We start from the raw sequence: 72,089 nt of genomic DNA on the forward strand, positions 1-72,089 counted from the left end.
ATAATAATCAACTAAACCTTTTAATTAATTAATATTTTCTGAAATCAAGGACATGTAGGGAATTTCTGAATTTATAAGGGTATTTTTGTAATTTGGACAAAAGACAGAAACTGGAATTTCTTAAATTCCAAGGGGTAAAACTATCTTTTTCCCAGAAAACCCTAATGCCCTACTATCCTTTGCTGTTGCCGCCGCCGCCGCCACCCTGTTGGCGGCCACTGTGCGACGGGGCGAGGGCACTGCCCTCGCCTGCAAGCGGCACGCCCGCTGGCGGCGCTGCCGCTGCAGGTGGGCTCCCCCGCGGGGGCGCCGCTGCCTCCGCAGGCGGTGCTGTCCCGCCGGGCGGCCGCCCCTATGGGGGGGGAGGGGGTTTCGCCCGCGGGAGCAGCGGCGGCAGGCGTCGTTGCCCTGCGGCGGCGGCAGGCGTCGTTGCCCTGCGGCGGCGCCGCTTCCTTGCAGCGGCAGACGCCGCTTCCTTGCAGCGGCAGACGCCGCTGCCCTGTGGCGCCTTTGCCCGTGGGTTGCCAGCCCCGCCGGTAGCAAGCCTGCTGCAAGCAGGCCGCTAGCCGGCTGCTGCAGACGCAGCCCCTGCGCTGCACGCACGCAGATCGAGGGCAGCAACTGTTGCTGCCCTTTCTCGCTTTTGCGTCAACGATTTTGACGTCAATATTCTTCCTAAACACAACACACGAAGTTCAAAACCAATCATTCGCACGAACAACCTGGCTCTGATACCACTGTTGGGAAATCATGGGGGCGACATCACATGCGCAGCGGAAGAACAAGAAAACAAAATCCCCGATTTCCAAAGAGATGTTCGTCGTCGTGCAAAGATTGGTACGCAAAAATCCGCGAAACATGAAACTGCGTATAGATTGTGTTTCCTAGGGAGATCGTATATCCCTGTTTCCTTGCAGATCCTTAGGAGAGGGTGAAGGAGGTCAAGCGTCCTCCTCTCTAGCGGTGATCCACACAGCAGGGTTGCGACGACGCTCCTCAAAACTCCAGGCCTGCTTTGAGGTGGAGAGGAAGAGGAGAATAGGAAAGGCAAGCAAAGACTCTAGCCTATGAGGCTCTGAATCCCTCCTATTTATAGAGATCCCCTATCAAACCCTAATGGGTCCTCCCCTAGTGGGTATTGGATATGCATCCAATAAGACAAGGGCTCCGTCGGATATCTCATATCTGAACCTCTACTCATCGCAATGCCTATCATATGTGTGTGACCCTCTAGGCCCAATATCGAGCTGGCCGTGAGTCATACCTGTTAGAACTCCTTCTAACTCAGTGAATTATTATCTCTGTAATAATTCACTCGACTCATCGACTACGGACGTACTAGGCCACTACGCCGTAGTCCCCAGACGATACAGGGGAATCCAATCCATCGAACCTGTCTGTCCTCAGTTACCGTGTACCTATAATCCCTCATCCATCTAATATCCCAGAGACCGTATATTGAGCATTGTGTTGTCAGACCCATACGGTTTCTACTCGAGTCTCGCTCTAATCGGATTCTCCCAGAGAACTCTTTCTCTCTCAACCCGAATGACCTTGGCCAGGGATTTGTCTAAGCAAGAACACATGGGATATTCCTCTCATGACGCCGAGAGTGGATGATCCTCTATCGACACTCAATAGCCCTCGTAAGGTCGACTACCACTCCCAATGACCAGCTGTACTAGATCTGGGACAGCCAAACCTATAAGTCTGGTATCAAAGAGTGGAGCACTCATACATGACATCCTTGGTGTCTCAAGTCTAAGGACCAGATACACCACTAGGACTACAGAATCGGTGTTTAACAATAAGGCATCATCAACCATCCAGCATTCCGTAAGCGGATCAATCAGTGAACTCATTCTCCAATGAGCACCTGTACTGTATCCCTAGTGTCCCTACACGAGCAGCTATGAGACCAGCTGCATCCATCATATGGACGGGTATACAGCACACCAGTCTATCCGGTTATCACGATGTCCCTCTCGAGTAACCTATGACCGGGATTATTTAGGATATGTGTTTAAAGGTGAATCGATCTCATTATCGTGATCTCATCACGATCTGATTCCCATTGCACAAATCCAAGGATATCACAATATATGTATGCATTTATGCAATAGTTATAAAGTGATATACGCCAAAATATAATAAGCAAAAAGATTCTGTATCAAGTCACATGTGCCATCACTCACGTGATTGGCTTGCTAGGCACCTATGACTAACATGAATCTCATTAAGCTCCTCAATATGTTGTGGGAGGCAGAGAGAACTATCAAGAAAGATAAGCTAGTTCTTTATACTAGTGAGACCAGAGAGAAAAAGAAGGCAGAAAAGTTCCTTAAAAAGGACAAGGGCACGGGCAGATTGAGTAAAGCAAAGGTTGCTAAAAAGGTCCCAACAAAGGACAAAGGCTAGTGCTTCCACTACGGCAAAGATGAGCATTGGAAGGGGAACTACAAAGAGTATCTTGTAGAGAGGGTGAAACAAAAGCTTGAAGAAGCTTCAAGTACATTCATAATCAGTCTCCATTTGTTGTATTCTTATAATAACACGTAGGTATTAGATACCAGTAGTGCTTATCATATTTGCAATTCATTGCAGGTTATGGCAAGACTTAGGAGATTGGTGAGAGGTGAGATGGACCTCAAGATAGGCAATGGAGCAAAAGTTACTATAGTAGCTATTGGCGAGGTCACCCTACATATGCCTGATGGAGCTATTATTGCATTAGATTCATGCTATTTTGTTCCTTCTATTATCAAAAATATTATTTCTATTTTATTTTTGATAATTAGTGGATATAAATTAGTTTTTGAGAATAATAGTTGTTCAATATTATTAGATGGTGAGATCATCACGAGAGAAACATTGCATAATGGTTTGTTTATGATAGACACTACTCCACATATCATGAATATAAGTGTGTTCAAGAGGAAACTAGATGAGGTGAACAGTGCATACCTATGGCATTATAGGCTAAGTCATATCCATGAGAGAATGATTCAAAAGTTGCTAAAGGATAGATATTCAAACCCATTCGACTATGAGTCATATATAACTTGAGAGCCTTGCCTTCGTGGAAAACTGACCAATACTCCTTTTAGTGGAACTAGAGAGAGAGCCACTGAGCTATTGGAACTCATACATAGTGATGTATATAGACCCATGTCAACTCATCTCATACGTGGTTACTCCTACTTTATTACTTTAATTTATGATTTCTTAAGCTATGGACATATGTACTTAATGAAGTACAATTCCGAGGCTTTGAGAAATTCAGAGAGTATAAGAATGAAGTGGAGAACTAGACTAGGAAGAGTATCAAGACTCTTCGATCAGACTGAGGAGACGGATACTTGATTACAGAGTTCACCCAATTCCTCAAGGACTATGGGATTCTATCAAAATGGACACCTTCTAATACACCTCAGCTCAATGGTGTATCTAAAATGAGGAATTGTACATTGTTAGACATGGTGCAGTCCATAAGTATATAAACACCATTGTCAAAAGGTTTGGCATAAAAAATTTTAAGAGATGTCTCATACCGATGAGACATGAGATATCGCTTTATAAGAGTATTTCCCCAAAGACTCTTGTAAAAAGGGCGAACATAGATAGGATACCTTGTGCCTTTACGATAGGGTCTATCATATATGCCAAGCTATATACTAGGCCTGATATAACGTATGCTTTGAGTGTCACGAGCATGTATCAAGCGGATCCAAGCTTGGAGCACTAGAAAGCAATAATGTATATCCTTAAGTACTTGAGAAGGACTAAGGATCTTTTACTAGTATATGAAGGTAGTAGCCTAAGGGTTAAAGGCTACATGGACTCGAGTTTTCAATTCGATGTCGATGATAGCAAGTCTAATTCAAGGGATGTGTTCAACTTGAATGGAGGAGTAGTATGCTGGAAAAGTTCCAAGCAAGATACTACTACTGACTCGACCACAAAAGCAGAGTACATTGCTGCAGCAAAGGTAGTAAAGGAGGGAGTTTAGATGAAGAAGTTCATCATTGATTTGGGAGTTGTGCCAAGTAGCGAGGAGCTGATTCCCTTATATTGTGACAACAATCGAGCGATTGCTCAAATGAGGGAACTTGGGTCTCATCAAAAGTGTTCTAAGGAGGTTCCAACTAATTAGAGAGAATGTAATCGGAGGAGATGTTATAGTGGAAAGAGTTCCATCCGAAGATAACATCATAGATCCACTAAGAAAGTCATTGTCTTAGATTATCTTTGAGCATCATAGGGGTCTGATGGGAATCAGACACATATGTGATTAACTTTAGGTCATGTGGGAGATTGCCAATCATAGGTGCCCTACAAGCCAATCATGTGAGTGATGGCATTTTTGACTTGACATACAATCTTTTTGCTTATTATTATTATTATTATTTGATATTTTATCACTTTATATTGCCTATTGCATGAATATATTATGATGTCGATAGATTTGTGCAATGGGAGTCAGATCGTGATTAGATCACAATAATGAGACCGATTTACCTTTAAATATAAATCTTAAATAATCTCGGTCATAGGTTACTCGAGAGGGACATCGAGATAACTAAATAGACTGGTTTACTGTATACCCATATATATGATGGAGGCAACTGGTCTCATATCTGCTCATGTGGGGACACTAGGGATACAATGTAGATGCTCATTGGAGAATTAGTTCATTAATTGATCCGCTCATGAAATATTAGATGGTTAATGATACCTCATTATCAGAGAGTGGTTTCATTGTCCTAGTTATGTACCCGGTCCTTAGACTTGAGACACTAAGGATGTCCTGTATTAGTACTATATGTTTGGAAGTTCCAAATCTAACATAACTAGGCATCGGGAGAGTCAGTCAACCTTACGAGGACTATTAAGTATTGATAGAGGTTCATCCACTCTCGGTGTAATGAGAGGAATATCTCATGTGTTCTTACTTAGACAAATCCCTAGTTAGGGTCATTTGGATTGATTGAAAAATAGTTATCTAGGAGAATCCGATTAGAGCGAAACTCGAGTAGAAACTATATGGGTCTGACAACACCACACCCGATATATGATCTCTAGGATATTAGATAGATGAGAGACTATAGGTACATAGTAACTGAGAATAAATAGGTCCAATAGATTGGATTCTCCTGTATCATCTAGGGACTACGGTGTAGTGGCCTAGTACATCTGTAGTTGATGAGTCGGGTGAATTATTATGGAGATAATAATTCACTAAGCTAGAAGGAGTTCTGACAGGTATGATTAATGGCCAGCTCGATATTTGGCCTAAAGGGTTATACACATATGGTAGGTATTGTGACAAGTAAAGATTCGGATATGAGATATCCGTCAGAGCTCCTATCTCATTAGATATCCAATAAGCCCCTGTATTATTGAATCCTATGGATGAGATCCAATAAGAGCCAGTGAGAGATTATTGGATAGAGATTCACTAATATAAGTGGCTTGGGTAGTTGGATGGAGATCTAGTACTCTATAGGACATGATCCATTAAGGTTAAGTGTGCAAGAGACCTCTATAACTAGAAGGGAACCAAACACTCGCTAGAACTTCTCTTGGTTGTTAGCTTCTATTCTCCTCTCCCCTTCTCCTCAAATAATAGGCTTGGAGATTTGAGGAGCGTTGTCGCAGTCTTGTTGTGTGGACCAACGCTAGAGAGTTCTAGTCATAGATGCCCTGTGAGCTAATCACCTGAGTGATGGCACGTGTGACTTGACACGATAATGATATCTATGGATATATTGTTATTATTTGATATTTTATCACTTTATATTGCCTATTGCATGAATATATTGTGATATCCATGGATCTATGCCATGAAAATCGGATCGTGATGAGATCACGATAATGAGACCGATTCACCTTTAAACATAAATCATAAATAATCTTAGTCATTGGTTACTTGAGAGGGAGATCGAGATAACCAGACAGAATAGTGTGTTATATACCTATCCATATGATGGATGTAGTTGGTCTCACAGCAGCTCGTGTAAGGACACTAGGGATATAATACTAGTGCTCATTAGAGAATGAGTTCACTGATTGATCCGCTCATGAAATGTTAGATGATTGATGATGCCTTATTGTCAAATAGCAATTCTGTCATCCCAGTGGTGTATCTGATCCTTAGACTTGAGACACTAAGGATGTCCTGCATGAGTACTCCACTCTTTGTTATCGGACTTATAGGTCTAGATGTTTCAGATTTTGCACAACTGGTCATTGGGAGTGGCAGCCATTATTACGAGGGTTATAGAGTGTCGATAGAGGATCATCTGCTCTCGATGTCATGAGAGGAATATTTCATGTGTTCTTGCTTAGACAAATCCCTAGCCAGGGTCATTCGGATTGACAAAGAAAGAGTTCTACAGGAGAATCCGATTATAACGAGACTTGAGTAGAAACAATGTGGGCCTAACAATAGCATGCTTGGCATACGATTTCTGGGGTATTAGATTGATGAGGGACTATAGATATACAGTAACTAAGAATAGATAAGTCCAAAGGATTGGATTCCCTTGTATCGTCTGAGGATTGCGGCGTAGTGGCTTAGTACGTCTGCAGTCGTCGAGTCCAATGAATTATTATGGATATAATAATTCACTGAGTCAAAAGGAGTTCTGACTGGTATGACTTATGGCCAGCTCGATATTGGACATAAAGGGTCACACACATATGGTAAGCGTTGCGATGAGTAGAGGTTCAAATATAAGATATCCATTGGAGCCCCTATCTTATTGGATATCTAAAAAGCCCATGAATTATTGGATCGTATGGATGAAATCCAATAAAAGCTAATAAGAGATTATTTGATGGAGACCCACTAATCTAAGAGGCATGGGTAGTTGGATGGAGATTCAGTACCCAATATGATAGGATCCATTATGGTTAAGTTAATAGGGAGCCTCTATAAATAGGATGGAACTAAAGACTCATAGGCTAAAGACTCTTTTTGGCTACCTCCTATTCTCCTCTCTCCCTTTCCTCCTCATACTGCAGCCCCTATTTAGGGCGTATGAATAGAAAGAAGGGGCAACCCCTTCTTAATTGCGTGGTGCACGCGAGGAAGAGTTTTAGGAAGCGATTTGAGAAGCATCTTCGCAACCCCTATCGTGTGGATCATTGCTAAAGAGGAGGATAGTTGACCTCCTTCATCCAGTCCATAGGCCTCAAGTTTTCAGGGATATACAATCTTCCTAGGTAATTCTCTTACACGTAGTTTTTCGGTTTCGTAGGTTTTTGCACACCAACTTTTGCACAATGATGAAACCTTCTTTTCTGTAGGAATTCTGGGATTTTATTTTTCAGTTCTTCTACTACGCATGAGATGTCGCCCTAGATTTCCCAATAGAGAGGAGAACGCTTGATCTCTTTCATCTCTCCTACAGATCTATAGGGATTTAGGGATATACAATCTCTCTAGGTAAAACACAAACTATCTAACCCGTGGTTTTTGGTTTTATAGATTTTGCGCACCAATCTTCACACGACCACAAACACAATTTATAGAAAATATGAGAATTTTGTTTCCTAGCGTATGTGATGTCATCCCCTAGATTTCCTTATATATATTAGTACCCCACCCAGTGAGTGGGTCAAGAAATAACCATGTGCAAGCCCATGTAAGTGCATATATGAACGATGACCGATAAGCATTTGTATTTATAAAACTTTTAGATATGTTTGTAATTTTTTTAGTTAAATATTATAATTACGTATATGTGTCAAAAATATTACGTATAGGACAAACCCTATCATTTTGTTTAGTAAGTTAGCATATTTTAATTTTAAAATTACCTACTTTCCATTATAATTTTATCAATAATAGAAATAAAAATTAAATTATGATATCCTTCTTTAATTATACATAGAGCAAAGGCGACAATAAGAATAAGATGTTATAATAAAAATATATTTTTTAATTTTACAAGAAAAAGGAGAAGAAAAGGGTTAGGAGACAGAACAGGGGAGACAACTTTTTAATTTTACAAGAAAAAGGAGAAGAAAAGGGTTAGGAGACAGAACAGGGGAGACAACGAAGAAAGGGAAGAGGAATGCAAACTAATGAGTGCTTTCGATTAAAAACTGGTTGAAGGGCTTTATCGTAAAGTACCTTTATTTTATTTATATTTTATAATATTTTATTTATAATTTTATGAATAATTTTATATTTTTTATTATAAATAAATATATTATTTAATTTAAAAAAATTCTTAATTTAGATCGGTTCAATTGAATGGGTTAATTTGATTAAACAAGTTTAAAAATGGAGAGAAATAAAAAAACAAAAAATTCATTTTCAAATATAAGAACTTCCGAAAAAATAAATCAGCTTCCCGCACGGTAAAAAGGGACTAATCGCCCACCCTATAATGTAGCCTTCTTTTACTGCTAGAAAATCATAATGGTGCATTTGTTTAAGTAACAACTTTTTCTAGAAAAAATTTCAGGCTAGTGCTGAAGATTCGAGAAATCAAGAGACATTTTTCATTATTCACTTATCAGCATCAACATCATTGGATGCAAGTGGAAGTACTGTAACTTTCATAGTCATGGTAAATGATTTATGATCAGCTATTGGTGGCACTCACTTTGTCATTTGTTGTTTCTTAGTATGGTGGATAGAACAGAGTCGAAGACAATAAAAACGGTGAGAACACCCTTGTTCACTTCTAAGTACAAATATTACCAACTTAAACATCACTAGTTCATAAACATGGGCATGTTTTTTTCTTTTTTTTCCCAAGCAGTCTGTTTTCTGCACTGTACAATTTCACGTTACCATCGAGACAAGCAATCTTCTCAGGAAATGCATACATCCTCGTAAGCCAAATCTACAGCATTAACAGTTTATCTCTTCCGTCGCTTGGGTTCAGCCTGCAATAGCAAACAAAGAATCCGACCAATAAAAGACCACTAGAGAGATGGATATCTAATTATGAACAGTGACCTCTTTTAGAAGCAATGTTCCCCGAGACATCTAGAAATTTAACACCTAAAAAATGTAATTCTAAAGTGCTTTACATCAAGCAGCTTGATACATATTTTTCCAGTGTCCTACTGTGTAAAAAAGAAAAAGTATTCTACCATTGCACTGAGTTTTTATAGCAATTGTTGATAAAAAAGGCTCCTCTTTCACATGAATTCAGGCATGCTACAATGTATGAATGGACAAAATACAAGGAATACTAGGAACCAAAACTAAAATCGAGAATGATTATTAAATATGTTGAAAAGAAGCTTCTGACATTATTGCATAATACCATTATGTTACAGCCTGCTCATGCAAGCCTGCAACATGCAGATACTTAGTCATGCGTCATTTCAGGCCATTCCTGCCTTACGTAGTCATCACACAGAGGCAAGATTGCTAAAGAACATAGCCTCCATCCCACATTGTGCATGGAATTTCCTGTGCAAAAATGACATCAGAAACATCAGCCATCTAATCACCTTGAAACCTCTTTAGGTGGCACAAGCCTGGATGAGGCTCCAGGGTAGTGTCCAGGATTATGTAGTCACATGCCTTGCAGCTATATGGCAGACTAGCCATGGACCATTTATTGCACGAACATTCTAAGTGAGCAGCAATGTCCATTTCTTTATTGCCAATAAAGTACTTTGTTAATATATTTTTAGAGTGACCTCGAGTTGCACTTTGACTAAGCGATGATGGCTGTTTGTCCTGCATGTTCCCTTTTCACAAACATGTTTTCTTTCTGTATAGATCCTTATTGGACGTGCAAGGTTCCGAGATGATTGATCCTTTGAGAACTAGTGTGCCAAGGGTGAGGGAGTCCGCACACATGACTGTTTGGGCAAAACGAATGTAGAGACATGAGGAAGTGGATTTAGTTGCCTAGAGAAGTGGCATCCAAATTGGCATTCAAGGTCATAGCTAATCCCTCATGCGAGAAGTACCACTAGGACAAGCAACTTTAGAAGAATGTGTATGTGCAAAGGGCTGGGATGGTTGAGTTCAATCTTGACATTATCAGCCTAGCTTGACAGGGATCTATGCAAGTGGAAGTGCTTAGTAAAAATGGATGGGCGCAAGTCAAGGAGTGGCTGATTGATGATTGAAAGTGTCGTCGTCCAAGGACTAGCAAAGGCAAGGGGAATAAATATATCTTCTATTGTTTAATGGTATACATAACATCCAATAATTTGTTTAATGTCTAATTTACATGTATTGTTCATCATAACTATATCTAATGTATATTGTAACATAATCTTTTATGTTTACATATTATACATTCTATAACATATCATTAAACAACTAAACAGTAGCAAGTAAACAAAATTTACAACTATCACTAATTTGACAATGACACTAATGATGGTAGTGGTGACTGATCAGTAGCAACAACGATTGCTCCAATCATGATGGACAAAACACTCATCTTCCAATCCCAATCCAAATTGATCGATTTTAAAAATTGTGTAATGTGTTCATCTAGTGGATGCTATATAACACTTTCTTTCATCCAATATAGAAATATGAGACTCCAATTTTTATTCTATCCTAACCAACTCAAGTTTTAGGTTTTTAAAATTTTGGAGTTTTGGCCGAAATAAATTGATTGGAGTTGTAACTAAGTTATCAATCTCATCCTTCTCTTTGTATTCAGCCTCACCTGAAAGTTCAATTGGTATCTTCTTGTTTAAGTCTTCTTGGATCTTGATAATCTTGTTATACAAGTGATATGGCCATTATTTTCAGTCACTCAAGACTCGTCATGTAAAATCCAATCAGTAGCACTTATTGGGCATGCCACATCAACTACAACGTGCCACAATAACAGAGCATTTAAAGGTATCTTCTCAGGTATGTATTAATTCCGGACTTGCTAAATGAATACCTATGATCTTTTGATGCCTACCGACACATACTAACTTAACTATGGAGGAATTTTGCCGACCAAACCCCCGACATAGTCTTTTGAGATGGGTGGGATATGGAATATGGATGTTTTTCATTCACAAAAGTACCAAATACTCAAGAAACTCTACTCTTTCGAACGCCACTGTCATTGAAAAACTAGCCACATAGGATCAATTTCACCAAGCCAAATTGATATATAATACCATATTCATAAAATATTCAGCTCTTATTATTAGTCCTTTTAGGTTTGAAGGAAGAAGATGAACAGAAAAGATAGAGCAGAAAATACTCATTGAGTTGAGTGTTGGTTCAAGCTTCCTAGTAGTCTAGAGAGAAGACATGGCATGGGCTCTCTCCCTTGACCACCAAAGTGGAAGATGTATATAAGGTTGACGGTCTTCCCAATTGACAAGTTGCCGATCCACCCCATTGTCACGAACGGTCGTCGCGCACCCGCAACAACTCCGTTCAACGAACCGTTCGTCGCTCACACTTGCATGTACAGCTGCTTGACAGCATGTTTTCTCTTGGTTTTGGGTCATTTTGCTTGTAAATATGTAAGTTCGAACAAGCTGCAGCGTTACAAAGCGACCGCTCACCGAACCGAGCAAAACAGCCCCAAAACAGCCCAAAACAGCTCCGTTTTCGCGTGCCGCGGGAGGGTGGCGGAGAACTGCCTCCGCTCACCAAAACGTCAGCCATCTCAGACCCCAGGAACCACCCGGGTGGCACAGGGCTGGATGGGGCTTCGGTTATATACCGGGCGTTGAACACTCTTTCGCAAGTTCGCACGTGACCTTTACGGGAACTTGTCTTCGTGCCCGGGACCAGGTGAGCGGCTGTTTGTGGGCTTGCAACTGTTCGTTCATCCTTGAAAGCCTTGTTTCTCTCCCTCTCCCTCTTTTCTCTTGTGCACACAGGGTGTTCGTCGAATTGCTTGTAAAGCTTCCCCTTTTCGCGAGACTTCGGGACTCGTCCGTTGCTCGTTCTTTCGAACTAACCATCTTTCTCTTTTACAGGTCCTTCGGGACCTGCGAGAGGTTACAAAGTGGGCTGATCCTTGCGGAGCAATATCCCAAGGGCGACGTGCGACTTAGGCAACGCAAGCTAAGTGCGCGTCTTTGCCACAAGGGTGACTCGCGACTTAGGCAACGCAAGCTAAGTTCGCGTCTTTGGCCGGAAGGGTGCCTCACGCCTTAGGCAATTCCAGCTATGGTCGTGACATTGTGGTATCAGAGCGGGCAAGCTCTTCGATCGAACAGAGAACGAACTTCGCAACTTCGCCAAGGCAAAGCATCGTGGCGAATCAAGCAAGACGGGGCAAGCCGGACCCTTGCCCCAAGCAGCCGCAGGTGGGCTATATGTGCACACTCGCTCTCATGCTGTTGGAGCCGCTCAAGAGGAGCGCGGCAGCGAACAAGATGAGCGAGAAGTTGGCTACTCTCCGCGAGCGGAGGAAGCGCAATCTGGAGCGCTAACTGGGAAAAAGAGTCACAAGGAGAGACTCACGACGACGGAAACCCGCCTGGATGTTCTTGAAGCAAGCATGGAGGAACTCTACCATGGCCAACAAAGGCTTGTTGGGGTAGAGAGCTCGCAAGAGGAAGCGGAGTCCAGGATCGACAAGGTCGAGGCCCTAGTCGACTGACTGTCTGATGACACCAAAGACTCCGTGCAACACTTACAGGATGTTGTGGCGGAACTCACTGCAACGGTGGCTATGCTCACAAGAACACTAAATGCGGGAGGAGGCAACACCCGCGTTGCACCGCCACAAAACTTGAGGGCACCTGAGCCTCATGGATATGGAGGGGCCAGAGATGCCAAGAAGCTCGAGAACTTTCTGTTCGAAATGGAGCAATACTTCCGAGCTACGAGGCCCGATTCTGAAGATACCAAAGTTTCTATAGCAACAATGTATCTGAATGGAGATACGAAACTTTGGTGACGAACTCGTTGGGAGGAGATCCAACAGGGTCAGTGTCGAGTCGACACATGGGAGGACTTGAAGCGGGAGTTGAGAACTCAGTTCCTACCGGAGAACACAGAGTTCGTCGCAAGAAGGAAGTTGAGACAACTCTGCCAAAGTACCACCATCCGAGGCTATGTGAAATAATTTTCTGCACTAATGCTGGACATACAGGACATGTCCGAGAAGGACAAGTTGTTCAGCTTCCTCGATGGGTTGAAACCATGGGCTTAACAGGAGCTAAATCGAAGGAATGTTACCGATGTGGTCGGGGCAATTGCTGCTGCAGAAAGGCTCACCGACTTTGTTTCCTCTGAAGACCCAGCGAGAATGAAACAATCTTCAAGCAATCGCCCTCCAAAACATTCTCGAGGGAAGGAGCTCGGGGGCGAACAGAAGAAGAAGAGCTCCCACAAAGGGCCGAACCCGAAAGGCAAGGCCTCAAAACCTGGAGGATGCTTGTTGTGCGGAGGACCGCACATGGTAAGGGAGTGCCCACAAAAACAGGCACTCAACGCCGGCTTCCATCCACCCCCCCCCCCCCCCCCCCCCCCCCGATCGGACAAGGGCAAAGCTGTTGCTCTTAGTTCGAGCAGTTCCGAATCCAGCAGCGACGACGAGGAGTCGCAAGGACCCCGAATGGGAGCAATGCGTTTGTTGAACGCTATGCGGGGTCAAGTAGGCGAGAACATGAAGACAAAGGTACAAAAAGCAGGAAGTAGTGAACTGATGATTGTGGACATCAAGCTGAATGGCCAAACGACCCGTGCAATGGTGGACACGGGTGCTACCCACAACTTCATAGCCGATCGTGAAGCATAGCGACATGGGTTGACCTTGGAGAAGAGCCCAAGCCGAATGAAGGCGATGAACTCGGAGGCCAGGCGAATCTCCGAGTTGGCGAAGGGAGTTCCCATCAAAATCGGGACATGGAGCGGGAACACCAACATGATGGCCGTGCCATTGGACGACTTCCAAGTGATTCTTGGAAAGGAGTTTATGCACGCGGCGAAGTTGGTGCCAATGCCGTTCTTGAACTCCCTATGTATGATGGAAGGCGATGACCCCTGCGTGGTTCCCGTCTCTCGGAGAGGAACCAAGGAGCCCCAACACATTTCGGCATTACAATTGAAGAAAGAGGTGCGAAAAGGCGAACTGACATTCGTGGCTGCTATGAAGCTAGAGCCATTCAACGAGGAGGCCATTCAAGAACCTGCTGCGGTGGCGAACGTCCTGAAAGAGTTCAAAGACGTTATGCCACCTGAGTTGCCGAAGACTCTTCCACCACGCAGAGGCGTGGATCACAGTATCGAGTTGGAGCCAGGAGTGAAGCCTCCAGCGAGACCACCCTACCGCATGCCCCCTCCAGAGTTGGCAGAACTCAGGAAGCAGTTAGGTGAACTGCTAATCGGTGGTCTCATCCGCAGCTCTAAAGCACCTTTCGGAGCTCCAGTTCGTTTCCAGAAGAAACAAGATGGGAATCTCCGATTATGCTTCGACTACCGAGCCCTCAACAAAGTAACAGTGAAGAACAAGTATCCCATCCCGCTCATTACGGACTTGTTCGACCAATTGGGCAAAGCAAAGTATTTCTCAAAACTCGACCTTCGGTCAGGGTATTGGCAGTTGCGCATTGCTGATGGCGACGAAGGAAAGACTACCTGTGTGACCAGGTATGGAGCGTTTGAGTTCTTGGTGATGCCTTTCGGCTTAACCAACGCAACGGCCACATTCTGCACTCTCATGTACCAGCTATTCAAGGAGTATTTGGATAAGTTCGTGGTCGTCTACTTGGACGATATCGACGTCTACAATCAAACGCTCGAGGAGCACGTCAAGCACCTTCGGACGATTTTCAAGGTTCTCAGGGAGAATACTTTGTTCGTGAAAAGGGAGAAATGCTACTTTGCTCAAACTGAGATCTTATTCTTGGGGCATCGAATTGGTGATGGCTCCATTCGGATGGATAAGTCGAAGGTGCAAGCAGTTGCGGAATGGCGAACTCCAAAGAAGGTGCCAGAGTTGAGATCCTTCCTTGGTTTCGTCAATTACTATCGACGCTTCATAGCGGGATATTCGAAGCGAGCAACCCCACTGACGGAGTTGCTGAAGACGGAGCAGCCTTGGAAGTGGTCTGACAAATGTGAGATAGCATTCCAAGATCTGAAGGCTACTGTTCTGGAAAAACCGGTGCTCAAATTGCCGGACTATGGAGAGCCCTTTGAAGTCCATACAGACGCTTCGGACTTCGCTATTGGGGAGAGTACTCATGCAGGAGGGTCATCCGATGGCCTACGAGAGCCGCAAACTCAACGAGACCGAGCGACGGTACCCAGTGCATGAGAAGAAGATGACAGCAGTGATCCATTGTCTACGAGTTTGGCGACACTTCCTCCTCGGGTCGCGATTTGTGCTGAGGACAGACAACATCGCCTTGAGCTATTTCCAAACTCAGAAGAAACTCTCCCCAAAGCAGGCACGATGGCAGGACTTCCTGGCTGAATTTAATATGGCAATGGAGTACAAGCCCGGGAAGGCGAATGTCGTGGCCGATACGCTGAGTCGAAAAGTAGAACGCGTGAATGTCGTGCAACTGGAGGGCAGAGGCCAAGCAAGCCAGTTGCACTCCAACTTCCTTTCCCGAATCAGGGATGGACTGTATAGTGATCCCCAGGCAGTTACCCTGATGCAGCTCATCAAAGAAGGCAAGGCACGGCGATTTTGGATCCAAGAGGGACTTGTTTACACAAAAGGGAATAGGGTTTATGTTCCCCGAGTGGACAATTTAAAGCGTGAGCTCTTAAAAGAGTGTCACGATTCTCTTTGGGCTAGACACCTAGGCATTCACAGAACGTTGGCTCTTGTGGAGAGGGCCTTCTACTGGCCGAAGATGGGGATTGATGTGGAGGAATATGTTCGAACATGCCTAACTTGCCAACAAGACAAGGTGGAGCAGCGGAAGCCGGTGGGACTTTTGGAGCCGTTGCCCATACTAGAAAGGCCGTGGGAGAGCATTTCCTTGGACTTCATATCAAGCTTGCCACCTGTAGGGGGACTCGGATCGATACTCGTGGTGGTCGATCGATTTTCAAAGTATGCAACTTTCATCGCTGCTCCCCTACACTGTTCAGCAGAAGAGGCGGCCAGGCCGATGATGAAGGATGTAGTGAAGTATTGGGGAGTCCCGCACAATATCATTAGTGATCGAAACGCTCGATTACTGGGACGATTCTGGACCGAGCTATTCAAATTGTTGGGGTCAAAGTTATACTTCTCTACAAGCCTCGACCCCCAGACGGATAGCCAGACTGAAAGGATAAACTCGCTCTTGGAGCAATATCTCCGGCACTACGTGAGTGCCAATCAATGAGATTGGGTGAAGCTGTTGGACATTGCCCAATTCTCCTACAACTTGCAGCGTAGCTCTGCATCTAACAAGAGCCCCTTCGAGATTATCACAGGACAACAACCGTCGACTCCACACACCATGGCAATTGGGTATACTGGGAGTAGTCCATCAGCCTATCATTTCGCAAAGGAGTAGCATCGAAATGCAGATATTGCGCGGGCTTACTTGGAGAAGGCGACAAAAAGGATGAAGAAGTGGGCAGACTTGGGAAGTCGACCGCAAGAGTTCAAAGTTGGCGATTTGGTGTTGGTAAAGCTCCAACCGGCATCACTCTAATTCTTTAGGAACAGAGTCCACAAAGGATTGGTGCGCAAGTATGAAGGGCCCTTCCCAATTATCAGCAGGGTAGGCAACGTCTCTTACAAGTTGCAGCTGCCGGCCTGGTTCAAAATTCACAAAGTTCTTCACGCCAGCAACCTGAAAGCCTACCACTCAGATCCGCAAGATGCATCCCGAAGTGTTCCAACTCGGCTACCTCCCATCACAGCCTCCTACGAGAAGCGAGTGGAAACCATTTTTGGTGGACCGCAAGATAAAGCTACCCAACGGAGCTGAGCAGACATAATACTTGGTGAAGTGGCGAAAGCTTCCCCGAACTGAAGCCAGTTGGGAGCACGCCCTGCGACATGAAGAAGAAGTCATCAACAACTACCAACAAGCGTCGACGAGGGCGTCGACAGTTTAAGTGGGGGAGAATGTCACGAACGGTCGTCGCGCACCCGCAACAACTCCGTTCAACGAACCGTTCGTCGCTCACACCTACATGTACAACTGCGTGGCAGCATGTTTTCTCTTGGTTTTGGGTCATTTTGCTTGTAAAAATGAAAGTTCGAACAAGCTGCATCGTTACAAAGCGACCGCTCACCGAACCGAGCAAAACAGCCCCAAAACAACCCAAAACAGCTCCGTTTTCGCGTGCCGCGGGAGGGTTGCGGTGAACTGCCTCCGCTCACCAAAACGTCAGCCATCTCAGCCCCTTTGAACCCCGGGTGGCATAGGGCTGGATGGGGCTTCGGTTATATACCGGGCGTTGAACTCTCTTTCGCAAGTTCGCACGTGGCCTTTACTGGAACTTGTCTTCGCGCCCGGGACCAGGTGAGCGGTTGTTTGTGGGCTTGCAGCTGTTCGTTCATCCTTCTAAAGCCTTGTTTTCTCCCTCTCCCTCTTTTCTCTTATGCACACAAGGTGTTCGTCGAATTGCTTGTAAAGCTTCCCCTTTTCGCGAGACTTCGGGACTTGTCCGTTGCTCGTTTTTTCGAACTAACCAACTTTCTCTTTTACAGGTCCTTCGGGACCTGCGAGAGGTTACAAGTGGACTGATCCTTGCCGAGCAATATCGCAAGGGCGAAGCGCGACTTAGGCAACGCAAGCTAAGTTCGCATCTTTGCCACAAGGGTAACTCGCGACTTAGGCAACGCAAGCTAAGTTCGCGTCTTTGGCCGCAAGGGTGCCTCACGCCTTAGGCAATTCCAGCTAAGGTCGTGACAGAACGGTTCGTTGAACGGAGTTGTTGCGAGTGCGCGACGACCGTTCGTGACAATGTGGCGGTAGCAACCACGACATTGCAAGGCGGAGGTAGTGACATCAACATTAGGGAGGACAAAGAGGCAAAGGAAAGAGGGGAGAGGGATGCATGAAAGAGAGATCGCGTGTGGAGAGAGAAAGTAAAAAAGAAAATAAAAAAAAGAAAAGCTAGCTGTCAAGAGCTATCAAAATCAAGGTTTTTAATGTCAGGTTTCAAACCTATAACGGTCCTGGCCCGAAGTGATATTGGGTCATATTGTGTTGTCACAATGGGCATATGCCGATACATATCAAGTTTCAAAAAGAGTTTGAAAAGACTGAAAAACAAAAAGAATTACTGTCTGGTGTAGGTCCTGTGCTGGGTGGTATAGGCCCTGTACCAGGCGGAACAGGGGCTATGTTGGGTGTACCATCCAGTTTACCCTGATTCGCATAGTAGTAAGCTATTGGAAAGGTATATAGCATGTGTACTGAGTGGTATTGCAAACCTTGATTAGATAGTTGGGTGATATGTTTATTGCATGATACATCTTATTCCATCCCTAAAAATTGGATGGGACATCAGTGGGATGGTCATTCCAGTGATTAACCCTGGTATGAACCGGTGCCAGGTAAAAACCCCAAACCTCAGTACCATCAGTGGGATGGTCATTCCAGTGATTAACCCCGGTATGAACCGGTGCTAGGTAAAAACCCCAAACCTCAGTATAAAATTGGATCTATAAATGCTGATTTGTACCAACCCATATGCCCATCTATCAATACTTTCTGGCAAGGAATCTTCTAGCAAAAGGTAATTGGATATTGACACTAATTAAACAGGAGTTATTATGACAAGGTCCATTTGCATACTTTATTTTTGTTTGCTGCTGGTTTATCAAAAATATCAGAAATGTTTAATTCAGCTGCTGAACTATATCAAAAATGGTAAAATGAACCTAATAAGTTAAAACGATGATTTTTGTTTACTATAAGTGGCCACATTCATGGTTTTTCAAGATCAAAATTTCAAATTCTAGTTTGAGAACTATATGGGTCCTTTGTCAAGGTTTTTAATTTTGAATGATACCGCTCGTACCGGGCGGTATATACTAGTCCGCTAGTAGATCGGTACGTGGATTGCCTGCCACTGAGCGATACCATCGATTGGAGTTGTTTCCACCTCGTTACCACCCGAAATTGGTCGAAGGAAGAAGAGGAAGAAGAAAAAAAAGAACCTAGAGATCTGGTGCCACTCTCCCTCGACAATCCCGATCCATCATTGCCTTCCCTTGCAGGATGCCGTAGATGATATGTTGCCTCCTCGTTTGAGGCGACGATGCCTCGGCATCATCGGCGACTTCTCATCCGCGCGGGGAGAAGAAGCCTCGATGACATCGACGAGGCTTCACGGGGAGAAGAAATCGAGCAGAAGAAATCGTTTCTTCTCCCCACGTGGGCAGAAGAAATGAGGCAATGTCGTCGAGGCATCGTCGATGACTTCTCGCGAGGAGAAGAAACCGAGCAGAAGAAACCATTTTCTCCCCACGCGAGCAGAAGAAATGAGGCGACGTCGCCTCTCTTTTTATTTTTGATATATATATATATATATATATATATCGAGCGGTATGCTTGAATGTATCACTCTGTATACTCGTACCGTACCATACTAAGCTGAAGTCGTTACTTCGGTACGGTACGAAATTACGAACCTTGTCCCTTGTTAGATTGATCTGAGTCTCGGTGCACGGAGTGTTGCCGCATGCATATTGTCTGGTGCATACCAAATAGAAAGAGGGAGAGAAGAGATGAGGAGAGGAGGCTACACATCCTCGGATGAAGCAGCGATACAAGGCGTCGGCTTGGATGGGAGGTGGTTATGGTGGTGGTGAAGGCAAAGGATGTGCCTTTGCAACCAAGTAAAGGAAAGAGAGAAGAGAACCTTGCTTAAGCATTATGGGCCACATTAATCAATGTGCTTTGTACAAATTATAAGACAAGTAGGTTACCTGCTCATGATGAGTTATTAGCATGCAGTTGTCACTAATCAACTTTCAAGTAGTGGAATCAAATTACAGTGAGCAACCAATCTATCCCCTAGAGAGGGATGGACGGTAGAAATGAGGGAGAGTTTTAGACTATGTTCTTTGGAATGAAAGAATATTTGTGGCTCAGAAGTTAGGAGTTTTCAAAGTAAAATGTACGACAAGGTTGTCATTGTTATGACTTATGAGAATTACAAAATGTTTTGATGCAAAATTCTAGCAACCTGAACATCCTTCATGGGCCTTGACACCAGTTAAAAGAGAGCCAAAACATCCTGCACCAGCCCTACTAAGGTTGACCCAAGTTTTTTTTATGCTTGCCATGGTGTCACGACCTTAGCTGGAATTGCCTAAGGCGTGAGGCACCCTTGCGGCCAAAGACGCGAACTTAGCTTGCGTTGCCTAAGTCGCGAGCCACCCTTGTGGCAAAGACGCGCACTTAGCTTGCGTTGCCTAAGTCGCGCTTCGCCCATGCGATATTGCTCCGCAAGGATCAGCCCACTTTGTAACCTCTCGCAGGTCCCGAAGGACCTGTAAAAGAGAAAGATGGTTAGTTCGACAGAACGAGCAACGGACAAGTCTCGAAGTCTCGCGAAAAAGGGAAGCTTTACAAGCAATTCGACGAACACCCTGTGTGCACAAGAGAAAAGAGGGAGAGGGAGAAAAACAAGGCTTTCAAGGATGAACGAACAACTGCAAGCCCACAAACAGCCCATCACCTGGTCCCGGGCGCGAAGACAAGTTCCCGTAAAGAACGTTGTAAAGTATGAACCACGCCGGCAGCTGCAACTTGTAAGAGACGTTGCCTACCCTGCTGATAATTGGGAAGGGCCCTTCATACTTGCACACCAATCCTTTGTGGACTCTGTTCCTGAAGAATTGGAGTGATGCTGGTTGGAGCTTTACCAACACCAAATCGCCAACTTTGAACTCTTGCGGTCGCCTTCCCAAGTATGCCCACTTCTTCATCCGTTTTGCCGCCTTCTCCAAGTAAGCCCGCGCAATATCTGCATTTCGATGCCACTCCTTTGCGAAATGATAGGCTGATGGACTACTCCCAGTATACCCAATTGCCATGGTGTGCGGAGTTAACGGTTGTTGTCCTGTGATAATCTCAAAGGGGCTCTTGTTGGATGCAGAGCTCCGCTGCAAGTTGTAGGAGAATTGGGCAATGTCCAACAGCTTCACCCAATCTCGTTGATTGGCACTCACGTAGTGCCGGAGATATTGCTCCAAGAGCGAGTTTATTCTTGCAGTCTGACCATCCGTCTGGGGGTGGAGGCTTGTAGAGAAGTATAACTTTGACCCTAACAATTTGAATAGCTCGGTCCAGAATCGTCCCAGGAACTGAGCGTCTCGATCACTAATGATATTGTGCGGGACTCCCCAATACTTCACTACATCCTTCTTCATCAGTCTGGCCGCCTCTTCTGCTGAACAGTGTAGGGGAGCAGCAATGAAAGTTGCATACTTTGAAAACCGATCGACCACCACGAGTATCGATCCGAGTCCCCCTACAGGTGGCAAGCTTGATATTAAGTCTAAGGAAATACTCTCCCACGGCCTTTTTGGTACGGGCAACGGCTCCAAAAGTCCCACCGGCTTCCGCTGCTCCACCTTGTCTTGTTGGCAAGTATGGCATGTTCGAACATACTCCTCCACATCAGTCCCCATCTTCGGCCAGTAGAAGGCCCTCTCCACGAGAGCCAACGTTCTGTGAATGCTTGGGTGTCCAGCCCAAAGGGAATCGTGACACTCTTTTAAGAGTTCACGCCTTAAATTGTCCACTCGGGGAACATAAACCCTATTCCCTTTTGTGTAAACAAGTCCCTCCTGGACCCAAAATCGTCGTGCCTTGCCTTCTTTGATGAGCTGCATCAGGATAACTGCTTGGGGATCACTATACAGTCCATCCCAGATTCGGGAAAGGAAGTTGGAGTGCAACTGACTAGCTTGGCCTCTGCCCTCCAGTTGTGCAGCATTCACGCATTCCACTTTCCGACTCAGCGCATCGGCCACGACATTCGCCTTCCCGGGCTTGTACTCCATTGCCATATCAAATTCAGCCAGGAAGTCCTGCCACCGTGCCTGCTTTGGGGAGAGCTTCTTCTGAGTTTGAAAATAGCTCAGGGCAATGTTGTCTGTCCTCAGCACAAATCACGACCCGAGGAGGTAGTGTCGCCAAACTCGTAGACAGTGTATCACTGCTGTCATCTCCTTCTCATACACTGGATACCGCCACTCGGTCTCGTTGAGTTTGCGGCTCTCATAAGCCACCGGATGACCTTCCTGCATGAGTACTCCCCCAATAGCGAAGTCCGAAGCATCTGTATGGACTTCAAAGGGCTCTCCATAGTCCGGCAATTTGAGCACCGGTTTTTCCAGAACAGCAGCCTTCAGATCTTGGAATGCTATCTCACATTTGTCAGACCACTTCCAAGGCTGCTCCGTCTTTAGCAACTCCGTCAGTGGGGTTGCTCGCTTCGAATATCCCGCTATGAAGCGTCGATAGTAATTGACGAAACCAAGGAAGAATCTCAACTCTGGCACCTTCTTTGGAGTTCGCCATTCCGCAACTGCTTGCACCTTCGACGTATCCATCCGAATGGAGCCATCACCAATTCGTGCCCAGATCTCAGTTTGAGCAAAGTAGCATTTCTCCCTTTTCACGAACAACGTATTCTCCCTGAGAACCTTGAAAATCGTCTGAAGGTGCTTGACGTGCTCCTCGAGCGTTTGATTGTAGACGTCGATATCGTCCAAGTAGACGACCACGAACTTATCCAAATACTCCTTGAATAGCTGGTACATGAGAGTGCAGAATGTGGCCGTTGCGTTGGTTAAGCCGAAAGGCATCACCAAGAACTCAAACGCTCCATACCTGGTCACACAGGTAGTCTTTCCTTCGTCGCAATCAGCAATGCGCAACTGCCAATACCCTGACCGAAGGTCGAGTTTTGAGAAATACTTTGCTTTGCCCAATTGGTCGAACAAGTCCGTAATGAGCGGGATGGGATACTTGTTCTTCACTGTTACTTTGTTGAGGGCTCGGTAGTCGAAGCATAATCGGAGATTCCCATCTTGTTTCTTCTGGAAACGAACTGGAGCTCCGAAAGGTGCTTTAGAGCTGCGGATGAGACCACCGATTAGCAGTTCACCTAACTGCTTCCTGAGTTCTGCCAACTCTGGAGGGGGCATGCGGTAGGGTGGTCTCGCTGGAGGCTTCACTCCTGGCTCCAACTCGATACTGTGATCCACGCCTCTGCGTGGTGGAAGAGTCTTCGGCAACTCGGGTGGCATAACGTCTTTGAACTCTTTCAGGACGTTCGCCACCGCAGTAGGTTCTTGAATGGCCTCCTCGTTGAATGGCTCTAGCTTCATAGCAGCCACGAATGTCAGTTCGCCTTTTCGCACCTCTTTCTTCAATAGTAATGCCGAAATGTGTTGGGCTCCTTGGTTCCTCCCCGAGAGACGGGAACCACGCAGGGGTCATCGCCTCCCGTCATACATAGGGAGTTCAAGAACGGCATCGGCACCAACTTCGCCGCGTGCATAAACTCCATTCCAAGAATCACTTGGAAGTCGTCCAATGGCACGGCCATCATGTTGGTGTTCCCGCTCCATGTCCCGATTTTGATGGGAACTCCCTTCGCCAACCCGGAGATTCGCTTGGCCTCCGAGTTCACCGCCTTCATTCGCCTTGGGCTCTTCTCCAAGGTCAACCCAATTCGCTGTGCTTCACGATCGGCTATGAAGTTGTGGGTAGCACCCGTGTCCACCATTGCACGGGTCGTTTGGCCATTCAGCTTGATGTCCACATACATCAGTTCACTACTTCCTGCTTTTTGTACCTTTGTCTTCATGTTCTCCCCTACTTGACCCCGCATAGCGAACAAACGCATTGCTCCCATTCGGGGTCCTTGCGACTCCTCGTCGTCACTGCTGGATTCTGAACTGCTCGAACTAAGAGCAACAGCTTTACCCTTGTCCGATCGGGGGGGGTGGATGGAAGCCGTCAACGCGTTGAGTGCCTGTTTTTGTGGGCACTCCCTTACCATGTGCGGTCCTCCGCACAACAAGCATCCTCCAGGTTTTGAGGCCTTGCCTTTTGGGTTCGGCCCTTTGTGGGAGCTCTTCTTTTGTTCGCCCCCGAGCTCCTTCCCTCGAGAATGTTTTGGAGGGCGATTGCTTGAAGATTGTTTCCTTCTCGCTGGGTCTTCAGAGGAAACAAAGTCGGTGAGCCTTTCTGCAGCAGCAATTGCCCCGACCACATCGGTAACATTCCTTCGATTTAGCTCATGTTGAGCCCATGGTTTCAACCCATCGAGGAAGCTGAACAACTTGTCCTTCTCGGACATGTCCTGTATGTCCAGCATTAGTGCAGAAAATTATTTCACATAGCCTCGGATGGTGGTACTTTGGCGGAGTTGTCTCAACTTCCTTCTTGTGACGAACTCTGTGTTCTCCGGTAGGAACTGAGTTCTCAACTCCCGCTTCAAGTCCTCCCATGTGTCGACTCGACACTGACCCTGTTGGATCTCCTCCCAACGAGTTCGCCACCAAAGTTTCGCGTCTCCATTCAGATACATTGTTGCTATAGAAACTTTGGTATCTTCAGAATCGGGCCTCGTAGCTCGGAAGTATTGCTCCATTTCGAACAGAAAGTTCTCGAGCTCCTTGGCATCTCTGGCCCCTCCATATCAATGAGGCTCAGGTGCCCTCAAGTTTTGTGGCGGTGCAACGCGGGTGTTGCCTCCTCCCGCATTTAGTGTTCTTGTGAGCATAGCCACCTTTGCAGTGAGTTCCGCCACAACATCCTGTAAGTGTTGCACGGAGTCTTTGGTGTCATCAGACAGTCGGTCGACTAGGACCTTGACCTTGTCGATCCTGGACTCCGCTTCCTCTTGCGAGCTCTCTACCTCAACAAGCCTTTGTTGGCCATGGTAGAGTTCCTCCATGCTTGCTTCAAGAACATCCAGGCGGGTTTCCGTCGTCGTGAGTCTCTCCTTGTGACTCTTTTTCCCAGTTAACGCTCCAGATTGCGCTTCCTCCGCTCGCGGAGAGTACCCAACTTCTCGCTCATCTTGTTCGCTGCCGCGCTCCTCTTGAGCGGCTCCAACAGCATAAGAGCGAGTGTGCACATACAGCCCACCTGCGGCTGCTTGGGGCAAGAGTCCGGCTTGCCCCGTCTTGCTTGATCCGCTACGATGCTTTGCCATGGCGAAGTTGCGAAGTTCGTTCGCTGTTCGATCGAAGAGCTTGCCTGCTCTGATACCACAATGTCACGACCTTAGCTGGAATTGCCTAAGGCGTGAGGCACCCTTCCGGCCAAAGACGCGAACTTAGCTTGCGTTGCCTAAGTCGCGAGTCACCCATGTGGCAAAGACGCGCACTTAGCTTGCGTTGCCTAAGTCGCGCTTCGCCCTTGCGATATTGCTCCGCAAGGATCAGCCCACTTTGTAACCTCTCGCAGGTCCCGAAGGACCTGTAAAAGAGAAAGATGGTTAGTTCGAAAGAACGAGCAATGGACGAGTCCCGAAGTCTCGCGAAAAGGGGAAGCTTTACAAGCAATTCGACGAACACCCTGTGTGCACAAGAGAAAAGAGGGAGAAGGAGAAAAACAAGGCTTTCAAGGATGAACGAACAGCTGCAAGCCCACAAACAGCCGCTCACCTGGTCCCGGGCGCGAAGACAAGTTCCCGTAAAGGTCACGTGCGAACTTGCGAAAGAGAGTTCAACGCCCGGTATATAACCGAAGCCCCATCCAGCCCTGTGCCACCCGGGTGGTTCCTGGGGTCTGAGATGGCTGACGTTTTGGTGAGCGGAGGCAGTTCTCCGCCACCCTCCCGCGGCACGCGAAAACGGAGCTGTTTTGGGCTGTTTTGGGGCTGTTTTGCTCGGTTCGGTGAGCGGTCGCTTTGTAACGCTGCAGCTTGTTCGAACTTACATATTTACAAGCAAAATGACCCAAAACCAAGAGAAAACATGCTGTCAAGCAGCTGTACATGCAGGTGTGAGCGACGAACGGTTCGTTGAATGGAGTTGTTGCGGGTGCGCGACGACCGTTCGTGACAATGGGGTGGATCGGCAACTTGTCAATTGGGAAGACCGTCAACCTTGGATACATCTTCCACTTTGGTGGTCAAGGGAGAGAGCCCATGCCACGTCTTCTCTCTAGACTACTAGGAAGCTTGAACCAACACTCAACTCAATGAGTATTTTCTGCTCTATCTTTTCTGTTCATCTTCTTCCTTCAAAACTAAAAGGACTAATAATAAGAGCTGAATATTTTATGAATATGGTATTATATATCAATTTGGCTTGGTGAAATTGATCCTATGTGGCTAGTTTTTCAATGACAGTGGCGTTCGAAAGAGTAGAGTTTCTTGAGTATTTGGTACTTTTGTGAATAAAAAACATCCATATTCCATATCCCACCCATCTCAAAAGACTATGTCGGGGGTTTGGTCGGCAAAATTCCTCCATAGTTAAGTTAGTATGTGTCGGTAGGCATCAAAAGATCATAGGTATTCATTTAGCAAGTCCGGAATTAATACATACCTGAGAAGATACCTTTAAATGCTCTGTTATTGTGGCACGTTGTAGTTGATGTGGCATGCCCAATAAGTGCTACTGATTGGATTTTACATGACGAGTCTTGAGTGACTGAAAATAATGGCCATATCACTTGTATAACAAGATTATCAAGATCTAAGAAGACTTAAACAAGAAGATACCAATTGAACTTTCAGGTGAGGCTGAATACAAAGAGAAGGATGAGATTGATAACTTAGTTACAACTCCAATCAATTTATTTCGGCCAAAACTCCAAAATTTTAAAAAACTAAAACTTGAGTTGGTTAGGATAGAATAAAATTGATGGAGTCTCATATTTCTATATTAGATGAAAGAAAGTGTTATATAGCATCCACTAGATAAACACATTACACAATTTTTAAAATCGATCAATTTGGATTGGGATTGGAAGATGAGTGTTTGAGATCCTTCGAGTGCCAATTTCTAGACAATTCTAACCGATTTAGGTTGGAGCTTTCTGGGTGATAGGTGGGGGGGTCCTTGAGAATAGCACAGGGCGATGTTGTTTGTCCTCAGCACAAATCGCGGCCCGAGGAGGTAGTGTCGCCAAACTCGTAGACAATGGATCATTGCTGTCATCTCCTTCTCATGCACTGGATACCGTCGTATGCCACCGGATGACCCTCCTGCATGAGTACTCCCCCAATAGCGAAGTCCGAAACGTCTGTATGGACTTCAAAGGGCTCTCCATAGTCCGGCAATTTGAGCACCGGTTTTTCCAGAACAGCAGCCTTCAGATCTTGGAATGCTATCTCACATTTGTCAGACCACTTCCAAGGCTGCTCCGTCTTCAGCAACTCCGTCAGTGGGGTTGCTCGCTTCGAATATCCCGCTATGAAGCGTCGATAGTAATTGACGAAACCAAGGAAGGATCTCAACTCTGGCACCTTCTTTGGAGTTCGCCATTCCGCAACTGCTTGCACCTTCGACTTATCCATCCTAATGGAGCCATTACCAATTCGATGCCCCAAGAATAAGATCTCAGTTTGAGCAAAGTTCCATTTCTCCGTTTTCACGAACAAAGTATTCTCCCTGAGAACCTTGAAAATCGTCCGAAGGTGCTTGACGTGCTCCTCGAGCGTTTGACTGTAGACGACGATATCGTCCAAGTAGGCGACCACGAACTTATCCAAATACTCCTTGAATAGCTGGTACATGAGAGTGCAGAATGTGGGCGTTGCGTTGGTTAAGCCGAAAGGCATCACCAAGAACTCAAACGCTCCATACCTGGTCACACAGGTAGTCTTTCCTTCGTCGCCATCAGCAATGCGCAACTGCCAATACCCTGACCGAAGGTCGAGTTTTGAGAAATACTTTGCTTTGCCCAATTGGTCGAACAAGTCCGCAATGAGCGGGATGGGATACTTGTTCTTCACTGTTACTTTGTTGAGGGCTCGGTAGTCGACGCATAATCGGAGGCTCCCATCTTGTTTCTTCTGGAAAAGAACTGGAGCTCCGAAAGGTGCTTTAGAGCTGCGGATGAGACCACAGCTTAGCAGTTCACCTAACAGCTTCCTAAGTTCTGCCAACTCTAGTGGGGGCATGCGGTAGGGTGGTCTCGCTAGAGGCTTCACTCCTGGCTCCAGCTCGATGCTGTGATCCACGCCTCTGCGTGGTGGAAGAGTCTTCGGCAACTCGGGTGGCATAACGTCTTTGAACTCTTTTAAGATGTTCGCCACCACAGCAGGTTCTTGAATGTCCTCCTCGTTGAGTGGCTCTAGCTTCATAGCAGCCACGAATGTCAATTCGCCTTTTAGCACCCCTTTCTTCAGTTGTAATGCCGAAATGTGTTGGGGCTCCTTAGTTCCTCTCCGAGAGACGGGAACCACGCAGGGGTCATCGCCTCCCATCATACATAGGGAGTTCAAGAACGGTATCGGCACCAACTTCGCCGCGTGCATAAACTCCATTCCAAGAATCACTTGGAAGTCGTCCAGTGGCACGGCCATCATGTTGGTGTTTCCGCTCCAAGTCCCGATTTTGATGGGAACTCCCTTCGCCAACCCGGAGATTCGCTTGGCCTCCGAGTTCACCGCCTTCATTCGGCTTGGGCTCTTCTCCAAGGTCAACCCAAGTCGCTGTGCTTCACGATCGGCTATGAAGTTGTGGGTAGCGCCCGTGTCCACCATTGCACGGGTCGTTTGGCCATTTAGCTTGATGTCCACGTACATCAGCTCACTACTTCCTGCTTTTTGTACCTTTGTCTTCATGTTCTCCCCCACTTGACCCCGAATAGCGTTCAACAAACGCATTGCTCCCATTCGGGGTCCTTGCGACTCCTTGTCGTCGCTGCTGGATTCAGAACTGCTCGAACTAAGAGCAACAGCTTTGCCCTTGTCCGATCGGGGGGGGGGGGGGGGGTGGATGGAAGTCGTCAAAGCATTGAGTGCCTGTTTTTGTGGGCACTCCCTTACCATTTGCGGCCAAAGACGCGAACTTAGCTTGTGTTGCCTAAGTCGCGAGTTACCCTTGTGGCAAAGACGCGAACTTAGCTTGCGTTGCCTAAGTCGCGCTTCGCCCTTGCGATATTGCTCGGCAAGGATCAGCCCACTTGTAACCTCTCGCAGGTCCCGAAGGACCTGTAAAAGAGAAAGTTTGTTAGTTCGAAAAAACGAGAAACGGACAAGTCCCGAAGTCTCGCGAAAAGGGGAAGCTTTACAAGCAATTCGACGAACACCTTGTGTGCATAAGAGAAAAGAGGGAGAGGGAGAAAACAAGGCTTTAGAAGGATGAACGAACAGCTGCAAGCCCACAAACAGCTGCTCACCTGGTCCCGGGCGTGAAGACAAGTTCTCGTAAAGGCCACGTGCGAACTTGCGAAAGAGAGTTCAACGCCCGGTATATAACCGAAGCCCCATCCAGCCTTGTACCACCCGGGGGGTTCAAAGGGGCTGAGATGGCTGACGTTTTGGTGAGCGGAGGCAGTTCACCGCAACCCTCCCACGGCACGTGAAAACGGAGCTGTTTTGGGTTGTTTTGGGGCTGTTTTGCTCGGTTCGGTGAGCAGTCGCTTTGTAACGCTGCAGCTTGTTCGAACTTACATTTTTACAAACAAAATGACCCAAAACTAAGAGAAAACATGCTGCCACGCAGCTGTACATGCAGGTGTGAGCGACGAACGGTTCGTTGAACGGAGTTTTGCAGGTGCGCGACGACTGTTCGTGACAGTTCGTCGCTCACACCTACATGTACAGCTGCTTGACAGAATGTTTTCTCTTCGTTTTGGGCCATTTTGCTTGTAAATATGTAAGTTCGAACAAGCTGCAGCGTTACAAAGAGACCGCTCACCGAACCAAGCAAAACAGCACCAAAACAGCTCCGTTTTCGCGTGCCGCGGGCTGATTTCTGTAATCTGCCTCCGCTCACCAAAACGTCAGCCATCTCAGCCCATATGAAGCCCCCGGGTGGCACAGGGTTAGATGGGGCTTCGGTTATATACCGGGCGTTGAACTCTCTTTCGCAAGTTCGCACGTGGCCTTTACGGGAACTTGTTGTCGCGCCCGGGACCAGGTGAGCGGCTGTTTGTGGGCTTGCAGCTGTTCGTTCAACCTTCTAAAGCCCTTGTTTTCCCCCTCTCCCTCTTTTCTCTTGTGCACGCAAGGTGCTCGCTGAATTGCTTGTAAAGCTTCCCCTTTTCGTGAGACTTCGGGACTTGTCCGTTGCTTGTTCTTTCGAACTAATCAACTTTCTCTTTTACAGGTCCTTCGGGACCTGCGAGAGGTTACAAGTGGGCTGATCCTTGCAGAGTAATATCGCAAGGGCGAAGCGTGACTTTGGCAACGAAGCTAAGTTTACGTCTATGCCGCAAGGGTGACTCGCGACTTAGGCAACGCAAGCTAAGTTCGCGTCTTTGGCCGCAAGGGTGCCTCACGCCTTAGGCAATTCCGGCTAAGGCCGTGACATTGTGGTATCAGAGCGGGCAAGCACTTCGAGCGAGCAGCGAAGGAACTTCGCAACTTCGCCATGGCAAAGCATCGTGGCGAATCAAGCAAGACGGGGCAAGCCGGACCATTGCCCCAAGCAGCCGCAGGTGGGCTGCATGTGCACACTCGCTCTCATGCTGTTGGAGCCGCTCAAGAGGAGCGCGGCAGCGAACACGATGAGCGAGAAGTTGGCTACTCTCCGCGAGCGGAGGAAGCGCAATCTAGAGCGCTAACTGGGAAAAAGAGTCACAAAGAGAGACACACAACGGCGGAAACCCGCATGGATGTTCTTGAGGCGAGAATGGAGGAACTCTACCATGGCCAACAAAGGCTTGTTGGGGTAGAGAGCTTGCAAGAGGAAGTGGAGTCCAGGATCGACAAGGTCGAGGCCCTAGTCGACCGACTGTTTGATGACACCAAAGACTCCGTGCAACACTTACAGGATGTTGTGGCAGAACTCACTGCAAAGGTGGCCATGCTCACAAGAACACTAAATGCGGGATGAAGCAACACCCGCGTTGCACCGCCACAAAATTTGAGGGCACCTGAGCCTCATGGATATGGAGGGGCCAGAGATGCCAAAGAGCTCGAGAACTTTCTGTTCGACATGGAACAATACTTCCGAGCTACGAGGCCCGATTCTGAAGATACCAAAGTTTCTATAGCAACAATGTATCTGAACGGAGATACGAAACTTTGGTGGTGAACCCGTTGTGAGGAGATCCAACAAGGTCGGTGTCGAGTCGACACATGGGTGGACTTGAAGCGGGAGTTGAGAACTCAGTTCCTACCGGAGAACACCGAGTTCGTCGCAAGAAGGAAGTTGAGACAACTCCGCCAGAGTACCACCATCCGAGACTATGTGAAACAATTTTCTATACTAATGTTGGACATACAGGACATGTCCGAGAAGGACAAGTTGTTCAGCTTCCTCGATGGTTTGAAGCCATGGGCTCAACAGGAGCTAAATCGAAGGAATGTTACCGATGTGGTCGGGGCAATTGCTACTGCAAAAAGGCTCACTGACTTTGTTTCCTCTGAAGACCCAGCAAGAAGGAAACGATCTTCAAGTAATCGCCCTCCAAAACATTCTCGAGGGAAGGAGCTCGGGGGCGAGCAAAAGAAGAAGAGTTCTCACAAACAGCCGAACCAGAAAAGGCAAGGCCTCAAAACCCGGAAGATGTTTCTTGTGCGAAGGACCACACAAGGTGAGGGAGTGCCCACAAAAACAGGCACTCAATTCTTTGACGGCTTCCATCCCCCACCTCCCCCCCCCCCCCCCCCCCCCCGCGATCGGACAAGGGAAAAGCTGTTGCTCTTAGTTCGAGCAGTTCTGAATCGAGCAGCGACGACAAGGAGTCGCAAGGACCCCGAATGGGAGCAATGCGTTTGTTGAACGCTATGCGGGGTCAAGGGAGGGAGAGCATGAAGACAAAGTTACAAAAAGCAGGAAGTAGTGAGCTGATGTATGTGGACATCAAGCTAAATGGCCAAACGACCCGTGCAATGGTGGACACGGGCGCTACCCACAACTTCATAGCCGATCGAGAAGCACAGCGACTTTGGTTGATCTTGGAGAAGAGCCCAAGTCGAATGAAGGCGATGAACTCGAATGCCAGGCGAATCTCCGGGTTGGCGAAGGGAGTTCACATCAAAATCGGGACATGGAGCGGGAACACCAACATGATGGTCGTGCCACTGGACGACTTCCAAGTGATTCTTGGAATGGAGTTTATGCACGCGGCGAAGTTGGTGCCGATGCCATTCTTGAACTCCCTATGTATGACGGGAGGCGATAACCCCTGCGTGGTTCCCGTCTCTCGGAGAGGAACCAACGAGCCCCAACACATATCGGCATTACAACTGAAGAAAGGGGTGCGAAAAGGCGAATTGACATTCGTGGCTGCTATGAAGCTAGAGCCACTCAACGAGAAGGCCATTTAAGAACCTGCTGTGGTGGCGAACGTCCTGAAAGAGTTCAATGACGTTATGCCACCCGTGTTACCGAAGACTCTTCCACCACGCAGAGGCGTGGATCATAAAATTGAGCTAGTGCCAAGAGTGAAGCCTCCAGCGAGACCACACTACCGCATGCCCCCGCCAGAGTTGGCAGAACTCAGGAAGCAGTTAGGTGAACTGCTAAGCGGTGGTCTCATCCGCAGCTCTAAAGCACCTTTCGGAGCTCCAGTTCTCTTCCAGAAGAAACAAGATGGGAGCCTCCGATTATGCGTCGACTACCGAGCCCTCAACAAAGTGGCAGTGAAGGAAAAGTATCCCATCCCGCTCATTGTGGACTTGTTCGACCAATTGGGCAAAGCTAAGTATTTCATAAAACTCGACCTTCGTCGGGGTATTGGCAGGTGCGCATTGCTGAAGGCGACAAAGCGAAGACTACCTGTGTGACCAGGTATGGAGCGGTTGAGTTCTTGGTGATGCCTTTTGGCTTAACCAACGCTCCGGCCACATTCTGCACTCTCTTGAACCAGCTATTCAAGGAGTATTTGGAAAAGTTCGTGGTCGTCAACTTGGACGATATCGTCGTCTACAGTCAAACGCTCGAGGTGCACGTCAAGCACCTTCGGACGATTTTCAAGGTTCTCAGGGAGAACACTTTGTTCGTGAAAAGGTAGAAATGCTACTTTGCTCAAACTGAGATCGTATTCTTGGGGCATCCAATCGGTGATGGCTCCATTCGGATGGATAAGTCGAAGGTGCAAGTAGTTGCGGAATGGCGAACTCCAAAGAAGGTGCCAGAGTTGAGATCCTTCCTTGGTTTCGTCAATTATTATCGACGCTTCATAGCGGGATATTCGAAGCGTGCAACCCCACTGACGGAGTTGCTGAAGAAGGAGCAACCTTAGAAGTGGTCTAACAATTGTGAACTAGCATTCCAAGATCTGAAGGCTGTTTGTTATGGAAGAACCAGTGCTCAAATTGCCAGACTATGGGGAGCCTTTTGAAGTCTATATAGATGCTTCGGACTTCGCTATTGGGGGAGTACTCATGCAGGAGGGTCATCCGGTGGCCAACGAGAGCCGCAAACTCAACGAGACTGAGCGGCAGTATCCAGTGCATGAGAAGGAGATGACAGCAGTGAGCCACTGTCTACGAGTTTGGCAACACTATCTCCTCGGATCGCGATTTGTGCTGAGGACGGACAACATCGCTCTGAGCTATTTCCAAACTCAGAAGAAGCTCTCCCCAAAGCAGGCGCGTTGGCAGGACTTCCTGGCTGAATTTGATATGGCAATGGAGTATAAGCCTGGGAAGGCAAATGTCGTGGCCGATGCATTGAGTCGGAAGGTGGAGCGTGTGAATGCCGCACAATTGGAGGGCGGAGGCCAAGCAAGTCAGTTGCACTCCAACTTCCTTTCCAGAATCAGGGATGGACTGTATAGTGACCCCCAAGCAGTTATCCTGATGCAGCTTATCAAAGAAGGCAAGGCACGACGATTTTGGGTCCAGGAGGGACTCGTTTAAACAAAAGGGAATAGGGTTTATGTTCCCCGAGTGGACAATTTGAGGCGTGAACTCTTAAAAGAGTGTCACGATTCCCTTTGGGCTGGACACCCAGGCATTCACAGAACGTTGGCTCTCATGGAGAGGGCCTTCTACTGGCCGAAGATGGGGACTGATGTGGAGGAATATGTTCGAACATGCCTTACTTGCCAACAAGACAAGGTGGAACAGCGGAAGCCGGTGAGACTTTTGAGCCGTTGCCCGTACCAGAAAGGTCGTGGGAGAGCATTTCCTTGGATTTCATATCAAGCTTGCCACTTGTAGGGGAACTCGGATCGATACTCGTGGTGGTCGATCAGTTTTCAAAGTATGCAACTTTCATTGCTGCTCCCCTACACTGTTCAGCAGAGGAGGCGACCAAGCTGATGATGACGGATGTGGTGAAGTATTGGGGAGTCCCGCACAATATCATTAGTGATCGAGACGCTCGGTTCCTGGGACGATTCTGGACCGAGCTATTCAAATTGTTGGGGTCAAAATTATACTTCTCTACAAGCCTCCACCCCTAGACGGATGGCCAGACTGAAAGGATTAACTCGCTCCTGGAGCAATATCTCCGGCACTACGTGAGTGCCAACCAACGAGATTAGGTGAAGTTGTTGGACATTGCCAAATTCTCCTACAACTTCCAGCGGAGCTCTGCATCCAACAAGAGCCCCTTCGAGATCATCACAGGATAACAACCGTCGACTCCGCACACCATGGCAATTGGGTATACTGGGAGTAGTCCATCAGCCTATCATTTCGCAAAGGAGTGGCATCGAAATGCAGATATTGTGCGGGCTTACTTGGAGAAGGCAACAAAAAGGATGAAGAAGTGGGCAGACTTGGGAAGGCGACCGCAAGAGTTCAAAGTTGGCGATTTAGTGTTGGTAAAGCTCCAACCGGCATCACTCCAATTCTTTAGGAATAGAGTCAACAAAGGATTGGTGCGCAAGTATGAAGGGCCCTTCCCAATCATCAGCAGGGTAGGCAACGTCTCTTACAAGTTGCAGCTTCCGGCGTGGTTCAAAATTCACAACGTTCTTCACGACAGCAACCTAAAAGCCTACCACTCGGATCCGCAATATGCTTCCCGAAGTGTTCCAACTCGGCTACCTCCCATCACAGCCTCCTACGAGAAGCGAGTTGAAACCATTCTGGCGGACCGCAAGATAAAGCTACCCAACGGAGCTGAGCAGACAGAGTACTTGGTGAAGTGGCGAAAGCTTCCCCGAACTGAAGCTAGTTGGGAGCCTAAAGACGCCCTACGACATGAAGAAGAAATCATCAACAACTACCAACAAGCGTCGACGAGGGCGTCGACAGTTTAAGTGGGGGAGAATGTCATGAACGGTCGTTGCGCACTCACAACAACTCCATTCAACGAACCGTTCGTCGCTCACACCTACATGTACAGCTTCTTGACAGCATGTTTTCTCTTGATTTTTGGTCATTTTGCTTGTAAAAATGTAAGTTCGAACAAGCTGCAGCGTTACAAAGCGATCGCTCACCGAACCGAGCAAAACAGCCTCAAAACAACCACAAACAGCTCCGTTTTCGTGTGCCGCGGGCTGATTTCTGCAATCTACCTCCGCTCACCAAAACGTCAGCCATCTCAGCCCCTTTGAACCCCCCGGGTGGCATAGGGCTAGATGGGGATTCGGTTATATACCGAGCGTTGAACTCTCTTTCGCAAGTTCGCACGTGGCCTTTACGGGAATTTGTTGTCGCGCCCGGGACCAGGTGAGCGGCTGTTTATGGGCTTGCAGCTGTTCGTTCAACCTTCTAAAGCCCTTGTTTTCCCCCTCTCCCTCTTTTCTCTTGTGCACGCAAGGTGCTCGCTGAATTGCTTGTAAAGCTTCCCCTTTTCGCGAGACTTCGGGACTTGTCCGTTGCTCGTTCTTTCGAACTAATCAACTTTCTCTTTTACAGGTCCTTCGGGACCTGCGAGAGGTTACAAGTGGACTGATCCTTACGGAGCAATATCGCAAGGGCGAAGCGCGACTTAGGCAACGCAAGCTAAGTTCGCGTCTATGCCGCAAGGGTGACTCGCGACTTAGGCAACGCAAGCTAAGTTCGCATCTTTGGCCGCAAGGGTGCCTCACGCCTTAGGCAATTCCAGCTAAGGCCGTGACAACATGCCACATTATTATCGTTGCCTCATAAGGGCCATCATCTCCACTACCCCAGTATGCCTCTTTGAAACCTAACATTAAAAACCTTGATTTAGATAGCTCTTGACAGCTAGCTTTTCTTTTTTTTATTTTCTTTTTTACTTTCTCTCTCCACACGCGATCTCTCTTTCATGCATCCCTCTCCCCTCTTTCCTTTGCCTCTTTGTCCTCCCTAATGTTGATGTCACTACCTCCGCCTTGCAATGTCATGATTGCTATCGCCACATGCCACATTATTATCGTTGCCTCATAAGGGCCATCATCTCCACTACCCCAGTATGCCTCTTTGTCCCCTCCATCACATCCTCTTTTCTTCTTTCTCCTTCACCTCCCCCTCTATCTCCTCCATCTCTACTCCATCAATCCTCCCTCTCTCTCTCTCTCTCTCTCTCTCTCTCTCTCTCTGTAGTCCGACCAATACTAAGTGCCAGTATAACGATCCATGCTGAAGCCGTAACACCAACCGATGTTGGCAGGAAACTAGGATTTTAAACATTGCTTTGTCACACCCTCATTTTCAAATTCAACATGCACCATACCCCAAATCAACTTCATTTACAATCTTAATTGATATCCTGCAATTATCACGTCACAACTTCCAAAATTATGATGCACATTATATGTTCTTTTTCTAATTTTTGTATAAGCATTATGGTGAAGAAGAGTAAAATAGTTGTAATGACAATTTCTCTCGTGCTATTGCCATTGTCATGCATACATATTCAATATGGCAGTCATTTGATTATCTGAACGGGTAAATAAAAAAATACATAGAATATATAGATGATCATTTTTTTTTAAATAGATGATCATCTTACTTCTTGCTCTTTATTTAATTATTTGGCCAGGGTATTTTCTGTTTTTGATGCCCAAATAAATTGTCTTCGATGCAGGTTATCCTGATTTCTATAACAATACTTGATATTGATTCTCTATCACACATATGACAGAAATAATGGCATCCCCAATGCCACTGCATTCAGATTATCAAAACCATTTTTTTCATTATCATGTTTATGATGCAAATTGTCACACCTTTTAATAATAACATATAATCAAGAATCTTTTGAAGTTTCTGCAGACCTCAAAATTTCTCAGGTGAAATCAATCCAAAGCAACCCCTGTTTTAGCATTTTAAGGATATGGCTACAGTTACTCTCCTTACTATTCAAATAGAGTTAAGCTTCAGTCAGACAAGAACTATACTAACCAGCGTTGAGCAAAGCCTAATAATTTGAAGGTTGAGAAATTTTCAGAAAAGTAGAGAACCCACAAACAACTTTTAAATATTTAAACTAAAACATCCATATCTGTTAAGTATGGTCAGAAATGCAAAGGTAGAGACAATTAGATGTCTAAGGGAACCACGATTTCTTTAAATTGTTTATTGTACTTGTTCTTCTTTACTTGCACAATTTAATCCAAATTTCATACTTGATGGCAATGTCACATGCATGCTAAGCTCTAATGAGATTCTCTGTTATTACTTCAATTCTCAAATGGATAACGCAAAGATACCTCAATTCCATAGAAAATACATGGAAATCTCAATTTCAGAAGCTCATCTTTCTGATTCTCGAATGATATGATGCAAACATACAAATTTAAAAGTCACAAATAGAATGTTTTTATTATCTTTCATTATTTCAGTTAGCTAGTATTTAATTGTAATAGATTTGACCAGAAACCGACTTGTTTGCTACATACATTCTCTAAAATGCACTTCTAGATTCAGATTGTGCATTTGTTTGTCTTATTTTAACATTCTTAATTTTGATCTGATTGGGCATGTATAAATGGTTACTTCAAGGATGGAGCTATAAAATAAAAATAGCAATCTTGAACAATATTCTCCGATGTTTGCAAAAATTGTACCATGAAAGACAGTTTAAAACATCCAACATGGCTAAAAATTACAGAAATGAAAAATCCAAACATTGCGTTAGAACAAAATCTTTGAAGATGATACCAACAAGATGGTGCTTAGATCATAAACTGTAACAGAATTTTTATGGATATAAAAGTTAAACTTAACTCAGTTAAGGTTAATACAGATTGTATCATAAGCATATGTTAGGTGGATGCTTGACTTTAAAACTAGCTACAAATCAGAAAAAGCAGGAGTTTGCACTTTCCATAACAATCAACTTAGGAAGATCAACAATGGAAAACCTTTCATAATATTCTCTAATAAACAAGGCAAATATCAATCAAGAAATAGGGGCAGATATGTAATATTATCATCACCTTGGGCTCGGAAGATGGTGAAGCTGGAAATCCATTCATAGATCTTTCAGCATCATTTTCAGACTCACAATCTGAGCAAAGAAAGTGATCCAACTTTTTTGCTTGTTCAATTGTCACGCCCATGCAAGATGGATGGAACCTGTTTGCATAATCATTTTTATCACCTCAGAAAAACAAATATACGTATCTATATTAAAGGAAATGTGATATAAGTAAACCAAAGTTTAATTACAGCAGAGAAGTGAAACCAGAAACAATAACTGCTCGTTGGTATAAGGACTTCATCCTGAGGATTGATGAAGAAACATATGCTTCACATGCAACGTCATAGCACAGGATGTAACTTAAAATTTCCAAATACATCATGTTGCTAGGAGTAGCGATTTCAATAGGCGCTCGGGCGAGGCAAGGCGAGGCCCGAGCGCCTTGCTTCACTTCCAGGCGACACGCTTCAAAGAGGCACCGCCTGGGCGCTTGCCTGAGCCCAGGCGCCGGGCACTTCGAGCGAGCGCCCGGGTTAAACTAGGCGACCAAACCAGCATTTTAGGTCTGGTTCGGTCTCCAGTGCTTTAGTTGGTTCAATCGAACCAACTAAAACACCGATACAAGCCTTCCTCTCGCGACTTCAACCCTAACCCTACTCGCCGCTCGCTGCTACTACTGCCGCTGCTACCGTTGCCACTTGCCGTTCCCGCTGCCCCTACCGCTGCTCGCTGCTCACTGCTACTGCTCCCGCTCCCGCTGTCGCTACCATTGTTACTGCTCCCGCTACCGCTGCCACTACCACTGTCGCCACTCCCGTTCTTGCTGCTCGCTGCTACCGCTGCCATTACCACTGTCGCCACTCATCACTCCTGCTCCCGCTACTGCTGCTCTCAATCAGCAGCCTCGGTCTTCCTCTTAATCACACTCTTCTCACTTCGATAGTATACTATTAACAGTGTATTAACAGTATACTGCTATTTGTATACTAGTAACATAATTATATTTATTAGATTAATAACAAATTATTTTGATTTTAATACTGTTAATTTTTATTTATTTGAAATTATTATTAGGTTCCAGGATAAATGGCAAGTGTACAGAGCAACTCAATAGATTCTCCAATGACATCAAAAAAAGATCCTGCATGGAAGTATAATCATCTAAAGGATCTGAAAGATCCTAATGCAATGACTTGCATGTTCTACGATAAGACTACTAGAGGTGGTATTTTTCATACAAAACAACATCTAGTAGGAAATTTCAAGACTGCAGCAGCTTGCAAAAAGTAAAAGAAAAGTTGCTGAGTTATATGAACGAAAAGAAGACGCAAAAGAATGAATATTACGAAAATTTATCAGAAGATAATGTTAAACATCTCAAGGATGAAAAAGAAGATTATTCTATGAATATAAACCCAAGTGGAAAAAAAATATATGACAAAAAAGGAAATGAAGTTATAAGTACTAAGAAGGGTAAAAAGGGATCGTGGGATCTATATATATTTCAATGATCACTGAAGCAACAAGAGCAAGCAGGAGGCTCAAAATTTAAACAAACAAATATAAGTGATGCTTGTGATAAAGAAATAAGAGGAAGAACAATTCAGCACATTGCTCGCTTCTTCTATCAAGCTGATCTTCCCCTTAGTACAGCTCGTTTAGACAATTTTAAGAAAATGACTAAAGCTATTAGAATATATGGTGCGGGATTAAAACCTCCAAGTTATTATGAGATGCAAGTTCCATTGTGGCAAAAAGAGTTGAATTATACAAATGACTTACTAAAGAGTCATAAAGAATCATGGGTAATACATGGTTGCTCTATTATGTCAAATATTTTGACTGATAAGAGATGCAGGAGTATAATTAATTTTATGGTTAACTATTCTTTAGGGACTATGTTTGTGAAGTCAATAAATGTTTAATCTTTTATAAAATCTAAAGACAAGATATATGATTTACTTGACAAGTTCATGAAAGAAATTAAAGAACAAAATATCGTTCAAGTCATAACTGACAATGGAAGCAACTATATATTAGCTGATAATATTTATCTTTTGATTTTTTTTTTTTTAATTACTTTATCTTCAATTAAATGTGTTAAACTCTTAAGTCTTATCATTTGTCTCAGGTAAACTACTTGAAACAAAAAGACAACACTTATATTGGACTCCATGTGTACTCTATGTATAGTACATTGTATTGATTTAATGTTGGAGGATATTGAAAAGATCCCAAACATCAAGAAAACTTTAGAAAAGTAATTTTTATTGTTGGATTTCTTTATAATCATATTGGGGCTTTGAATATGATGAAAGAATTCACAGGCAAAAAAGAATTAGTGAGATATGATGTCATCTGATTTGCTACTTCATTTTTGACATTACAGAGCATGCATCGTCAAAAACATAATCTAAGAAACATGTTTACCTTTGAGAAATGGATAACAAGTAAATAGGCAAAAGAAGCAAAAGGCAAGAGGGCTACTGATATCATCTTAATGTCATCCTTTTGAAATCATGTAGTTTATATATTAAAGGTAATGGGCCCTCTTGTTCGAGTCCTGCGGTTGGTGGATAATGAAAATAAGTCTGTAATGGAATATATTTCTGTAGCTATGGATAGAGTAAAGGAGACGATTAAAAGGTCTTTTAATGAAAATGAAGAAAAATATGAGAATTTTTACAATCATTAACGACAGAGGGAATTGTCAACTTCATCGTCCCTTGCATATATCAGAATAAAACCCTGAATTCTTTTATAAGATTAAATCTATTGGGTTTGATGCAGAAGTTTTTGATGTGTTATATCAGTTGGTTGCAAGATTAGTTCCAAGCCTTGAGGTACAAGATAAGATTATTCATAAATTATCTCTATATAAAAATGTCAAAGGTCTTCTTGGAATTCCAATGGCAATTCGATCCAGGACAACTACATCTCCAAGTATTAATAATTTGATATAATTAATTTCATATGTAGTATGTTACTATGTTATTGCTAATAATAACATAAATTTTGCAACTGAATGGTGGAGTCTATTTAGAAATTCCACCTCGAACTTATAGCAATTTGCTATCAAAGTACTTTGTTTGACATGTAATGCTTCGGGTTGTGAGCGAAATTGGAGTGTCTTTGAATATGTAACGATCACAAATATTTTTGTTTCGATTAATTTATTTATTTAGATAGATGTATTAATATATTTTTAAATTATATGACATAACAGATTCACCGAAAAAGAAGAAATTGGTTGGAACATCAACGATTACATGATCTTGTTTACATAAAGTATAATCAAGCTTTGAAGACTCGTCATGATTTGCGAAATAGAATTGATCCAATCTCATTACAAGATATTGATGATTCAAATGAGTGATTGGTAGGATAAATGGGTGCTAACTTGCAAGATGCTGAAGACGAACTTGTATTTGAAGATGATAGATTGAAATCAAGGTTCGCAATACCGTACCGTACCGGTATTTCGACCTGGGCTCGGTACCGGTACGGTACGGTGTACCGAGCAGTACACCCAGGTGTACCGAGCACTGTAGCAGTGCACTAGTACACTGTAGCACTGTATACTGCACTGCTACACTGCAACAGTGCACTGCTACAGTGCACTGTTGCAGTGCACTGTACTGCTACAATGCGGACCGATACCGGGCAGTCCGCGTACCGCTGGCCTGTCGGATCGGTACGTACTGCCCGTACCGGGCGGTACGATTCGGTACGGTAGACACTGATTGAAATGAAGAGATGTGGCAAGAGCTTTAAGTGTTGGAGAATTACAAATATATACAAGATAGATGACAAAGAGAAAAATGAGTGCAAAAGCATCAAACTTGGCTCCTGCTATTGTTAAAGATAAAGAATGAAACATATTTTGATAAAGAGGAAGGACGAGGAAGAGGATGAATTCAATGAAGATGGTTTATGTGAAAATGATGATAATATTGATTATGATGAATGACTTTGATGTAAAATTTTATTATTTTGAATTTTGAGATTTTTTGTTAATATGACATTGTGAGTTTGCACCTTAGATTTTCTTAATTTAATAGCATATTTTTATTTAAATAATTATATTTATTAATTATATTATATATTTTTATATTTTAGCATCTCGCTTCGCTCAGGCGAGCGCTTAGCGCCTTGGGCGTTTTTCGACCTCGCCTAACTGTCACGGCCTTAGCTGGAATTGCCTAAGGCATTAGGCACCCTTGCGATAAAGACGCGAACTTAGCTTGCGTTGCCTAAGTCGCGAGGCACCTTTGCGGCAAAAGCACGAACTTAGCTTGCGTTGCCTATAAGTCGCGCTTCACCCTTGCGATTTGAGTCCGCAAAGATCAGCCCACTTTCAACCTCTCGCAGGTCCCGAAGGACCTATAAAAGGAGAAAGTTGATTAGTTCGAAGAACGAGCGATGGACAAGTCCCGACGTCTCGCAAAAAGGGGAAGGCTTTACAAGAAATTCAGCGAGCACCTTGCGTGCACAAGAGAAAAGAGGGAGAGGGGGAAAACAAGGACTTTAGAAGGTTGAACGAATAGCTGCAAGTCCACAAACAGTTGCTCACCGGGTGCCGGGCGCGACAACAAGTTCCTGTCAAGGTAACGTGCGAACTTGCGAAAGATTGTTAACGCCCGACACTATACCGAAGCCCCATCCAGCCCTGTGCCATCCGGGTGGTTCTAAGGGGCTGAGATGGCTGACGTTTTGGATGCGACAACGGGCTGCATAAATCAGCCCGTGGCACGCGAAAACGGAGCCGTTTTGGGTTGTTTTGCTCGGTTCGGTGAGCGGTCACATTGTAGCACTGCAACTTGTTCGAACTTACATTTTTACAAGCAAAAGGGCTCAAAACCAAAACAAAATATGCTGCCAAGCAGTTGTACATGTAGATGAGGGCGATGAACGGTTTGTTGAATGGAGTTGTTGCGGGTGCGCGACGACCGTTCGTGACATTCTACCCCATTTAAACTGTCGTCGCCTTCGTCGACGCTTGTTAGTAGTTGTTGATAATTGTTTCTTCATGTCGTAGGGCGTCTTCGAGCTCCCAACTGGCTTCAGTTCGGGGAAGCTTTCGTCACTTCACCAAGTACTCGGTCTGCTCAGCTCGATTGGGTAGCTTTATCTTGCGATCTGCTAAAATGGTTTCAACTCACTTCTCGTAAGAGACCCTGGTGGCGGGTAGCCGAGTTGGAACACTTCGGGAAGCATCTTACGGATCCGAGTGGTAGGCTTTTAGGTTGCTGGCGTGAAGAACGTTGTGAATTTTGAACCACGTCGGCAGTTGTAACTTGTAGGAGACATTGCCTACCCTGCTGATAATCCTTTGTGGACTTTGTTCCTAAAGAATTGGAGTGATGCTGGTTGGAGCTTTACCAACACCAAATCGCCGACCTTGAACTCTTGTAGTCTCCTTCCCAAGTCTGCCCACTTCTTCATCCTTTTTGCCACCTTCTCCAAGTAAGCCCGCGCAATATCTGCATTTCGGTGCCACTCCTTTGCGAAGTGGTAGGCTGACGGACTACTCCCAGTATACCTGATTGCCATGGTGCGAGGAGTTGATGGTTGTTGTCCTGTAATGATCTCGAAGAGGCTCTTGTTAGACACAGACCTCCGCTGCAAGTTGTAGGAGAATTGGGCAATGTCTAATAGCTTCACCCAATCTCGTTGGTTGGCACTCACGTAGTGCCGAAGATATTGCTCCAGGAGCGAGTTTATCCTCTCGGTTTGGTCATCCGTCTGGGGGTGGAGGCTTGTGGAGAATTATAACTTAGATCCCAACAGTTTGAATAGCTCGGTCCAGAATCGTCCCAAGAACCGAACATCTCGATCATTGATGATATTGTGCAAGACTCCCCAATACTTCACCACATCCTTCATCATCAGCTTGGCTGCCTCCTCTGCTGAAAAGTGTAGGGGAGCAGCAATAAAAGTTGCAGACTTTGAAAATCGATCGACTACCACGAGTATCGATCCGAGTCTCCCTACTAGTGGCAAGCTTGATATGAAGTCCAAGGAAATGCTCTCCCACGACCTTTCTGGTACGGGCAACGGCTCCAAAAGTCCCACCGGCTTCCGCTACTCCACCTTGTCTTGTTGGCAAGTGAGGCACGTTCGAACATATTCCTCCACATCAGTCCCCATCTTCGGCCAGTAGAAGGCCCTCTCCACGAGAGCCAACGTTCGGTGAATACCTGGGTGTCCAGCCCAAAGGGAATCGTGACACTCTCTTAAGAGTTCACGTCTCAGATTGTCCACTCGAGGAACATAGACCCTATTCCCTTTGGTGTAAACGAGTCCCTCCTGGAGCCAAAACCGTCGTGCCTTGCCTTCTTTAATGAGTTGTATCAGAGCTTCTGCCTGGGGATCACTGTACAGTCCATCCCTGATCCTGGAAAGCAAGTTAGAGTACAACTAACTTGCTTTGCCTTTGCCCTCCAATTGTACGGCATTCACACGCTCCACTTTCCGACTCAATGCATCGGTCACGACATTCGCCTTTCCGGGCTTATACTCCATTACTATATCAAACTCAACCAGGAAGTCCTGCCATCGTGCCTGCTTTGGGGAGAGTTTCTTCTGAGTTTTGTAATAGCTCAAAGCGATGTTGTATGTCCTTAGTACAAATCGCGATCCAAGAAGGTAGTGTCGCCAAACTCGAAGACAGTGGATCACCGCTATCATCTCCTTTTCATGCATCGGATACCGCCGCTCGGTCTCGTTGAGTTTGCCACTCTCATAGGCCACCGGATGACCCTCCTGCATGAGTACTCCCCCAATAACGAAGTCTGAAGCATCTGTATGGACTTCAAAGAGCTCCCCATAGTCTGGCAATTTGAGCACTGGTTCTTCCAACACAGCAGCCTTCAGATCTTGGAATACTATTTCACATTTGTCAAACCACTTCTAAGGCTGCTCCTTCAGCAACTCCATCAGTGGAGTTGCACGCTTCGAATACCCCATTATAAAGCGTCGATAGTAGTTGACGAAACCAAGGAAGGATCTCAACTCTAGCACCTTATTTGGAGTTCGCCATTCCGCAACTGCTTGCACTTTTGATTTCTCCATCCGAATGGAGTCATCACCGATTCGATGCCCCAAGAATAAGATCTCTGTTTGGGCAAAGTAGCATTTCTCCCTTTTCACGAACAAAGTGTTCTCCTTGAGAACCTTGAAAATTGTTCGAAGGTGCTTGACATGCTCCTCGAGCGTTTGACTGTAGACGACGATATCGTCCAAGTAGACGACCACGAACTTATCCAAAAACTCCATGAATAGCTGATTCATGAAAGTGCAAAAAGTGGCCGGAGCATTGGTTAAGCCAAAAGGCATCACCAAGAACTCAAACGCTCCATACTTGGTCACACAAGTAGTCTTCGCTTCATCGCCTTCATCAATACGCACCTGCCAATACCCCGACCTAAGGTCGAGTTTTAAGAAATACTTGGCTTTGTCTAACTGGTCGAACAAGTCCGCGATGAGCGAGTTGGGATACTTGTTCTTCATCGTCACTTTGTTGAGGGCTCGGTAATCGACGCATAGTCGGAGGCTCCCATCTTGTTTCTTCTAGAAGAGAACGGGAGCTCCGAATGGTGCTTTAGAGCTGTAGATGAGACCACCGTAGAGCAGTTCACCTAATTGCTTCCTGAGTTCTGCCAACTCTGGCGGTGGCATGCGGTAGGGTGGTCTCGCTGGAGGCTTCACTCCTGGCTCCAGCTCGATGTTGTGATCCACACCTCTGCGTGGTGGAAGAGTCTTTGGCAATTCGGGTGGCATAACGTCATTGAACTCTTTCAAGACGTTCGCCACCTCAGCAGGTTCTTGAATGGCCTTCTTGTCGAGTGGCTCTAGCTTCATAGTAGCCACGAATGTTAATTCACCTTTTCGCACCCCTTTCTTCAGTTACAATACCGATATATGTTGGGGTTCCTTGGTTCCTCTCCGAGAGATGGGAACCACATAGGGGTCGTCAACTCCCATCATACACAGGGAGTTTAGGAACGGCATTGGCACCAACTTCGCCGCGTGCATGAACTCCATTCCAAGAATCACTTGGAAGTCGTCCAGTGGCACCGCCATCATGTTGGTGTTCCCGCTCCATGTTCCAATCTTGATGAGAACTCCCTTCGCCAACCGGGAGATTCGCTTGGCCTCCGAGTTCACCGCCTTCATTCGACTTAGGCTTTTCTCCAAGATCAACCCAAGTCGCTTTGCTTCTCGATCGGCAATAAAGTTGTGGGTAGCGCCCGTGTCCACCATTGCACGGGTCGTTTGGCCATTAAGCTTGATGTCTACATACATCAGCTCACCACTTCCTGCTTTTTGTAGCCTTGTCTTTATGTTCTCCCCCACTTGACCCCGCATGGCGTTCAACAAACGCATCGCTCCCATCCGGGGTCCTTGCAACTCCTCATCGTCGCTGCTGGCTTCAGAACTACTCGAACCAAGAGCGACAGCCTTGCCCTTGTCCAATTTGGGGGGGTGAATGGAAGCTGTTAAAGCATTGAGTGCCTATTTTTGTGGGCACTCCCTCACCATGTGTGGCCCTCCGCACAAGAAGCATCTGTCAGGTTTCGGGGCCTTGCCTTTCGAGCTTGACCCTTTATGGGAACTCTTCTTCTTTTGTTCGCCCCCGAGCTCCTTCCTTCGAGAATATTTTGGAGGGCGATTACTTGAAGATTGTTTCCTTCTTCCCGGGTCTTCGGAGGAAACAAAGTCGGTGAGCCTTTTTGCGGCAGCAATTGCCCCAATCAAATCGGCGACATTCCTTCGATGTAGTTCTTGTTGCGCCCATGGCTTCAAACCATCAAGGAAGCTAAACAAATTATCCTTCTCGAACATGTCTTGGATGTCCAGCATTAGCGCAGAAAATTGCTTCACATAGTCCCGGATGGAAGTATTTTGGCGGAGTTGTCTCAACTTTCTTCTTGCGACGAACTCGATATTCTCCGGTAGGAACTGAGCTCTCAACTCCCGCTTCAAGTCCTCCCTTGTGTCAACTCGACACCGACCTTGTTGGATCTCCTCCCAACGGATTCTCCACCAAAGTTTTGTATCTCCATTCAAATACATGGTTGCTATAGAAACTTTGGTTTCTTCAGAATCAGGCCTCGTAGCTCGAAAGTATTGTTCCATGTCGAATAGAAAATTCTTGAGCTCTTTAGTATCTCTAGCCCCCCATAACCATGAGGCTCGGGTGCCCTCAAGTTTTGTGACGGCGCAACGCAGGTGTTGCTTCCTCCCGCATTTAGCGCTCTTGTAAGCATGGTCACCCTCGAAGTGAGTTCCGCCACAACTTCTTGCAAATGTTGTACGGAGTCTTTGGTGTCATCTGACAATCGGTCGACTAGGGCCTCAACCTTGTCGATCCTGGACTCTGCTTCTTATTGCGAGCTCTCTACCCCAACAAGCCTTTGGTGGCCATGGTAGAGTTCCTCCCAGCTTGCTTCAAGAACATCCAAGCGGGTTTCCGCCGTTGTGAGTCTCTCCTTGTGACTCTTTTTCCCGGTTGGCGCTCCAGATTGCGCCTCCTCCGCTCGCGAAGAGTAGCCAACTTCTTGCTCATCATGTTCGCTGTCACGCTCCTCTTGAAAGGCTCCAACAGCATGAGAGCGAGTGTGCACATGCAGCCCACCTGCGGCTGCTTGGGGCAAGGGTCCGGCTTGCCCCGTCTTGCTTGATTCATCACGATGCTTTGCCATGGCGAAGTTGCGAAGTTCCTTCGCTGCTCGCTCGAAGTGCCTGCCCGCTCTGATACCACAATGTCACGGCCTTAGCTAGAATTGCCTAAGGCGTGAGGCACCCTTGCAGCAAAGACGCGATCTTAGCTTGCGTTGCCTAAGTCGCGATGTCACGAACGATCGTCACGACCCACAACAACTCCGTTCAACGAACCGTTCGTCGCTCTCATCTACATGTACAGCTACTTGGCAGCATGTTTTGTCTTGGTTTTGAGTCATTTTGCTTGTAGAAATGTAAGTTCGAACAAGTTGCAGCACTACAAAGCGACCGCTCACCGAAACGAGCAAAACAGCCCCAAAACAACCCAAAATAGCTCCGTTTTCGTGTGCCATAGGTTGTTTTCTACAGTCCGCTTTCGCTCACAAAACGTCAGCCATCTCAACCCCTTGGAACCACCCGGGTGGCATAAGGCTGGATAGGGCTTCGGTATAGTGTCGGGCGTTGAACAATCTTTCGCAAGTTCGTACATTACCTTGACGGGAACTTGTTGTCGCGCTCGACGCCCGGTGAGCAACTGTTTGTGGACTTGCAGCTGTTCGTTCAACCTTCTAAAGTCCTTATTTTCCCCCTCTCCCTCTTTTCTCTTGTACATACAAGGTGCTCACTGAATTGCTTGTAAAGCTTCCCCTTTTCGTGAGATGTCGGGACTTGTCCGTCGCTCGTTTTTTGAACTAATCAACTTTCTCTTTTTACAGGTCCTTCGGGACCTGCGAGAGGTTGCAAGTGGGCTTATCTTTGCGGACGTAAATCGCAAGGGCGAAGCGCGACTTAGGCAACGCAAGCTAAGTTCGCGTCTTTGCCGCAAGGGTGCCTCGCGACTTAAGCAACGCAAGCTAAGTTCGCATCTTTATCGCAATGGTGCCTCACGCCTTAGGCAATTCCAGCTAAGGCTGTGACATTGTGGTATCAGAGCGGGCAAGCACTTCAAGCGAGCAGCGAAGGAACTTCGCAACTTCGCCATGGCAAAGCATCGTGGCGAATCAAGCAAGACGGGGCAAGCCGGACCCTTGCCCCAAGCAGCCGCAGGTGGGCTGTATGTGCACACTCGCTCTCATGCTGTAGTAGCCTTTCAAGAGGAGCGCGACAGCGAACAAGATGAGCGAGAAGTTGGCTACTCTCCGCGAGCGGAGGAGGCGCAATCTGGAGCGCCAACCGGGAAAAAGAGTCACAAGGAGAGACTCACAACGACGGAAACCCGCTTGGATGTTCTTGAAGCGAGCTTGGAGGAACTCTACCATGGCCAACAAAGGCTTGTTGGGGTAGAGAGCTCGCAAGAAGAAGTGGAGTCCAGGATCGATAAGGTTGAGGCCCTAGTCGACCGATTGTCAGATGACACCAAAGACTCCGTACAACACTTGCAAGAAGTTATGACGGAACTCACTTCGAGGGTGACCATGCTCACAAGAGCACTAAATGCGGGAGGAAGCAACACCCGCGTTGCGCCGCCACAAAACTTGAGAGCACCGGAGCCTCATGGTTATGGAGGGGCCAGAGATGCCAAAGAGCTCGAGAATTTTCTATTTGACATGGAACAATACTTTCGAGTTACGAGGCCTGATTCTGAAGAACCAAAGTTTCCATAGCAACCATGTATCTGAACGGAGATGCAAAACTTTGGTGGAGAACCCGTTGGGAGGAGATCCAACAAGGTCAGTGTCGAGTTGACACATGGAAGGACTTGAAGCGGGAGTCGAGAACTCAGTTCCTACCGGAGAACACCGAGCTCGTCGCAAAAAGGAAGTTGAGACAACTCCGCCAAAATACTTACATCTGAGACTATGTGAAGTACTTTTCTGCGCTAATGCCAGACATTCAGGACATGTCCGAAAAGAATAAGCTGTTCAGCTTCCTCGATGGTTTAAAGTCATGGGCTCAACAAGAACTAAATCGAAGGAATGTCATCGGCGTGATCGGGGCAATTGCTGCCGCAGAAAGGCTCACCGACTTTGTTTCCTCCGAAGACCCGGGAAAAAGGAAACAATCTTTAGGCAATCGCCCTCCAAAATATTCTCGAGGGAAGGAGCTCGGGGGCGAACAAAGGAAGAAGAGTTCCCACAAAGGGCCAAGCCCGAAAGGCAAGGCCCCGAAACCTGGATGATGCTTCTTGTGCGGAGGGTCGCATATGGTGAGGGAGTGCCCACAAAAACAGGCACTCAATGCTTTAACAGCTTTCATCCACCCCCCCCGATCGAACAAGGGCAAAGCTGTCGCTCTTAGTTCGAGCAGTTCTGAATACAGCAGCGACAACGAGGAGTCGCAAGGACCCCGGATGGGAGCAATGCGTTTGTTGAACGCCATGTGTGGTCAAGTGGGGGAGAACACGAAGACAAAGCTACAAAACGCAGGAAGTGGTGAGCTGATGTACGTAGACATCAAGCTAAATGGCCAAACGACCGATGCAATGGTGGACATGGGTGCTACCCACAACTTCATTGCCGATCGAGAAGCAAAGCGACTTGGGTTGATCTTGGAGAAGAGCCCAAGTCAGATGAAGGCGGTGAACTCAGAGGCCAAGCGAATCTCCGGGTTGGCGAAAGGAGTTCCCATCAAGATCGGAACATAAAGCGAGAACACCAACATAATGGTGGTGCCACTGGACGACTTCCAAGTGATTCTTGGAATGGAGTTCATGCACGCGGCGAAGTTGGTGCCAACGTCGTTCCTAAACTCCCTGTGTATGATGGGAGTTGACGACCCCTGCGTGGTTCCCGTCTCTCGGAGAGGAACCAAGAAACCCCAACATATATCGGCATTGCAACTGAAGAAAGGGGTGCGAAAAGGTGAATTAACATTCATAGCTGCTATGAAGCTAGAGCCACTCGACGAGAAGGTCATTCAAGAACCTGCTGTGGTGGCGAACGTCTTGAAAGAGTTCAATGACGTTATGCCACCCGAATTGCCAAAGACTCTTCCACCACGCAGAGGCGTGGATCACAACATCGAGCTGGAGCCAGGAGTGAAGCCTCCAGCGAGACCACCCTACCGCATGCCCCCGCCAAAGTTGGCAGAACTCAGGAAGCAGTTAGGTGAACTGCTCTGCGGTGGTCTCATCTACAGCTCTAAAGCACCATTCGGAGCTCCCGTTCTCTTCCAGAAGAAACAAGATGGGAGCCTCCGACTATGCGTCGATTACCGAGCCCTCAACAAAGTGACGGTGAAGAACAAGTATCCCAACCCGCTCATCGCGGACTTGTTCGACCAGTTGGGCAAAGCCAAGTATTTCTTAAAACTCGACCTTAGGTCGGGGTATTGGCAGGTGCGCATTGATGAAGGCGATGAAGCGAAGACTACCTGTGTGACCAGGTATGGAGCGTTTGAATTCTTGGTGATGCCTTTCGACTTAACCAACGCTCCGGCCATGTTCTGCACTCTCATGAATCAGCTATTCAAGGAGTATTTGGATAAGTTCGTGGTCGTCTACTTGGACGATATCGTTATCTACAGTCAAACACTCGAGGAGCATGTCAAGTACCTTCGGACAATTTTCAAGGTTCTCAGGGAGAACACTTAGTTCGTGAAAAGAGAGAAATGCTACTTTGCCCTGATGCAGCTCATCAAAGAAGGCAAGGCACGACGATTTTGGGTCCAAGAGGGACTCGTTTACACAAAAGGGAATAGGGTTTATGTTTCTCGAGTGGACAATTTGATGAGTGAAGTCTTAAGAGAGTGTCACGATTCCCTTTGGGCTGGACACCCAAGTATTCACCGAACGTTGGCTCTCGTGGAGAGGGCCTTCTACTGGCCGAAGATGGGGACTGATGTGGAGGAATATGTTCGAACGTGTCACACTTGCCAACAAGACAAGACGGAGCAGCAGAAGCCGGTGGGAATTTTGGAGTCGTTGCCCGTACCAAAAAGGCCGTAGGAGAGCATTTCCTTGGACTTCATATCAAGCTTGCCACTAGTAGGGAGACTCGGATCGATACTCGTGGTAGTCGATCGATTTTCAAAGTATGCAACTTTCATTGCTGCTCCCCTACACTGTTCAGCAGAGGAGGCGGCCAAGCTGATGATGAAGGATGTGGTGAAGTATTGGGGAGTCCCGCACAATATCATCAGTGATCGAGATGCTCGGTTCCTGGGACGATTCTGGACCGAGCTATTCAAATTGTTGGGATCCAAGTTATACTTCTCCACAAGCCTCCACCCCCAAACGGATGGTCAAACCGAGAGGATAAACTCGCTCCTAGAGCAATATCTTCGGCACTACGTGAGTGCCAACCAGTGAGATTGGGTGAAGTTGTTGGACATTGCCCAATTCTCCTACAACTTGCAGCGGAGCTCTACGTCCAACAAAAACCCCTTCGAGATCATTACAGGACAACAACCGTCAACTCCTCACACCATGGCAATCGAGTATACTGGGAGTAGTTTGTCAGCCTACCACTTCGCAAAGGAGTGGCACCGAAATGCAGATATTACGCGGGCTTACTTGGAGAAGGCGGCAAAAAGGATGAAGAAGTGGGCAGACTTGGGAAGGCGACCGCAAGAGTTCAAGGTCGGCGATTTGGTGTTGGTAAAGCTCCGACCAGCATCACTCCAATTCTTTAGGAACAAAGTCCACAAAGGATTGGTGCGTAAGTATGAAGGGTCCTTCCCAATTATCAGCAAGGTAGGCAACGTCTCCTACAAGTTGCAGCTGCCGGCGTTGTTCAAAATTCATAACGTTCTTCACGCCAGCAACCTAAAAGCCTACCACCCGGATCCGCAAGATGCTTCCCGAAGTGTTCCAACTCGGCTACACCCGACCAGAGTCTCCTACGAGAAGCGAGTTGAAACCATTTTAGTGGATCACAAGATAAAGCTACCCAATGGAGCTGAGCAAACCGAGTGCTTGGTGAAGTGGCAAAAGCTTCCCCGAACTGAAGTCAGTTAGGAGCCCGAAGACGCCCTGCGACATGAAGAAACAATTATCAACAACTACCAACAAGGGTCGATGAGGACATCGACAGTTTAAATGGGGGAGAATGTCACGAACGGTCATCGCGCACCCGCAACAACTCCGTTCAACGAACCGTTCGTCGCTCTCAACTACATGCACAGCTGCTTGGCAACATATTTTGTCTTGGTTTTGAGCCCTTTTACTTGTAAAAATATAAGTTCGAACAAGTTGCAACGCTACAAAGCGACCGCTCACCGAACCGAGCAAAACAGCCCCAAAACAGCCCAAAACAGCTCCGTTTTCGTGTGCCACGGGTTGTTTTCCGCAATCCGCTTCCGCTCACAAAACGTCAGCCATCTCAGCCCCTTGGAACCACCCGGGTGGCACAAGGCTGGATGGGGCTTCGATATAGTGCCGGGTGTTGAACAATCTTTCGCAAGTTCGCACGTTACCTTGACGGGTTGTCGCGCCCGGCACCCGATGAGCAGTTGTTTGTGGACTTGTAGCTGTTCGTTCAACCTTCTAAAGTCCTTGTTTTCCCCCTCTCCCTCTCTTCTCTTGTGCACGCAAGGTGCTCGCTGAATTGCTTGTAAAGCTTCCCCTTTTCGCGAGAAGTCGGGACTTGTCCGTCGCTCGTTCTTTGAACTAATCAACTTTCTCTTTTTACAGGTCCTTCGAAACCTGTGAGAGGTTGCAAGTGGGCTGATCTTTGCGGATGCAAATCGCAAGGACGAAGTTCGACTTAGGCAACGTAAGCTAAGTTCACGTCTTTGCCGTAAGGGTGCCTCGCGACTTAGGCAACGCAAGCTAAGTTCGCGTCTTTGTCGCAAGGGTGCCTCACGCCTTGGGCAATTCCAGCTAAGGCCGTGACAGCGAGGCACCCTTGCGGCAAAGACGCGAACTTAGCTTGCATTGCCTAAGTCGCGCTTCGCCTTTGCGATTTCCGTCCGCAAAGATCAGCCCACTTGCAACCTCTCGCAGGTCCCGAAGGACCTGTAAAAAGAGAAAGTTGATTAGTTCGAAGAACAAGCAACTGACAAGTCCCGACGTCTCGCGAGAAAGGGAAGCTTTACAAGCAATTCAGCGAGCACCTTGCGTGCACAAGAGAAAAGAGGGAGGGGGAAACAAGGAATTTAGAAGGTTGAACGAACAGCTGCAAGTCCACAAACAGCTATTCACCGGGTGCCGGGCGCGACAACAAGTTCCTGTCAAGGTAACGTGCGAACTTGCAAAAGATTGTTCAATGCCCGACACTATACCGAAGCCCCATCCAGCCCTGTGCCACCCGGGTGGTTCCAAAGGGCTGAGATGGCTGACGTTTTGGCTGCGGCAGTGGGCTGCAGAAATCAGCCCGTGGCACGCAAAAACGGAGCCGTTTTGGGGCTGTTTTGCTTGGTTCGGTGAGCGGTCGCATTATAGCGCTGCAACTTGTTCGAACTTACATTTTTACAAGCAAAAGGACTCAAAACCAAGACAAAACATGCTGCCAAGCAACTGTACATGTAGATGAGGGCGACGAACGATTCGTTGTACAAAGTTGTTGCGGGTGCGCGACGACCGTTCGTGACATAGCGTTTTTTAAATAACTAGCTAGGAGTAGAAAAGTATTAAATATGTCGATATTGTAGTATATAGATGCATTAAAAAGATTATACAATACTAACTTCTGTGCCAAAGATATTGAACGTGTTTTTAGCTTTAAAATGTACTGTTATAAAGATAGGTGTTGGAAATTGAGACTTTCTAGGTTCATACTAGGCATGAAAAGAAGAAAGGTCAACTGGAATCCCTTTGGATCCATGATGAACTCGGGTTCATATTCTACTAACATGTTCAAATTTTAGTTTTTATTTTTCACCTTTAAAATAATTTTAATATCATAGAGAAATCCTGTGGAATACTTAAAGATTGCCACATGGGAACATCTCTTACATTTCTACCTCTATTTCCCAACTTAATCAAGAAAAAAGCAAAGGAAAATAAACAAAGAAAAAGGATAGATAGGAATATCTAACCGAAAATGAAAGGCTATAAAAAATTATTTTCCAAGACAAATACTTATCTTCTCTAATGAACGAAAACATAAATTATTGATTAGACTTGGCATGATTTTTTTGTATTCTTATTATTATTTTTCCTTTCTTCTTATACTTGGAGCCTATAGAAAGGGGCAAAACGATTGAAATGAGATCTTAAGTTATTGAACAAATGAAACATCATTTTTTCACTATAAGGGCCATAATTTTCTGCTAGATGTGAGTCCAGAAGACTTGGAACAAATCTAAGATTTATCGCTCTACCTTTCTTTCCTCTCTTCCCCCCAAATAGCCTACATCCACCATTATCAAATTATTGAAATCTTAACGTTCTTAGAGCCACCCAGCACTAGAGACTCATGGATCAACTTCTCACCCAACTCAAAACAGTTAATATGCAGCCAAGGCCTCTCCCCCTCATCGGAATTGATACGCATTTGATTAACAATGCTTGTTCTCCCATTGTCTAAATTAAGATTTTTGTAGATTATCATGTTGTTTGATTAACAATGCTTGTTCTCTCATTGTCTAAATTAAGATTTCTGTAAATCATCGTGTTTTACAATGTCCTTCATTTGTTTTTTTTTTCCCTTGTTTAACCAACTATCTTCCTCTAATCTTCTAATCAAGAAGGGCAGTCATCTATGCTACTTGCTTGAAATTCATGAAAGAAATATGAAGCAAGCTCACTTCCTAGTTTAAAATACCACCATGTAATGTGTAAAACTCAAGTAGCTGCAAAATGGATGCAACGTCACCCCATTTCTTGCAATACAGGTAAAACTTCAAGGCCAAAAAAAACTAGATAGGCCGGTCAGTAAAATTGGTCACTTCAAGGCAAAATGTTCACATTTTGACTATCATGGTTGACCCACCCTAGTTATCAAAATTTGATAATTATCAATGTTAACATAAGAGGCTCTGAAACTATTTGCAACCACCAATGGCAGACATATCATTGTTCGTGCATATATTTCGAAAATGGTCCAACAAACTCATGGTGCAAATGCAAGTAGTGCAACCCTTCCAAACCCAAGACTACACGGTATCACCATCTCATGGATAATGACTGTTGAATCAACTATTAAAACCCTAGCGGATTCTAAGCTTGGGGTTGATCTCTTTAGGGGATCGGCCTCCTTGGAACTCTATAGGGGTTCCTTCCTCCAAGTTGCTGCTCAAAGGCTGCTAAGAAAATTCATATATTGCTTGTCAAAAGAGGATGAATACATGACTATTTATAGGGCTTCTAAACCCCAACTCCCAATAGGACTCCTACTCAAGACTCCTACTTCTAACCAACTCCTAATAAGACTCCTACTCTAAAAAGCAACCTCCCAACTAATCCTAACCCTAGCCGATCTCTTCACCTCTTTAATAGGGGTCGACTAGGTAGGTTTTACATGAATGTCACTTTTAATGAAACTCAATTAGGACTCTTCTAGCAAGAGTCCTAACAGACCCACCCTCTTCAAATCAATCTTATCCTCGAGGCTGACGATCCATGAATTCTGAAAATTTGATCTTCAAGTCGTCATAGTTCTCCCAAGTGACATCTTCTGCTGGTAGGTTCGTCCACTGTATTAGCACTTCAGTAGTGGGTCGTCGACGCCGAGTCACGATCCGTCGATCAATAATGGCACTCGGCTGGGTCTGGAGTTCTCCTTGGTTAGTCATATTTGGTAGATGGCTTTGGGCTGTCTCGTTTTGTCCCAGCTTGAGCTTTAAACACGACACATGAAAGATTGGATGGATTCGAGTGCTAGCAAGTAAGTCCAATCTGTATGCTACCACTCCGATACGCTCCATAATTTGGTAGGGTCTATAGAACCGAGGTGAAAGCTTCATAGATGCTCTGATCTGGATTGATGTTTGCTTGTATAGTTGGAGGCGTAGAAAGACCCAATCTCCTACTGAAAATTCTCTTTTGCCTTTGTGTTGATCATATTGCTGTTTCATCCTTGCTTGGGCTGTAGTTAGATTATCTTTTAGTAACTTCAGCATTTTCGGCAAACAGAGGTAACGAACAGAAGCTTGGGAAACTTGCTTAGAAGCAATGTTGGTAAGAACATTAAGCAATGGGATCTCATTCTTCCACAATTGAGTTTGACTACAACCGTTTCATGCATCACAGCATTGGTAAGAGTCCTTTTGAGGTTGTTCATGGTGCTAATCCTATTGGTCCTTTAGACTTGGTTCCTCATTCTACAACTAAACAATTTAGTGGAGATGCTAAAGAGAGAGCTAAGAAGATAAAGAAGTTGCATGAGAGTGTTAAAGCAACCACTAAGAAGCAATATGAGATACATGCAAGCTACCAACAAATACAGAAAGCATGTGGAGTTTAATTATGTTGATTTAGTCTGGATTTATCTAAGGAATGAGAGGTTTCCACAAGGCAAATTTAGGAAATTGAAACCAAAGGCTAATGGTCCATTTATGATGCTTAAGAGAATTGGCAATAACGCTTATGAGATCGAGCTATCAGAAGATTATGGAGTGTCTCCAACATTCAATGTGACTAATTTAAGTCCTTATCATGATGAAGGAACAAATGAGGACTTAAGAACAAGTTTTTTCAACCAGGGGAGATTGACACGAGAGTGCCTAATTTCCTACAATCAACTCGCGTAAATCTTGATGATCCTATGGTATTCTCTACAGCCTAAAATGCTTGTCTTATAGCCTTTAATCTAGACCTCTCAGATATGATATCCCATAAGCCAAATGAGTTGCAAGCCCATTATCCAAACCTGTAGATGGCCCAACTTGATTGAATAGCCTAAATTGATTACTAAAGAGTTAAGGGGCATGCCTTTATAAGTTGAAAAAACTCAGACTCTTAACTTCTAGCTAGTGAGCAAATTTAAAGAGAGAGCTAATTCAACTTTTCTTCATGACTAAGGAATGCATTAAAGGACTTAGTTATCAATTGCAAAACAATACATTTCGTAGTTCCCTATGCATGAAAGGTTATTTCATGCACTAATACTTATTTTGGTGTTTTAAAGTTAGAAACAATTTTAGAATCTGACTGTATTTGTAGAACCTCTTTGAGTTCTTTTTTAACTCTGTATCTCTTTGGTTTATTTACTAAAGAGTGGTGGGTTTCGTCTGTGTATCTCTTGGACATTTCCTTAAGTGCTGAGTTATTTATTTTCAGTTCTATATCCTTGTTTAATATCCTTGGGATGGTGAATTTTCTATATCCCTTTGTAATTTTAAACTTGGTGATGAGCTATTTATCGATTTTATGAAAGTATTATCTTGAATTATTTCTTTTCAATCCAAAACACTTATTCCAGCAAATACAACTATTAGCCTTTCAAATTTCATTCCTCATTATCTCAGTATCAAGAATTGCTCAGTGCTCACCACCATGACCTAGATAGTACCACCGCCAACATTAGGCAATGCCACCGCTTTACTTGGGCGATGCCACTACTAAAGCATGTATCAACCTAGTAAGGGCCCAACACAATCCAATCAAAGCCAATATGGGTATATTCAGGTCCATGACTCAACCAAAGCTACGATGACTTAATCAATGCTCTAATGAATCAATGCATGCAACCCTTCGACACATCAACAAAATCTCCACCACTCGTAAGGACACATAAAGGCATATAATTCATGAACAATTAGAGGATCTTCTAGTTGAATCAAGAGCATTTTATCATTTATATCATTCTAGATCTTTTATCTCCTACCCTCTTCACAACAATAATCATCATTGACTCACCTCATCTAGCTACACTATTTATAGATCTCACCTCATTTGGCCATCTCGTTTATAGATCACATAACTAATGATGTTTGTCTCCACTTTTAACTACCTAACTTTACTCAATGAACAATGCTTTTAACTATTACTATGGCATAGTAGATGATATACTTGATAAAATATCCATAGATGTCCAGGTTTTCTATGAAGTTAAGATGATAGTGATGCACTTAACACTCTAACTATGTCAAATTGAAATAAGGAGATATTATGGAGAATTAATGTGGAACTCTAAACAAAGCATTGTCTTTCTCCTAATGCAAGAAGGTAAAAGCTCAAGGCTAATAACAACTACTATCCAAATTCATACAACTATACAGGGTGAAATATTGTTGCAAGTGAGGAAGAAAAACTAATCAGGATATATTAAGAGAGATCATCTTGTAATTTGAGCAGTTTAGGTACTCATAGTAGGGATGGCAATGACATAGGGCAAAGGTGAGTTGTGGGTTTCACTCAACCCACCTCCACCCTATCACTCAAAAATTCCTGAATTCCCCCTCAATCCCAATCCATTTTAAGAAAAATATGGTATCACCCCCGACTCACACATTTTAAGTGATACTGTACCCACCACAACCCAACCCAGCTTTTGAATATTAGCCCCGACCCCACCCTCTTCCTAGGCCAAAATTGGTTAAACCAACCTAGTTGAGCAAGATCAGCTGGTGCGCCACAGTTCCACATTGAAATTGGCATCCTTGATTTAAGGCAATCACAAAAGCAGCACAATGAAAAGAACCAGCCACACAAACTTGAAGTAGGGAAAGTCAACTGAAAACGAATGACAAAATCTTGATATTTCTGTAGTTCTCCCCTTGCTTGAAGGAACAGAATAGTACTGGTAAGCAGCAACTAGCATATCTATAAAATTTCATGAGTAGATAGAAAAGAGTCAAAAGAAAAATTCCAAGTAAGCATGGAACAGTCGAAGAAAAACAAAAAAGAGCAGAGTTTGAAAGGTTAGCTGAAGTCACTTGCCAATCCTTGCATCCCTCACATTGGACCATGAGATCGTCAGGGTTGTAAGGCATCTCACATTTGCAGTACCTGTAATGCAAAATAGCACTTTAACAGATATACATACAATTAGGAGAAAGCTAAGATCGAGAAAAGGAAGAAAAGAGATCCAAAGCAGGCAGAGCCTACACGGCGATGCGGTCAGGGGTGAACGCCCCGGTGGCCGCTTTGTACTCAAAGCGGCAGAAGTAGTCCTCGGCACCAACATTCTCCAGCTTGGTATAGTTTTTGAAGGAATGGACAATGCACTTGCCCTCGATGGTGTGAGCGCTCTGCACATCATAGTGATCGGAGAGAAAGAGCTCCTTCGCACCATGGAACTGCCGGCGGCCACCGATAGACTCCTCAGGGCGGTAGTACCACCGGACACGCACCCTCACATTGTTGCGGTGATCAGCCTCGATCTTCTCCACCCGCGCAACGTACGGTGGCTTCCCCGATTCCGCAGGCCGCATCAACACACAGTCCCCCACTACAACCCCATCACGAACACAAAAATCGCAGCCAAAACAGAGAAATAGATCCAAGAAGGACGCCATTCGCAAACAAATTGACATAATACCTTTGACGACCTTGTTGGTACTTTTGATGGTGTAGGAGTCGAGGTCCTTCTTACCCGGCTTGGTCTTGGCCATCAGCTAAAACAGAGAAAAGATATCAATCGAACTACTTGATCTGTTTTTTTCTCTCAGAGAAAGGACTTATACTTTTGGTTAGAGTAACGGATAGTTTGGATCTCCAACTCTGATGGTGTTGAGGGTAGAGAAAACGGGAAAGACAAGAGTCATGGAAACCCTAGGGAAAGAGTATCTCTGGTTGGATTCCGACAAGAGTGGCGGTGGCCCTTTTTTTTCTTTTTTTTTCTTTTTTAATACTTTGTTGTGTGCGGTTAAGTAACGGATTTGCGTTGTATCGGGCTTCCGGGACTAGCAGACGTAAAATTTTTTTTTTTTTTTTTTTCTGAGCTGGGTGTCTTTGGAGATGCATTGGTTACCAATTTCCACCTAGAAAGAATGGCTGAGATGCTAAATTTATATTTTATACTAAATTTTAAATTTTAAGAATAAATTCTTTAAAAAAAATTTACAAAACATCCCTGTTTTTATTTTTTTCTCACAAAGAGTCCTAATTTTCAAAATAATAAAGGTAATCCTCAACAACTCTTTATGTCTTTTCCTCCTCTCTCTCTCTCTCTCTCTCTCTCTTTTCAAATTTATTACATTAAATCATAACATGGTATTTAATTGACCCAAACTTGAATTGGTTCGAAATAAATAATATTAATATATATTCTTTTAACAATAAAATTATCAATATAAATATTATAAAAATAATAAATTTATGATAAAATAATGGCATAATTGCAACCTTCTAATTTCATCTTAAATTTATCAAAAATATCAAAATATCTACCTTTTAAAAGCTGACTTAATCAAAATTATGTATTTTAATTGCTTAAGATAGAAAAATAGTAAAATATGGTTTCATTAGATATTTTCAATGTATCTAAAAATGTTAATATTTTTGGATAAAAATACACATTATTTATACTATTTTTGAATGGGGTTATTCTATTTTTGAATATGACCTAAACAAAGCATAACATCATCTAAAAACAATGTAACTCAAGTCTTAAAAATCTTTATGGTATATTTCAAACCTTAAAAACATTCTATAATTATATTTAAGTTGTTTTTGGACCAAACTTTCATAATTCTTCCCAACTAATAACAAGTGTGTGTATATATATATATATATATATATATATATATATATATATATATATATATATATATATAGTATGTATGTATGTATGTATATAATACAAATTGGTTCATAGGATTCATCAAAATTTATGAAAATTAGTTGAAATTGGAAAATTTCAACCCATTTGCAATTAGAATATACCATAAAAGACTCAATAAAAATGACAAAAATCATGTCATTTTGTATATCTGAGATCATTTCAAATGTTTCTGAAAAGTTTATATTTGTTTTTGACGAATTTTGCACCATTTTATGCGTTTGAAATTATGGTCCAAAAACTACTTGAATATAATTATAGAATGTTTTCTAAGGATTTAAAGATACAAAAAAATTTCTTTTAAAACTTGAGTTGCATCATTTTTTAATGGGGTTGTACTATTTTTGGGGCTCTATATAACCTCGTTCAAAAACAATGTAAGTTGTGTATATCTATTTTTAATCTAAAAATATCAATTTTTTTATGAAATCGATAAGATTTCTAAGATTTTATCATAGAAAAAAAGGAAGAAAAGATATGATCATTTCGAGGGGATTGACCTCTTTGATCACTTCGAAGAGATCAGCCTCCTAGGTTTTGCTAAAATGTTGAAATAATATTTGATAGATGATGAAAATAAATAAATACATCCATATTTATAGAGTTCCACCCCCGAGTCTATCAAGACTTTGACTCCTAATAAATAAATAAATCTCAAATAAGCTCTTATCTGACTTTTACTAAACTAGACAAATTCAATAAAATATTATTCAAAGCTCAGAAAATAAAAGGGGATCCTAATAATTTCTCTCCCTTCAAATTAACTTTGTCCTCAATGTTGAATAGTATCAAACTCTGGGAGCTTTTCTTTCAGCACTTCAGTCATAAGATATTTATGGCACATCATGACTCATTGATCGAGTATGTAGGGTCTCCACTTCTTGATAGTCTAAGCAATGGGTCGGCCTCTCGATGTAGTAGTTATTGCAGTCTTCTAAAAAACCCTCTGCATCCAATGACTAGTGTATTGGGAAATCTAAGGTAGCATCATATACGTAGTGAAAGAATAGAAAACAAAATCCTAGAATTTCCCATAGAAAAATAAGGTTTCATTTTCGTGCGAAGATTGGTGCGCAAAAACCTACAAAACCGAAAACTACACATATAAGAGAGATATGTTACCTAGGGAGATCATATATCCCTGAAAACTTACCGATCTGTGAGAGAGGATAAAGGAGGTCAACTGTTCTCTTCGCTAACGATGACCCACATGATATAGGCTGCGAAGACACTCCTTAAATCGCTGCATAATCTTACTTTCCATGCGCACCACAAGATAAAGAAGGGGTCACCTCTTCTTACCGTCCGTAAACTCCAAATAGGGGCTGTTGGCTGAAGAGGAGAGGGGGAGAGGAAAATAGGAGATGGCAGTCAAAAGGGGTCTTGCCTATGACCTTTTGTTTTTGCTAGTCATAGGTGCCCAGCAAGCCAATCACGTGAGTGATGGCACGTGTGACTTGATACATAATATTTTTGCTTATTATATTTTGGCGTATATCACTTTATAACTATTGTATATATGCATATATATATTGTGATGTCCTTGGATTTGTGCAATGGGAATCGGATCATGATGAGATCAAGATAATGAGATCGATTCACCTTTAAACACATATCCTAAATAATCCCGGTCATAGGTTACTCGAGAGGGACATTGTGATAACCGGACAGACTGGTGTGCTGTATACCCGTCCATATGATGGATGCAGCTAGTCTCATAGCTGCTCGTGTAGGGACACTAGGGATACAATACAGGTGCTCATTGGAGAATGAGTTCACTGATTGATCCGCTTACGGAATGCTGGATGGTTGATGATGCCTTATTGTTAGACAACGATTCCGTAGTCCTAGTGGTGTATCTGGTCCTTAGACTTGAGACACCAAGGATGTTCTGTATGAGTGCTCCACTCTTTGATACCATACTGATAGGTTTGGTTGTCCCAGATCTAGTACAGTTGGTCATTGGGAGTGGTAGTCGACCTTACGAGGGCTATTGAGTATCGATAGAGGATCATTCACTCTCGACGTCATGAGAAGAATATCCCATGTGTTCTTGCTCAGACAAATCCCTGGCCAGGGTCATTCGGGTTGAGAGAGAAAGAGTTCTCTAGGAGAATCCGATTAGAGCGAGACTCGAGTAGAAACCGTATGGGTCTGACAACACCATGCTCGATATACGGTCTCTAGGATATTAGAGGGATGGGGGACTATAGGTACATGGTAACTGAGGACAGACATGTCCAATGGATTGGATTCCCCTGTACCGTTTGGGGACTACGGCGTAGTGGCCTGGTACGTTCGTAGTCGATGAGTTAAGTGAATTATTACAGAGATAATAATTCACTGAGTTAGAAGGAGTTCTGACAGGTATGACTCACGGCCAGCTCGATATTGGGCCTAGAGGGTCACACACATATGGTAGGCATTGCGATGAGTAGAGGTTAGGATATGAGATATCCGACGGAGCCCTTGTCTTATTGGATGCAGATCCAAATACCCACTAGGGGAGGACCCATTAGGGTTTGACATGGGACCTCTATAAATAGGAGGGATTCAAAGCCTCACAAGCTAGAGCCTTTGCTTGCCTCTCCTATTCTCCTCCCCCTCTCCACCTTAGAGTAGGCCTGGAGTTTTGAGGAGCGTTGTCGCAGCCCTGCTGTGTGGATCACCGCTAGAGAGGAGGACGCTTGACCTCCTTCACCCTCTCCGAAGGATCTGCAAGGAAACAAGGATATACGATCTCCCTAGGTAACACAATCTACTTTATACGCAGTTTTAAGTTTCACGGATTTTGCACACCAATCTTCGCACGACGACGAACATCTCTTTGGGAATTGGGGATTTTGTTTTCTTATTCTTCCGCTACGCATATGATGTCGCCCCCAAGATTTCCCAACAGTGGTATCAGAGCCAGGTTGTCCGTGCGAATGATTGGTTTTGAACTACGTGTGTTGTGTTTATGAAGAATTTTGACGTCAAAATCGTTGACGCAAAAACAAGGAAGGGTAGCAACAGTTGCTGCCCTCGATCTACGTGCGTGCAGCGCAGCCGAAGGTAGGCAACACAGGGGCTGTGTCTACAGCAGCCGGCCGGCGGCTTGCTTGCAGCAGGCTTGCGTCTGGCGGGGCTGGCAGCCCGCGGGTAGAGGCGCCTGCGATTGCTTCTCCCGCGGGGTGAGGCGCCATAGGGTAGCAGCACTTGCCGCCGTTGCTCCCGCGGGCGAAATCCCCCCCCACAGGGGCGGTCGCCCGGCGGGACAGCACCGCTTGCGGGCGTTGCCCCGCCGGCAGAACCGCCCGCGGAGGCTGCGACGCACGCGGGGGCGCCCACCTGTAGCGGCAGCGCCGCCAGCGGGTGTGTCACTTGTAGGCGAGGGTAGCGCCCTCGCCCCGCCGCCAGCAGGGTGGCAACGGCGGCATCAGTAAGAGGGAATTAGGGTTTTGGACAAAAAGATAGTTTTGTCCCTGTGAATTTGAGAAATTCTAGTTTATGTCTTTTGTCCAAATTACGAAAATACCCTTAGGAATTGAGAAATTTCCTACATGTCCCTGATTTAAGAAAATATTAATTAATTAAAAAGTTTAGTTGATTATTATTTTTATTATTATCTAGTAGTCCTACATGATGATGATTATTTATACATGTGATGTATGATGTGTGGACGGATGATCATAGACCATGTGATGTGTGTACTTGTAATTAATATTATTGAGGTCTGCGAGCCTCAATTATATTTCTCATTTATTGTCAGGCCTGCGTGCCTATGATTAAGTTGTAATCACATGAGGAGGCGCAGCGGGAGCGTGGATGCGATAGCGGGACCCACGAGACGGATGATCGCGATGCATGAAGATGCATCAAGATGTTAACGGAATCGACGAGGACGAGATGGACGATCACAGGGCATGGAGATGCATCGTTGCACATATAGATCTTGATGTGAGTGATTAGGCCTACTGGCTCGGGCCTAATCACATTAGGTTGTGGTTCATGATCATCTGGTGTGATTGCTTTTACACATACTAGATATGTATATATATTTACATGCGATGTAGATATATATTAAATATGTATATGTGTGACATGTCATATTAGGAGACCAAATCATAGAAACATCTCTCTCGATAATATTAAATCGGTAAACGTGAGGCAATTAGATTGACCCATGTGGCCTTCCATCGTTATAAGTAGGAACCGATTCCCGGTGTAGGTTGAGTTAGTCAAGTCCCTCGAGACTCACCTATATCACGATTCGTTATCTTGCTTATGACATAGAGATGTTACCGGTGACCTGAGGGCATGGTATGCTTGGTCGAGTCCCTCGAGGGTATATCATCAAATCAGACTCATCTTGTAACGAAGGTGTTGACTTAACCGAGCATCATGGTTGGTCGAGTCCCTCCAGGCCATGGTGATTCGGAGGCCGAACAGGACGGGAATCACAAGAAGTTGTGATCGGTAAGAGTTGCCTACCTTTTAGGCTTAGTGTGATTGGTCGAGTCCCTCGAGGTTACACTAAGACGCTGATTGGATCCTGATCCCCACTAGAAGTCTGTCGGAGACTTTCGTTTCATGTGCTGAGGGTGTCGCGTGACTCGTTAGTAAAATAGTGGGAGCATATTAAGATAGAAGTCCATATCTTGATAGTTTATTTCTTGCAAAATATGCATGTTTTTCATTTTTGCTACATCTTTATTTTCAGAAAATGTCGTTTTCGAATCCCTTACGTGGCATACTTGATGTCAACCGCCTCACTGGTCCAAATTATACGGATTGGCTCCGTAACTTGAGAATTGTTCTCATTGCGGAGAAAATCGTGTACGTCCTTGATACAGTGATGCCTGCGCCCGAAGAAGGGACAAGCGAGGATGAGATCGCTTGCTACATGAAGTACATTGATGACTCCACTCTTGCTCAGTGCTATATGTTGGGCTCTATGACTCCTGAGTTACAGAGACAACATGAAAAGATGGATGCCAGATTCATTCTCCTACATGTCCATAAATTGTTTGAGGAATAGGGAAGGACTCAATGATATGAGATATCCAAAAGCCTCTTCCGTGCTAGGATGACTGAGGGGACACCGGTTCAGAATTATGTCCTAAAGATGATTGAGTGGATAGAGAAACTCACAGGTCTAGGAATGGTCCTAGAGGATAACTTGTGTGTGGACATTGTGCTTCAGTCCCTACCAGATTCCTTTTCACAGTTTATAATAAATTTTAATATGAACAAGCTTGAGGTGCCTCTCCTAGAGCTCCTCAATATGTTGAGGGAGGCAGAGAGTACTATTAAGAAAGAGAAGCTAGTTCTCTACACTGGTGAGACCAGAAAGAAAAGGAAAGCAGAAAGGTCCCTTAAGAAGGGAAAGGGCAAGGGCAAACCAGGTAAAGCAAAGGTTGCTAAGAAAGACCCAGCAAAGGACAAAGACCAATGCTTCCACTATGGTAAAGATGGGCACTGGAAGAGGAACTGTAAAGAGCACATTGCAGAAAGGGCGAAACAAAAGCTTGATGAAGCTTCAGGTACATTCATGATCAGTCTCTATTTGTCAGACTCTTATGATAATACATGGGTATTGGATACCGGTAGTGCTTATCATATATGCAATTAGTTGCAGGTTCTGGCATGGCCTAGGAGACTAGAGAGAGGCGAGATGGACCTCAAGATGGGTAATGGAGCAAAAGTTGCAGTAGTAGCTGTTGGCGAGGTCGCCCAACATCTGCCTAGTGGAGCTTTTATTACATTAGATACATGTTATTTTGTTCCTTCTATTATCAAAAATATTATCTCCATTTCATGTTTAACAATTAGTGGATATAAATTTATTTTTGAGAACAATGGTTGTTCGATATTATTAGATGATAAGATCATCACGAAAGGAACATTGCATAATGGTTTATTTATGTTAGACACTACTCCACATATCATGAATGTAAAAATGTCTAAGAGGAAACGAGATGAGGTGAATAGTGCATACCTATGGCATTATAGGCTAGGTCATATCCATGAGAGAATGATTCAAAAGTTAATAAATGATGGATATCTAGATCCATTCGAATATGTGTCATATGCAACTTGCGAGCCTTGCCTTCGTGGAAAACTGACCAACTTTCCATTTAGTGGAACTGGAGAGAGAGCCACTAAGCTGTTGGAACTCATACATAGTGATGTATGTGGACCCATGTCAACTCATGCCATTGGTGGTTACTTCTACTTCATTACCTTTACTGATGATTTCTCAAGGTATGGATATATGTACTTAATGAAGTACAAGTCCGAGGCCTTTGAGAAATTCAGAGAGTATAAGAATGAGGTGGAGAACCAGACTGGAAAGAGTATCAAAACTCTTCGATCAGATCGAGGAGATGAGTACTTAAGTACATTGTTTACTCAGTTCCTCAAGGACCATGGGATATTATCCCAATGGACACCTCCTTATACACCTCAGCTCAATGGTGTCTCTGAAAGGATAAATCGTACGTTATTAGACATGGTACGGTCCATGATGAGTTTTGCTGACCTACACATCTTATTCTAGGGATATGCCCTAGAGACCGTAGCTTACCTTCTGAACAGAGTTCCAACTACGTCGGTAGTGTCTACACCATATGAGATATGGAAAGGGAAAAAGCTTGATCTTAAGGTTATTAAGATTTGGGCTGCCCTGCCCACGTTAAAAGACACAACCCCGATAAGTTAGAATCAAGGACAGAGTGATGCAAATTTGTGGGATACCCCAAGGAAACTTGTGGGTATTATTTCTATCATCTCGAAGACCAAAATGTCTTTGTAGCTAAGAGAGCAGTGTTCCTTGAGAAGGAACACATTCTTGGTGGAGACAGTGGGAGAATGATAGAGTTGAGCGAGGTTAGAGAACCAAGCTCAAGCACCACTCTACTGCCCGAGTCTGTTCAGGTACCTAATACACAAGTTTCAACTTTACGTAGGTCTGATAGAGTATCTCATCCTCCTAAGAGATATGTGGGACATATTAGAGGAGAGGATGTTGAGGATATTGATCCTCAGACCTACGAGGAGGCTATTATGAGTATAGACTCTGGGAAGTGGCAAGAAGCCATGAATTCTGAGATGGATTCTATGTACTTCAATAATGTTTGGAACCTAGTTGATGCGCCCGAAGGTATTGTACCCATCGGTTGTAAGTGGATCTTTAAGAAAAAGATCGGAGTAGATGGAAATGTAGAGATCTATAAAGCAAGACTAGTGGTTAAGGGGTATCGTCAAAGGCAAGGTGTTGACTACGACGAAACCTTCTCACCCGTACCAATGCTAAAATCCATTAGAATTCTATTGGCTATTACAGCACACTATAATTATGAGATCTGACAGATGGTTGTAAAAACCGCATTCCTCAATGGAAACCTCGAGGAGGAGGTGTATATGATGCAACCTGAGGGATTCGTGTCCAAGAACTGCCCAGATAAGGTGTGTAGGTTACTTAGATCCATTTATGGACTAAAGCAAGCTTCCTGAAGTTGGAACATAAGATTTGTTGAGGCAATCAGATCTTATGACTTCGTTAAGAACAAAGATGAGTCTTGTGTGTACAAGAAGGTAAGTGGGAGTGCTATCACCTTTTTGGTATTATATGTGGATGACATCCTGATCATTGGGAATGACATAGGAATGCTATCCATAGTAAAGGCTTGGTTATCTAGACACTTCTCCATGAAGGACTTAGGGGAAGCATCCTATATCTTGGGGATTCGAATATATAGAGATAGATCCAAAAGGATGCTTGGCTTGTCCCAGTTCAAATACATAGAAACCATTGTCAAAAGGTTTGGCATGGAAATTTTCAAGAAAGGGCGAACATGGATATGATACCTTATGCCTTAGCAATAGGGTCTATCATGTATGCCATGCTATATACTAGGCCTGATATAGCGCATGCTCTGAGTGTCACGAGCAGGTATTAGGCGGATCCAGGCTTGGAGCACTGGAAAACAGTAAAGTGTATCCTTAAGTACTTGAGAAGGACTAAGGATCTTTTACTAGTATATGGAGGTAGTAGCCTTAAGGTTGAAGGCTACACAGACTCAAGTTTTCAGACTGATGTCGATGATAGCAAGTCGAATTCAGGGTATGTGTACACCTTAAATAGAGGAGCAGTGTGCTGGAAGAGTTCCAAGCAAGATACTACTGCTGGCTCGACCACAGAAGCGGAGTATATTGCTGCATCAGATGCAGCAAAGGAGGGAGTCTAGTTGAAGATGTTTATCACAGATTTGGGAGTCGTTTCGGATAGCGAGAAGTCGACTTCCTTATATCGTGACAACTATGGGGCGATTACTCAAATAAGGGAACCCGGGTCTCATTAGAAGTGTTCTGAGGAGGTTCCAACTTATTAGAGAGATCGTAACCCGAGGAGATGTAGCAGTGGAAAAAGTTCCATCCGAAGATAACATTGCAGATCTACTGACAAAGTCGTTGTCTCATTTTGTCTTTGAGCATCACAGGGGTCTGATGGGGATCAGACACATAGGTGATTGACTTTAGGTCAAGCAGGAGATTGCTAGTCATAGTTGCCCAGCAAGCCAATCACGTGAGTGATTGCACGTGTGACTTGATACAGAATCTTTTTGCTTATTATATTTTGGCGTATATCACTTTATAACTATTGTATATGTGCATATATATATATTATGATGTCCTTAGATTTGTGCAATGGGAATCGGATCGTGATGAGATCACGATAATGAGATCGATTCACCTTTAAACACATATCCTAAATAATCCCGATCATAGGTGACTCGAGAGGGAGGACATGATAACCGGACAGGCTGGTGTGCTATATACCCGTCCATATGATGGATGCAGCTGGTCTCTTAGCTGCTCGTGTAGGGACACTAGGGATACAGTACAGGTGCTCATTAGAGAATGAGTTCACTGATTGATCCGCTTACGGAATGCTGGATGGTTGATGATGCCTTATTGTCAGACAGCGATTCCGTAGTCCTAGTGGTGTATCCGGTCCATAGACTTGAGACACCAAGGATGTCTTGTATGAGTGCTCCACTCTTTGATACCATACTTATTGGTTTGGTTGTCCCAGATATAGTACAGCTGGTCATTGGGAGTGGTAGTCGACCTTACGAGGGCTATTGAGTGTCGATAGAGGATCATCCACTCTCGGCGTCATGAGAGGAATATCCCATGTGTTCTTGCTCAGACAAATCCCTGGTTAGGGTCATTCGAGTTGAGAGAGAAAGAGTTCTCTAGGAGAATCCGATTAGAGCGAGACTCGAGTAGAAACCGTATGGGTCTGACAGCACCATACTCGATATACGATCTCTGGGATATTAGAGGGATTAGGGACTATAGGTACATGGTAATTGAGGATAGACAGGTCCAATGGATTGGATTCCCTTGTATCGTTTGAGGACTACGGCGTAGTGGCCTAGTACGTCCGTAGTCGATGAGTCAAGTGTATTATTACAGAGATAATAATTCACTGAGTTAGAAGGAGTTCTGACAGGTATAACTCACGGTCAGCTCGATATTGGGCCTAGAGGGTCACACACATATGGTAGGCATTGCGATGAGTAGAGGTTCGGATATGAGATATCCGACAGAGCCCTTGTCTTATTGGATGTAGATCCAATACCCACTAGGGGAGGACCCATTAGGGTTTGATAGGGGACCTCTATAAATAGGAGGGATTCAGAGCCTCATAGGCTAGAGCCTTTGCTTGCCTCTCCTATTCTCCTCCCCCTCTCCATCTTAGGCCTGGAGTTTTGAGGTGCGTCGTCGCAGCCCTACTGTGTGGATCACTGCTAGAGAGGAGGACGCTTGACCTCCTTCACCCTCTCCTAAGAATCTGCAAGGAAACAGGGATATACGATCTCCCTAGGTAACACAATCTACTATATACGTAGTTTTAAGTTTCGCGGATTTTGTGCACCAATCTTTGCACGACGACGAACATCTTTTTGGGAATTGGGGATTTTGTTTTCTTGTTCTTCCACTGCATATATGATGTCGCCCCCAAGATTTCCCAACAGTTTTCCTCCTATTTATATAGGCCCCCATATCAACTTAACCCTAATGGTTAATGTCTTATTGGGTATTGGATCTCTATTCAACTATCCAAGCCTCTTAGATTAGTGCATCTCTATCCAATAATCTCTTATTGGCTTTTATTGGATCTCATCTATAGGATCCAATAATTTAGGAGCTTATTGGGTATCCAATAAGATAGAGGCTCTAATAGATATCTCATATCTAAATCTCTATTCGTCGTAATACCTACCATATATATGTGACCCTTTAGGCCCAATATCAAGTTAGTCATACTTGTCAAAACTTTTTTTGGCTCAATAAAACACTATCTCTAAAATAATTCACTTGACTCATCGATTGTATACGTACTAGGCCACTACACCATAGTCCTTAGATGATACCAAAGAATCTAATACATTGGACCTATCTATAGTCCCTCATCCATCTAATATCTCATAGACTATATATCAGGGATGATGCTGTCAAGCCTATATGGTATGTACTCGAGTTTCGCTCTAATCAAATT

The 72,089-nt window shown here is 44.8% G+C and overlaps 1 protein-coding gene across 2 annotated transcripts; it reads right to left on the reverse strand.

The window, feature by feature from the left end:
* Window positions 1-8,548: 8,548 nt before the first annotated feature.
* LOC103999712 (chromatin remodeling protein EBS) lies at window positions 8,549-60,595 on the reverse strand. 2 transcript variants are annotated; one of them, XM_009421538.3, is made up of 6 exons: window positions 60,441-60,595; window positions 60,296-60,371; window positions 59,863-60,205; window positions 59,695-59,763; window positions 38,281-38,419; window positions 8,549-8,904 (listed from the first exon to the last, which is right to left on the reverse strand). In XM_009421538.3, the coding sequence occupies exons 2-6, from the start codon at window positions 60,366-60,368 to the stop codon at window positions 8,878-8,880; spliced, it is 651 nt and encodes a 216-aa protein (XP_009419813.1). In that variant the 5' UTR covers window positions 60,369-60,371; window positions 60,441-60,595; the 3' UTR covers window positions 8,549-8,877. The 2 variants fall into 2 exon arrangements, with proteins under 2 accessions (XP_009419813.1, XP_009419812.1); XM_009421537.3 differs by having other exon boundaries at window positions 60,296-60,578.
* Window positions 60,596-72,089: the final 11,494 nt, after the last annotated feature.

Source organism: Musa acuminata, chromosome BXJ2-10 (genome assembly GCF_036884655.1).
Source record: "Musa acuminata AAA Group cultivar baxijiao chromosome BXJ2-10, Cavendish_Baxijiao_AAA, whole genome shotgun sequence".
Taxonomy (NCBI): domain Eukaryota; kingdom Viridiplantae; phylum Streptophyta; class Magnoliopsida; order Zingiberales; family Musaceae; genus Musa; species Musa acuminata.

Coding starts and splice junctions, on each gene's coding strand:
- LOC103999712 (XM_009421538.3), bottom strand. CDS start 60,368: ATGGCCAAGACCAAGCCGGGTAAGAAGGACCTCGACTCCTACACCATC. Junction 60,206..60,295: donor TACCAACAAGGTCGTCAAAG/GTATTATGTCAA, acceptor ATGGGGTTGTAG/TGGGGGACTGTGTGTTGATG. Junction 8,905..38,280: donor CACCATCTTCCGAGCCCAAG/GTGATGATAATA, acceptor TTGCTATTGCAG/GCTGAACCCAAGCGACGGAA.